Source organism: Mustela nivalis (assembly GCF_964662115.1).
Source record: "Mustela nivalis genome assembly, chromosome: Y".
In the NCBI taxonomy this organism is placed as follows: Eukaryota; Metazoa; Chordata; class Mammalia; order Carnivora; family Mustelidae; genus Mustela; species Mustela nivalis.
In genome coordinates, this window is record NC_139041.1 from 35754283 (window position 1) to 35808003 (window position 53721).

General features: G+C 51.9%; 1 protein-coding gene across 1 annotated transcript; it reads right to left on the reverse strand.

Annotated features, from left to right (window-relative positions):
- Positions 1-570: 570 nt before the first annotated feature.
- Positions 571-31904, reverse strand: LOC309856956 (CD99 antigen-like). The gene is made up of 10 exons (XM_082718767.1): positions 31734-31904; positions 15952-15984; positions 15480-15524; positions 14311-14358; positions 13552-13620; positions 11881-11925; positions 10327-10410; positions 8833-8946; positions 3273-3329; positions 571-1140 (listed from the first exon to the last, which is right to left on the reverse strand). Exons 1-10 carry the CDS (start codon positions 31798-31800, stop codon positions 1115-1117), a joined length of 588 nt encoding a protein of 195 aa, XP_082574893.1. The 5' UTR covers positions 31801-31904; the 3' UTR covers positions 571-1114.
- Positions 31905-53721: the final 21817 nt, after the last annotated feature.

Consider the following 53721-nt stretch of genomic DNA (forward strand, 5'->3'; position numbering starts at 1 on the left):
GCAAGGGAGTATCTGAACACAGAGAAGTATGCAATACGGGGAGTATATGATTCGGGGAGTATCTCAAGCAAGGGAGTATCTGAATACAGAGAACTATGCAATGCAGGGGAGTATCTAAAAGCAAGGGAGTATAGAGAAGGGAATATAGAGAAGTATCTGATGCAGGGGAGTATCTGAATGCAAGGGAGTATCTGAATACACAAAACTATGCAATGCAGGGGAGTATCTGATGCAGAGGAGTATCTCCAGCAAGTGAATATCTGAATACAGAGAAGTATGCAATGCAGGAGTATCTGATGCAGGAGAGCATCTCAAGCAAGGGAGTGTCTGAATACAGAGAAGTATGCAATGCAGGGGAGTATCTGCATGCTGAGAAGTCTTCATTCCCGAGGTACCAAGGCCAGTAAAGGAAAGTAGGCAGGGAAAGAAAATCCCCGAAAACACAGGGGCACACTTGGGTTGATCGTCCGTCCTACAGTCTCAGAAAAGGGACCACGGGGTCCATCCCACTGGTTTCCACAGCCTTCTTTAAACGTCACCCCATGGGACAATATTTAAGTAAAAAAGTACTTGGTTTCTTGTTTCTCATTTATTAGTCCGGTGTGGAAAACAAGAACAAAACAAAACAAAACAAAAATCCTACCCAATGAAGGAAACCTTGAGGACACCAGTGGAAGGTTTATCTCACTGTATCCGAGGGTCAATGCAGGGATGGTTCTGTTTCGTCAGCACGGGGTGTGGTAAACGGCCCAGAGTTCCGGGAGGGAGAACGTGTGCGGGGTCGGTATTGGAAAGACTCTGCCACGGACAATCGGTGTCTCCCACCCCACAGGGAAAGCCCTAACAGCCCCGGAGAGGGAAGCACAGTTCCCCTCTGAAGGTGACACGCAGCGTTAGAAGCCCCTTCGTCTAGCCGGCGTGGTGCAAACGGGCGCGACGCATCTCAAGGTCAAAATAAAGCATCTCAATGTAAGGACAGGCGTGGGCAGGACGGGGCTGGAGCCCGCTGTGGCCACCGTCGCCGCCCGTGCACGTGTTTTTCGGGAAGACACAGCCAGCGAGTCTTGTCCTTCTGCTGGGAATTGCGTCGCGGACGTGCGTCGAGGCCAAGCTTCTATTTTTCCAGAAGACTCCACTGAACTGTCAAGGACAAACAGACGAGAGAAGACTTTACTAGGCATTCCCGGCTCCCCCCAAAACCCGCACGTCACCGGCTGCTCCTGAAACATTTCAGACGCGGGTGACTCCCCTAGAAGGTACGTGAGCACGAAACCCGTCCCCGACAGAAAGCTAAATCCTGACTCTGACCTGCTTGGGGAAAAAGAGTCAACAAACTTCAGTGTATGATCAACTCTACCTAGAAGAAAATATACATACTCCATGAAAAGGAGGGGAAAAAAATAGGAAAAGGCATTTTCTCCTAGAAAAATAAAAAAATAAAAAAATAAAAACATACACCATGAATAATGAGGAAAAAATAAAGAAGGCATTTTCTTCCTAGGGGAAAAATAAAATTTCATACTCCAGGAAAGCTAGGGGAAAAAATAGGAGAGAGAATTTTCTCCTAAAAAAACAAAAAGCAAAAAAAATAAAAACATACTCCAGGAAAAATAGGAGAAAAAAATATAGAAGGCATTTTTCCCCCTAAGGAAAAAAACAGAAGGCATTTTCTCCTACAAAATAACTAAAAAACCCCCCAAAAACAACAAAACAAAGCAAAACAAAAATACTCCAGGAAAAATAGGATAAAAAACATAGAAGGCATTTTTTTTTTCTTAGAAAAAAAATACATAATCCAGGAAAAGTAGGGGTAAAAATAGAAAGCATTTTCTCCTAGAAAAAATAAACAAAAACATACTCCAGGTAAAAATGGGGAAAAATATAGAAGGCATATTTTTCCCAGAAAAAAATATACATACTCCAGGAAAAGTAGGGAAAAAAATAAGAGAAAGCATTTTTTCAAAAAAAAAAAAAAAAGAAAGAAAGAAAGAAAAGAAAAAAGTTAAAACATATTCCAGGAAAAATAGGATAAAACACATAGAAGGCATTATTTTCCTAGGTAAAGAAATAGGAGAAGGCATTTTCTCGTATAAAATAACCCCCCAAACCCCAACAAAACAAAATGACAATACTGCAGGAAAAATAAGATTAAAAAATAAAGATGGCATCTTTTCCTAGATTAAAAAATAATAATAATACATACTCCAGGACAAGTAGAAAAAAAAAAATAGGAGAAGGCATTTTCTCCTAAAAAAACCAAAAAACCAAAACCAAAAACATACTCCAGGAAAAATTGGATAAAAATCATAGACAGCATTATTTCTCTAGAGAAAGAAAGAGGAGAAAGCATTTTCTCCTACAAAATAACCCCCCAAACCCCAACAAAACAAAACGACAATACTGCAGGAAAAACAAGATTAAAAAATACAGAAGGCATTTTTTTTCCTAGGGAAAACAAAGACATATTCCTAGAAAAGTAGGAAAAAAAACATAGGAGAAGGCATTTTTCTCCTAAAAAAAAACCAATAACCAAATAACAAAAACATACTCCAGGTAAAATCGGATAAAAAACATAGAAGGCATTTTTTTTTCCTAGAAAAAAAAAATACATACTCCAGGAAAAGTACGGGAAAAAACAGAAGGTGTTTTCTCCTAGAAAAAATAAACAAAAACACACTCTAGGAAATAATGGGGGAAAATATAGAAGGCACACTTTTCCCAGAAAAAAAAAAAAATACAAACTCCCAGAAAAGTAGGAAAAAACAAATAGGAGAAGGCGTTTCCTCCTGGTGACAAAAATGTCTCTGATCCACCCGATCTCAGCGTCCGTGAGTTCCTCAACCCAGTTCCCGTGGTTTTTCTTAATGACTTGGGGCCGCGATTTCGCTCCGCAGCTCATTTAGGGTTGACCACGGGACGTCGCAGCCCGTGAGACACGGACGTCCCCGAAGTGTCCATTTTTAAATGGACAGTTCGTTACGAGGTCACGCGACCCTGACCTCGGGTCCGCTCGTGTCCCGTTCCTACAGGCCGCCTCTCGCGGGGCCAACAGGTGCGTCCCCACGTCCCTATAAATAGGGGAAACGCGCTCACAGACGCCTTATTTTTATTTATTTATTTTTCCCAACGCGGCTTTTGAAAGTGGACCCGATGGTCCAGCGTCTAACTTGGACCCCAAGAAGCTCCCCTTGTTGGGAGGAATAAAACCACCCCGTGGACCTCGTTCCGCTCGTGGTCCCGGGAAGACATCGGTCCCAGGCCCCGCGGCTCACCGGGCTGGTCGGCGTTGGTGCTCTGCTGGTTCTTGGTGCTGGCCTCACCCTGGTCGGCTGAAAGGAAGCACAGAAGATACCCCAAGGGGGTCAGTACGCAGAAGTCCCCCCGTAATGTCACCGCCACGCACGGGGAGCCCCCACTCACCTCCCCACCGGCCCACGTCAGCGGGACCTGGAGGGGCGGAGGCCCAGACCCACTCGGGGCAGCTTTGTCCATATAAAACCGAACGCTAAGGGGGCCTCACCGAGTCCCGTTGGCTTGATTTCGGGTTTTCCCTGTTCTGGTCAATTAAAAAAACTTTTTTCCCCCCGAAATTTCTCTTTGGCATCCGAGCACACGAGCACGTCCCCTCCCCATGATTGGGATACAGGATCCCCTCCGGAAGTCGACGGAATTCAAGACGACGGACAGAGTCGCGGGCAAAAGGCGTTTTATTTCTGGACGGCGACGCTCGGGGTTCGGGGCCCCGAGCGGACGCCGCCCCACACGGTTCACAGAGCTGGGACGTTGGTGCAAAAGCGCCCGGCTCGGGGCGAGAACAGAGCAGACACGTCACACGCCTTCCCTGCGGGTCCCGGGGGGTGTGCCTGAATCCCACCGCCGGCGGCCCTGTCCCCACGTGCGGGGTCCGGAGGGAGGTCCTGAGCCCACGCGGGGTTCCCCGCCGATGGCAGGAGGACAGGCCGTCGGGGGACTCTACAGAGCCAAGTGCGACAGGGACGCTTGGAAGAACGCAGCGTCGTCACGGCAACGTCCCCTTGGGGACAACACCGGAAAGGGCACGTGCCCTTCTGAGGCTTTTCGATGTCGGCGTCGCACACCGCTGGACCTCGGAGAACCTTCTCGAGGTGCTGGCGTCACGGCTGGACGTTGGAGGGAGCAGGACCCCAGAAGGAGCACGCACGGGGCACGGAGTCCAAACACCAGGACCGCTGGTACTACGCGTCGTGAGTCAGACGGCAATTGGCCACCCGGGTGCCTCCCCCAGATCCTGACCGCCGGGCTCTTTGCTGGACCTGTTCCCACCCCTTGGCAGGGGCCGGCATTCAAAGGAGACCCCAGGCCTTGCGACTAGCAGGGGTGCACAGCCAGACTCCCCGTCTCCCCGAGGGGACCTACGCCAGCCCAGAGGGGACCTATGCCATGCACCTCTGCCCCTAAGGGGACACCCCGTTCCACAAGACGCACCCTGCATCCTACCCTCTCCACCCTGCCCTGCGACCAGAAAAGGCCACCCACAGCCTTTTCTCTCAAAATAAACAAAACCAATGCACACGCTTTGCGTCGGCGCTGAGGACCCCTCGTCCCTAGCAGGACCGTCATAGAAGGGGCAGCTTTACCGGCCTCTGTGGCTGGGGACTGTTAGGTGCATTTGGAGCCGAGACCACAGCCCTGGGGCACCGCCGACCCGCCGTGCCTGACTGGAGGCAGTTACCCGGACGGCTGCCTTCTCGGGAGGGGAGCGGACACACCGGGTTCAGACCCACCGGGGAACAAGCTTCATTTTACAGGAACGAACAGATCGGCAGGGACATCCTCCAAAGAGCCCGCGGTGGCCAAGGTGACCACCGGCGGCGGAGGCGGTGGAGGGGGCGGGGACCAGACCCAGGAGCAAAGCACTTAGAGCCCATGCAAACCCCACAACCTTCCAGAGACCCAGGGAAAGAAGCCGGAACGTGCCCGGGGCAGGAAAACAGTCACGGATGATTTCCCGTGTACGGGCCGATCTAGAGTGCTCGGAGTCTCCGGCCCGGGGACACGCCGCGCTCCGTTCTCCACAGACCTTCAAATTGGACAACGGTGAAATTTTTAGGTTGTTCCTAAATCATGGGATTTTTTTTTTTTTTTCTTTTTCCTTTCCTTACTGGAGAAGCGAGTCAAGCAGGACAGGCCCGTATTATTATTACGTTTTAAATAGCACGGGTCAGAGAGACAGCGAGGAGCTGCTTCCTGGACGTGCAGAGGACAAGGACTCCGGAGGCAGGAAAGTCAGACGTTGAAAGCTGCAAACGCAACGCGGGCTCTGCCTCCGGACCCTCCGTGTGGCCCCGTTCCGCTGCAAACGGGAATCTGACTGACGCCTGGGAGCGGGATGCAGGCACGGACTAAGCCCCATCCCCGGACCTGCCACCCTGCCTGCCTCGGATTTAAGTTCAGAAGAAAACAGCTGCATTCCTCCTCACGTCCTAAAACTCCTTGTGCATGAATATAGCCTAATACTATACGCGGGATCCGGGGATTGGGGTGGGCTGGCGGGGCGGGGGCGGGGGAAGCATCCCGTTCCCATGGCAACGGACTAACTCGCCGCAGGGAGCGGGGCAAATGCCAGATCACACGGGGGGCAGCTCCAGGCGTGCGCACGGTTTCCTGCTCGTCCCTACAGCCGCGGCTCATCTGAAACGAAAGGTCGAGACATGAAAACCGAGCCAGACGGGAAAGGGGACCGGGGAGCTCCGCAGAGGTCCCGGCGCGTGCAAAAGCCCCGGGCAGCAGCCGCCGGCTCTGACAAAGAGTCTTGGTGCTCAGGAGGACAGCGGGGTTTTTAGGATTTTTTAAAAAAGTGATGCTTAAAGGGCAAGGGGCAGTGGGCGGCATGGGTCAGAGACGGAAGCCAGTTCAAGGACAAGAGGGAGGTGAAAGTAGGGCATCGACGCTGACAGGGAGAGGAAGACAAGGCACAGGCCAGCAGGTCAGCCCAGCAATACCTCAAACTCCTGCCGGAAATAACACAAGGACACACGGGAGAGCCCATATCCGCCACCATGCATGCAGAAGGAAAGCATCGTGCACAGCAAGGGACAGCCCCAGAGTGCGTCACCATGCATGCCGTTGGCCACGCAAAGCCAACACAGCAAACCACAAACACCCACATCGGCCACGAGCCCATGCCCGAGACGGCTCTTAAAACAGGCCACCATGCGCCATTTGCAAAAAAGCCACATTAAACTCTTGGGCACACACGGACATCTCCAGGAATATAGGACAGATCTACCAAGCCGCGTTGGCCACCGACACTCTTCCGGGCATCGGCTCCCAACATGATACTAAAAAGCACTTCAGGGAACGTAGAGCTGGAAGTCTGGTATCTGATGGATGCATTTCCCCGTAGAGAGACCACCCAGTTGGTGGAGACGGACCTTCACGCACAACTCAACAGACCCTACCAAATTCAACGGGATGACAAGGTCCTGGAGAACCACCTACTCTTGTAGAACCATGGTTTTTCAAAACCATGGTTTCTTGAATGCACTGGGATGCACCAAGGCCACATCCTTCTTAGGAACTGTCCACGTTCACAGGTCCACGTGGGTACGTGCTTCTTTAAACCACCATCCCAACAAGAACACCCACCAACAGTCCTGCACAAACTCCACCGAAAGGTCTAGGATGTTCACGATCCCAATGTCTGAATCCAACACTTCAATTCTACAACTTTATAAAAATGTACCATAGAGACAAACCCCGAGTTCATCTACTAAAAGGTCAAGAACACCAAAATGTCTCTTCATGGACGTGGAAGAGATGACTCACTTTTCTGTGATACCATCCTGGGGTTTACTAAAAAACAGCACCTGATTTTCTTTGTCTTATGGGCATTTTATAGCTACAGACTAAGGTCCCTAATGACTGAAATCAGAGCTACCAGCTTCCTTGTTGCGTTGTTTTTGTTTTTTGGGTTTTTTTTTGGACATTTTCTTTGTGTGTCTATATCAGCAAAGATCATAAATCCCATAAAAACCAGAAAGCAAATCAAGATGGTAAAGTCGACCCCAATGGAAAGTTCCCTTCGCTCATGCAGAACGAGAGACTGTACGAAATTCTGGGTCAATGAATGGCCAGGAATGGGGGACAGGGAGATGAAGAACACTTGGTTTTCCAAGTTCCTCATCCCATTCCAAGTACGGGACAACATCAAGTCCATTATGATTCTTGGGTCCTCCCCCAAATCCCTGTGCCTCAACAAATGAAATCAAATTGGCATCGTATCATCCAAGGGGGTCATATATCTCAAACCCAAGGTGACAGAAAGGCTTTGCAGGTCCACGATATGACTGCATTTGGAAATCCAAATTGGATTTGACAGTCACTTATAGATTTTCAGAAAACCGTTGTGCCCAGACTTTCCATGCATCCTTCCCCAGCAGGCATGCTTTCCTTCTCTCCTGGCTGGGCATGAGGCTCTGAGCAGAGAGGGAAGCAGAAATGAAGTCCACTTGGGCACGTCCTTGACCTTGGTTCTCTCTCCATTTGGGCATGTCCTTGACCTCACACTTGGGCATTTCCTTGACCAATTCTGCTCTTCATTTGGCACGTCCTTGACCATGGTCATCTGTCCACTTGGGCGTGTCCTTGACCTCGGTCATCTATCCATTTGGACATGCTGGACACTCAACATTCAGGCAACCGAGCATGGTTTCCTGAGGGCCCCTGATGGAAGGCGCCCGGTCACATGTGGAAAATAGACATAATCGGGTAAACAGTAGCTTCTGTTAAGTCTCTGAACCTACAAGCCATTTGGGACTTTCAGTTTCAGGCTACAGACAGAGTCTGTGAATCTAAAAATCAAGAATGACAGGAGATTAAGGGTAGACTCCCTCCTTATAGACAAATTTTGTATCACCACCTATTCAAATCTTTTGTGAATTTCCCTAGATAGCCCTCAGGTGGTGGTCCTTGAAGATGGAGGTCAACGGCTAAGTACGAATCTGGACTTGAAACTACAGGTGGGTTGAGAAGTTCAGACAGCATGAGGCTCCACCCACAGACCATGGGACCTCTAAAGCCACATCAGAGTCCACCCCTTGTGTTCACCTTGCAAGAGGGAAGGCAAGACGTAGAGCAACCCAGAGATACATGAACATGAGCCATGTTTGAAACCAAACTTACGGACTTCAAGGCAAATCCTATGTATTTCAAGGACTCTTGCCTGTATGGTACCCAAACACCCAACGTTGGAGTTCCGATCCCTATGCTGGTGGGTGGGACACCTCCCCATTCTCCTATAAATTTTATATCCCACCCCCAAACCCTTGCGAGTACCTGTTCAGTTCGGGGTCGTACCAGAAAGGCAATCAGCCATCCCGCGTTCGGAATTTAATTCCCTTGGTTGGAGCAAACAATATGGCGGACCACCCCCTGCACCGTCATCGCTCTTGTCATAAGGGGGATGAGGATGACTGCAGTTATAAATTAGGATGAATAAACATTTCTAAGAGCTAAGATTTCTCCAATCGACCTGTCGAGACTTTGACACACAACCCTATGAATCCTCACAAAAGTCTGGAGGTGTGCAGATGATCATCTCTGTCATTTAGAGATGGAAAACCCAAAGACAGGGATGGTTACTGACTGGCAAAATTTTCACAACTCCACACGGGTGGCACCGGTACGGAAGCTACAGAGTCCAATCCCACTAATCCCAGCAATCTCTCGAACTATCGGCCACCTCCCACGTGTCTCAAGCCAACGGGACTTCTGCATTGTTTTAGTTTCGAGACAGCAGAGCTTTCAAGTTAGTAAGGCATAAAGGGAAGGACGCGGCCGCAAAAACCTTACTGTTTTCTTTGAAGCACAACTTTTTCTTCTGGTAGGCGATAAAGCTAGAGACCGCTCCGACCACGGCCATGACGACGGCCCCAATGATGCCAGGGATTACCCCCGGGGAGTCGGCTGCGGGAAGAAACACACGGAACCATGACTGGGAACATTGGCGGAGAGCAGACCACACACAGGACACGTGGCTGGAAGCCTCGCCCACCGGAAAAAGGTGGGACTGAGTGTCAAGACATAGGGCCCCAGGGTGACCATGGAGGAAACCCCACTCCTGAGTCTTGCTCAACTTCCAACGCCACCTCTAGCCTGTTTGCTTGACACGAAGCACCAGCCATACTGCTCCCCAAAAGTCCCACTTGGTATTGGAATTCATCTGACTACACCTATCGCTTCCAGTGTAAAACAGGTGTCGGGTAGATCCTGTGGCCAGAGCAGGGGTCCTAACAGTTAGAGGCAGAAGCTCTCAGGCGAGGCAGCAGGGTACCCATCACGGAGTGGGATGTCCTGGACATCATCCTCTTCACACATTTTCGGAACATCAAAGCTGCTGGTCCCCTTTGCTACTTCCATTGGATTTACTGCAATGTGGTTTCCACGTGCGATCAGTAACTCTCACACCACGTGTATCTCTGCCATGTGGACAGCTAAGCTATTTCTAAGTATGGTGGCAGCACAGGACATCCCACTCCGTGAGTCAGTCAAGGATGCTGTGAAGGGTAATTGTGTCCACTTGACTGGGCCCAGGGTGCCCAGATGACTGGAAAAACGTTCCCTCTGGGTACGTCCATATGGATGTTCTCGCAAAGGATTAATGTCTGTATCTACAGACTACGTGAAGCAGGTGGCCTTCACCAGTGAGGATGGGCATCAATCCACCCGTAGAGGGCCTGCATGGAACAGAGCTCACAGATGGGGCAATCATCTTCTTCTGCCCTTTGTGCATGGGCACTCCTACTTCTTGGGATTGGAGACTCAGGACGGGACTTGCCCCCCCAGCTTTCTTGGTGCCCAGTCCTCTGAAGTGGGACTGAACCACACCTGAGCTTCTCCTGGTGTCCAGCTTGCAGTCAGCAGATCACAGAACTTCTCGGCGTCTACCATCATGGGGGACAATTCCTTACCATCAGACTCTTTCCACAGATCTATACCTACATCTCTATCTAGATAGATCGCAATGGTTCTGTTTCTCTGGGGGAACCACAGGTAATACAGATGGGTTAGGGTTAGCGTTCTTAGGGCACCATGGGAAGGTGAGTGAACCTATCGTGTGGGTGTCATCAGAACCCCCTTGCTGAGCCTACTCAAGAACGTCAATGACCTAGTTCAGCAGAGTGCTTGGGATGTGCATGGGGCAAGGCAACCACAGTTGGACGTTGCCCGCCATCATCTTTAGGACAACGGAGCCAACACAACACGTTTGGTCTTAACCACTGCATTCCACTTTTTCTTAACAGTGACTATAAGAAACCCAAGACATCAGAAACCACATGTACATACCCTGCTCCCCGCCGTCATGATTTTGGCTTCCTCCGCCAGCGCCGCCAGCGCCGCCACCGCCAGCACCACCACCACCACCGCCTCCTGCAAGGGAGAAACAGACTTACAGACAAGTCGTGTTGGGAAGATTTTTGGCAAAGAAAATATCCCAGAGATCAACTCCCAGGACCTTGAGCTGTGAAGGAACTCAGAGAGTCCTTTCCTTCCATTGAGTCCCAACTTTGCTAAACGTCATCGGACTCATTCCTGTTTGTCTGATACACAAGCTCAGCTCCTGACTCAAAGCACTGCTCTCATGGTGGGCCGCAGGAGAGCCAGTACGTCCTGTGTGCCTCATGGATTCTGACCCCTCAGAATCCCAGTCAGGGCCTCGGAGCCCACCTAAGACCCAGCCCATGGCTATGAGGTGATCCAAGCCACGTTCCTTTGACTCCCAGGATACGTACTGGTGACCCCTTGAACAACGCCAAGAGGATTAGGAAAGCCAACCCAAGGTACAGGCAAAAATCCATAAACAACTTTTGATTCCCCTCCAAATTAATTAATTATTAATAACCTTCTGTTGACTTTCTGGTAACAAAACAGTTGGTAACACATATGTTGTATGTTCTATATATTACATACTGTATTCTCTCTCTCTCTCTTTTTTTTAAAAGATTTTATTTGTCAGAGAGAGAACACAAGCAAGGGGAGAGGCAGGCAGGTCAGCTGAAGGAGCAGCAGGCTCCCCACTGAGGAAGAAGCCCAATGTAGGACTCGATCCCAGGAACCCGAGATCATGACCTGAGCCAAAGGCAGCCACTTAGCCAACTGAGGCACCCAGGAGTCCCATATGTACTGCACTATTACAATAAAGTGCTGTTACAATCAAGTTAAGCTAGGGAAGAAAGAGAACATGTGATTAAGAAATTCATAAGAAAAAAGAAAAAAAGAAAAATCATGAGGGAGAAAAAATACATTTACTACATTATATTGTATTTATTGAAATAAATGGACCCATGCAGACCAAACCTGTGCTGGTAAAGGGTGATCTATAAGTGTATATTAAGACCAGCTCCAGGTACACATCATAAATATTAATATATTCTAACTACTATAAAGACATTATTATATTATTGTAAACTTAAATTCTTATTTATATAGACAAGATGCATTATATCTAAGTACTGCTCTGGACCCTACTCTAAGCTAAGGTTTTAAAGAGAGGGGTGGAGAACCTGCTTTCATTTCAACGTTCACGAAATAACAAGACACATGCCACTGATGACACCCAACAGTCACCAAGCAAACACAGGTGACTGGGGCGCTCAGGAGATGTCTGAGAAAGGTGCAGTGAGCCCCTTGTATATGGCGGGTAGCTCCCTGAACCATCAGCACAGCAACCAGGGACCGGCCCTGGTGGGGCAGGTCTGAACAGTCCTCATCCTTGAGGTGGAGGTAGGAAGAGATTTCCAAGCAACTGACTGTGACTTCACTGAGGGTCAGACTGTCGACCCCGATGGCCTTGTGGACAGCAGGTGTGTGATAGGGAGGAAAGAGAACCCATAACTCTACCTCCATCTGAAGCTCCATCAATGAGATCGGAATCCGAAAAGCCACCTGGGAGACAAAAACACAATGTCACTTGCCGTGTTGGAACAGTCAGGAGGGTCGAGATCAGCCATGCCTGGCCCCAAACTTGCTGACACTTACAAAACAAAATTTTTTTTAAGATTTCATTTTTGTATTTTAGAGACTGAGAGAGAAAAAGAGCATGAGCAGGGGCGGGGGGGGGGAGAGTAAGGAGAGAATCTTAAGCAGACTCCACGTGGACCGTGACCCAGATGGGGGACTCAATCTCAAGACCTTGAGATCATGACGTGAGCTGAAATCAAGAGTCAGATGCCCAATAGACTGAGCCCCCAAGCACTCTGAGACACAACAATTTAAAAAAAATTTTAAAGGACCCTGGGTTCATGCATGGTTTGTTACGCAGCAGTAGCTAGCTGATACACATCAGATTTAATGCATCAGTTTAACGAGACCTATCATCACTCAATATGGTTTATTCCAGGAAGTCAAGGACGTATTCTGCAGAAAGACATCGTTCAGTGGATCTCATCATATCCACGGGTTAAAAGAAAAAAAAAAAAATGCTCCTATGCATTGATGAACAGTCATGAAATTTAATATCAGCTTTCTAGCCAAGGCACAAAGATTCAAATACAAGAAAACTGGAAAGAACGAGACAATATAAACGTAAAAAAATACATTTGATTTAAAGATCACTTGCAAATAATATGATAGTCTTTTCATTAAACACTAAACGATGAAGACAAAGTTATTAACAGGTAATAAGGATTCATCATTAAGTGGCCCATGAGGAAAGACGTATGAAATTCATTTCCATATCCCAGAAATAAGCAGAAAAATAATGGGCATACAATGGATTCACAGAAACAAACACCAACAAGCAAAAGCAATTTCGAAGGAACGTTTATAGGAACGGCAATGAGAAAGGACAGAAAGCGGATTCCAAAGCAAAAAATACATTTTCCAAAGCAAAAAAGCTCAATTTTGCAAATGGTCGGCACTCTGCAAATTGATTTCTCATTGGAAACCATTCAAGTGACAATAAAGGGAGGTTTTTCTTTCTCCCCAGAGGGATGACAGACAATGACTCAGTGAGTGCTCAATTAAAAGGAAAAAACAGAGAGCCACCAAGACGCAGGGGAGCCCATTCGAATACAAAAGATCCCACGGGGAAAACACACATACGCACACACACATTCCAAGACCACTTGCCAAAAACCACTGCGAAAAATACCCAAAGGCTAAAATAAGGGAAGAAATGTTTTCATCATAAATGACTGAAAAGAAGGATTTGTACGTGGGTGACGTGGGCTTCTCGACCAGGCAGGACATGCCCGTTTTCCTCAAATGTACCCCAGAACCAGAGACACAAGCAAGCCACGCACAAAAGAGAAACCAGACGTGGCCATGACACGCCCAATATATTTCCTTACATTTCGGAAATACATGCCACCAAAAAAGTCAAATCCAAACCAAAAATACCTTTTCGAGAACTCATGTCCCACTCCTGGAACACGGAAAGGGCCTTGTCCCTAGGAGCCCCCCCCCCCCCCCATGAAGGCTACGTTGATCTGACAGGACGACTTCTCAGCCGACAGGGAGACCACCATACTCTGAGAAGTTCACAGTGTGCGTTCAGGGAAGGGGTCTTACCAGAAGATCCCGGCTGGTTGGGTTTTGGGTAAGGCTGAGGTTTGGGTGGATTCGGTGGTACTGGGTCATCTGTTGGTAAAAAACACAAATGTTGCATTTGTGAGGAGTCAGCAAAAAAACAACAACAACAAAAAAAAAAACCCCAAAAGACAAGAAATAAAACACATCCATTTTCCTACAGATGGTTTCCCAAACACCTACAAAGGGCCGTGTATCCTTTCTCCTGGTGGAGACCACGAAACACAGCCACCAGCCCATTTCTTTCCATCGTCATCCAGGTGCCCTACCTACCTCCAAGAGAACTGGACCGTTCCAACAGTTGTATAAATTTTTGTTAGAAACTGAAGCAAGTGCCTGGACCAGATACAGAATTTGTGGAACCCAGTGCAAAATAAAAAGTAGGGCCCCTCATTCAAACTCTCTTGAGAATTCCAATATGGCGGCCACAAACCATTCCAGCAAGGGTAGGACTATAGCTGAGTGAATGCACCGGTCGGTCACTTGCCCTGGCAAGGGTGTTCACATTAAGCTTATGCCACTGCCAAGGCTAGAAGCCCTTTTATTTATTTATTTTTTTAAATAAAAGCAAAAACAAGCAGAAACCAGAAACCCAACAAAAGCCAACAACAACACACCATTCCCCATGCCTTCGTGGTAACAGCTGGTTCTGACGTGAGAGGCACAAGGTTCTTGGGAACGATGATCATTTGGTGACCCTAACCAAGCCGGCCACCCAGGAGACTTCCCAAAGGTACTTACTGTGTCCTTCCCCGCCGAGCGCATCTTCCAGACTGAACCCGTCATCGTCTACAAGGGAAACCGACTGTTAACACTGAAGACGCAGGAAGGAATTCAGCTCCCTAAGCCACGGAGGAGCCCCTGCCTCCCCACCTCCCCAAACACGACTGCGAATACCAGTCTGACTAAACAGAAGTGCCAAATTCGTGGCCTCTCCGAGAAGAGGACCAAGAGACAAAACAAAACCCCCAAAAAGGCACTGTACCCATCCCTGGCACCACGCGGGCCAAGCTCAGATTCCAACTCTGCCCACCGTTACCGTCCTGTCCAAAACCATCCCTCCCACGTGGCCAGCCTCCGTAAGGCAGACACGATGTGCTGGATGCAGAAATGGGGCACCAGATTTGTGCACCTACAACCGAAGGCCCTCAACGAAATGATGGGACCCTTCCTGCCGTCATCATGGGCTTCTTTGGTATTATGACCCCTTTCCAATTTCCTGCTACGTTGATGGGACGTTGGCGGATCTGCCCATCGCAAGGCACCGAACTACGGCGGCCATTCCGGTTTTCAACAATCTCTAATCCAAAAACCTTTTCACCCCCCCGTGCCGCGCAAGGACACGGGTCTGAACACGGCAGGTGCTACCCTTTCACTTCTGATGGGACATTCTGGCCGGGGAGCCCTGTTCCTCAACAAACCGATTCCGTTAAAAACAAATTAAAAAAAAAAAAAAAACAGCGGTCAGAGCGCCATGATTCTGACGTCTGGTTGACCAAGAAGCAACGATCAGACCCTTGTTCCCGGTTCCGACTTTCATTTGGAAGGAACCCCGCCTGGAACGGGTAGGTGTATCCTAGAGGCTGGAGACTGGGTTTGCTCATGGGTTGTACCGGCATCTCAGCTCCAAAAAGTGCTTCTCCTATGCAACGCACATCCAAACACAGAGCGAGCCCTCCAGACACACACTGTCTAGGCGACCCGAAATCATCCCCAAGACCCGTCAGACCTCAGTCTTGCCCAGAAAACATGGCACCCGGTGGCCAACGTCGACAGCATGGCTCCGGGAGCAACCAGTCTGCACCCAGAGCCCCGAAACCACTTGTCTCTGTGGTTGTGTACATCTCGAGCCCAGAGAGGGGTCCGGCAGACGTTCTCTGCTGTGCCCACCAGGCCCGTTGGCTTCTTACCAGCGCTGGGTCTCTTGGGCGGTGGCGTGGGCTTCTTCTCCCTGTCTAGAGAGAAAAGACATCGAATCAGCAAGACCCGTGGCTGAGAAACTGTACCATCTCTCAAGAATGCCCTAGGTGCTCTTAAAATAGTCGAAGAATGTCCCAATCACCCCACACACAGCCCCCATGGCTCCGGCAGTGCACAGGTTCTGGAGCGTGAATTCTGAGCCCTACAGGACCCCCGTGGACGGGTACACAGCCTGATGCTGGACGCAGCCCTTGCTGAGACCAAGAGCAGCGGGGTCTTTGCACTGGGAAGGTTTCCTCCCTCTACCCAGAGCGTCTGGCTTTTCCTCCCCCGACGTGAGTCCCTTCCCGGGTCCACGCTCGACACACTCACTACGTTCAGATGGAACACTCGTCGTCCGTTTGGAGACACAATTCTAACACGAACCCTGTCACCTCGTGGATTGTAAATCGCCGGACTTACCATCGAGGGCGTCCGCCAAGTCGAAGTCTTGGCCTACGAGGACAGACAGTCCGGTTAGGAATCAGGAAAACAGTCATGCAAAAACCAAGAAGGCAATATTAAAAAAAAAAAAAAAAAGATGGGGACTGAAATTTTTCTGGACTTCATGACGTTTGCAAGACTTAGTTGGTTTTTAAAACGTAGAACGTGCCGGAAGGTCTCATGTCTTCGACATGCTCACATCCATGGGGAAAAGACAGATGACAGTTTACGTTCGAAACAGCTGGTGATTGTAACATTTAGCAACATAACAATTACAAAAACAGTGTATAAAAAATGTGTATAATAATTTTTTTTAAAAAGTGGGTAACAATTTAAAAAATGTGTGTCACAATAAAAAAAGGTGTGTAACAATATTAAAAATGGGTATAACAAATTTTTAAAATGTGCATAATGATTTTAAAATGGGCATAACAGTTAAAAAATGTATATAACAATTTAAAAAATGTGCATAATAATTTTTAAAACATTTGTAACAATTTTAAAAATGTGTATAACAGTTTTAAAAAAGTGTGTGGACCAATTTAATAAAATGTGCGTAACAACAGTGTATAACAATTTTAAAAAGGTGTATAACAATTTAAAAAAGTGTGTATAACAATTTACAAAATGTATAACAATTTCAAAAAATGTGCATAATTTTTAAAATGTGTATAACAATTTAAAAACATGTATAACCATTTAAAAATGTGTGTAACAATAAAAAAGTAGAACAATTAAAAAATGTGTATAACGATTTTAAAAAAATGTATTAACCGTGTTTAAAAATATGTGTAACAAAAAAGTATAACAATTTAAAAAGGTGTCTAGCAATTTTTAAAAATGTGATAATTTTTTAAAAGTGCATAACAATTTTAAAAATGAGTATGACCATTTAAAAAATGTGTATAAATTTTTAAAAATGTGTTTAACAATTTAAAAAACATTAGCGGCAGCTAGAGCACTAGGAAAATACGGTCATTTTGCCCGTGTGTCCCTCAGGAACATCAGACCCCCTCCAGTAATGACTAACGATATCCCATACGTGACGAAAACACACACACACACGGACAGAAAAGCCCCATTTGGGACCTACTTTCCCGACGACGCACCCAACCTGCATTTCTTGCAAACGCACTGAACCACCCAGAAAAGCGGAGAAAGTGTCTTCTCGGGTCCCTGGGGTCGCTCGAACCCCCGGGGCATCTGCGGAGACGCGCCGCGTCTTCTCTCCGGTTCCCAGGGTTTGGACGGACACCGTTTGCGTGCCACGGCCCCGGGGCCCGTTCCCCACCGGCTGCACGGAAGGCAACCTAAGGACATCTCGGAGAAGCCCGCACGCGGGACTTTTTGTGGGTAGTTGTGTGCATGTGTATACGTGCATGTGTCTCCGCGTCGAGTGTGTGTGTATCTGTGTGTGCACTTGTACGTGTGTGTGTGTGTTCCTACGTGTGTGCTAACAACAGGCAGGCAGAAGCCGGCGGCCTCGGGCATGGGCATGACGGTCACGCGACCCCCCGCGATCCCCCACTGGGCTGTACTCAGGATCCCAGACCTGGAGTCCCGCCGTCTACACCCGCGTGGTCCCGACACAACACACACAATCATACGACGTCCTGCACGCGGCAGGTCTCTCTGAGGCAGCAGGTGGGGTTTCACCGACGTCGCCGACCCCGCTGGCCGTGGCATAAACGCACACGCGTGTCCACGTCGTGGGTCGTATTTACAGAGGAATCTGCACCTGTTCCCCCACACGCTTCACCTGCCATCCCCGCGCTGAGAGCTTCCCCCGACGTCCACGCCCCTCACCCCGCCCTCGGGAGGACGGCGGACGCTGACAGCGGGAGACGCAGACAGGGCTCTCGGCGACGCTCAGAAGCCAACCGCCGTACGGACTTGTCCGTGCGCCGCCCAATTCCTGTGATTTCTGCCTCGTGAGAGTGGACGGTGACGGACGGACGCCACCAGGAGAGCAAACGAGAGAGCTGTGTCCACGGACTCGCGTGCGTGCTTCTGTGTGTGCACTCCTTACGGGCGTGTGTGTGCATTGCACGGGAGTCCGTGTCTCTGTGCCCGTGGCCGTGTCTGTGGACACCAGAACCACCGACCAGGAGCTCGCTCTCCCTAAAACGCCGCCTCGGGTCCTGCCCAGCCTTCCCCGCCCCCGCTGCGAGGCGGCCATAGGTCCCCTGCACACCCCTTTCCACTGACGCCCCGCAGCCCCCACACAAACCCAGCGGGAGCAGAGCGAGGAGGGATAGGACAGGCTCTCCGATCGCCCTCCAGCCCCCACACCCCCAGGCTGCCCTGTCTGCTGTGGCTCGTGTCCAGGACGCTCTGCTACAGACCACGGCCGACACGGCCATCCCAAGACCCCAAGGTCAGCCAAGGGCCGGTCTGACGGTGGATGGGCAAAGGGAGACTCCATCCTTCTCAGCCTCCCCCCAACTCCCTCTGCGTGCCCCAGGAGAATGCCCTCGGCCACAGAGTGAGAGCCTCCCTCGTGGGCAAGACCCCCAGGCATTCGGCGGAGACCATTCAGCCTGGATCCCAGGGCTCGGGGCTCTCCCTGCCCTCTGCCCCCTGGAGAACCCCTTTCTCCTGGTCACAAAGCCACAGCCTCGCCACAGATGACAGAATCCCGGGGACTTCCCCCAGGGAGTGCTCCCCACACAGAGCTGGACAGACATTCAGGGGCACGGAGGGGCCAGCTTCCACGGAAAGTCCCCCCCGAGCTCAATCACGAAGACACGTCCCCCTGCCCTGCCCCTGTGTGGGTTCCCCGATGCCAGCTGTACCAAGACTGTGCCGATGTTGGCAAAAGGGACGCTCGCACTTCGTGACCGGCTCGAGCCCCCACGGGGACAGTCAGGAGATGCAATGATTCAACACCCAGCAGCACCGGCCGGCCGGAACCCCTCCTAAACTGTTCCTGACCTAACCTAAGCTCCCCGTCCACACGGCTGGCCTACCAGATCCAGCCCAGCACTGCTCACTCTGTCTCACCACAGGCGACCACGTCAGGGGGCCCCCGGCTCCCGGCAGAAACCCTCCTGTGCCGGCCGCTCCCCATACTGACTTCTGGGGACAATCGTCACCACCGGGACCAGGAGCCCAGGCCCCGTGTCCAGTGACCAAGGCACGTAGCTCCTCGGTCCCAGCGACACGCAGACCACGGTGCACGAAGCCCGTTCACCCCTGTGGGCTCCACCACCCCTCAACGCTGCAGATGCTCACGGCCACGCAGGGGTGAGTCACGCAGGGGTGAGTCACGTAGGGCGAGGCTGGCCCTGGCCGGAGGGAGAGACACGTGAGTCATGCTGACGGCACCACGCCGGCCGGCCGCAGCCCCTCCAGCCCTGTATCAGTCAGTCCTGCTGGGACGCAGGCTGAGCCTCGTGCGGTCCCCAAAGCCTCTGGGCAGGAGGGCGGGCAGCTCCTCCTGGGTGCACCCCTGCCTGGGTCTCCTTCCCACCAACCCAGCCTAAACCGGGTTTCTCTGAAATTCTACCACGACAAGGAACCACCACAGAAATACAAAGCAGGATGGAGATTTGCATAATGACACAAGACAGGTTCCATACAAGGAGCTTATATATTACAGGATTACCTAACAGAAAACTTATAGATGTATATTCAGAACAAATTCCATATGTTGACATATAGAGAGTATGGGATTCTATATAGAATATGGAACAAATTTTAGATATATATTTGGGATAAATTATAAGCATTTACATATATAAAATATAAAATTCTATATAGAATATGGAATAAATTAGACATATTTAGTATAAATTACATATAGAATAAATTATATATATTTACACATATATAAAATACTACGGAATAAATTATATATATTTATACATATATAAAATACTAAGTTATAAACTTAGAATAAATTATATATAATAATTTTATATAACTGTTATATGTTTTAATAATAAATGACAGAAATTGGAAATCATATAACTTACACACAGACTTTATAAAATCTAGGGATAAATCATATTAAAAATATAAGTAAGTTATAGAAATTAGAATAGGAACAAAATATATTGATGAGTCATAGAAACTAAATCATGTAATTTATAATTCTATGCAAAACCTATAAATTACATAATAAATATGTAAGATAAGACACAAGTAAGTTGTAGAAATAAAATCAGAATAGAAACGAAATGTAATCATAACCCGTTATAGAAATTGGAATTCATGTGCTGTATAATTTACACACGTAAACCCATAAACCCTATAAACAAAATAGAAATAAGTTACAGGACGGAAACACGGAAACAGGATTTGGAATAAAGTACAGACCCGCGTTTTACGGACTGACACGTTATAATTTATACAGAGCTTATAATCTATATAACCATATAAATACAATTACAGAAATAGAATGAGAATGGGAACCCAATAAATTATACCGTTTTGGGAATTACACAACTCCCAATAAATGATACAATAAAAATATACAATTTAGACAAAGTGCAAATCTTCCAATTTGCACACACCGTCTGCAAATCACAGACACAAACATCCAGAGACAAACACGTACACAAATAAAATAAGTCACGGAAAGATGAGAGGAGAAAGTCCAAGGAGGCAGTGAGGCCAACGCTCACATTGTCAGATGTTTTCTCGGGGGTGCACCAGAAGAACAAATGTAGGTAAAGCCTGCGATGCCCCTGGGGCTTTCCAGTTAACATAGGAGTCCGCACGGACAGTGGGAGGAGCACAGAGCCCTCCCCAAGGCGCCCCGGTCCGGTGCTGTCGGTGGAAACGCCAGGGTCCCCCCAGCCCAACCACCTGTGAAAGACAGAGCCGTGGGGACCGTCCATGCTCCGTGCCACGACTGCCGCCACCGGGGAAAGGCTTTTCGTAAGAGAGCCCTCCCCCACCCCAAGTCACGTGGCACGCCCCTGAGCAGCCGGTGTCCAGCTTCCTGGGGGCTGGAGACGGGGTCCCCTCCACAGGACGGAGCAGCCCGGCACAAAGCGCAGAGCGTGGGGACACACAGAGGGGTCGGCCTCGTCCCAAGCCCTGCAGGTCAGGAGGACGACGGACATCGTGACCACGAATGCCACCTGACTGCATCGTATCTCTCGATACCGAGAACGTCCTCGTGTTTCCGGGGGCAAGACGGAAACCGCTTCAGAAATACTCCGTGCCCTTTGCAGACGCGGCATCGAAGGGCCCGCCCTTCCCAGTTTAAGATTCATTTTGGACAGAGGGAGGGCGCACGGAAGGGGCAGAGGGAGAGGGAGAGAGACTCTCAAGCCAACGCGAGACTCGATCCCACGACCCCGAGATCACAACGTGAGCCAAAACCAGGAGACTGACGCTACACCGACCAGGATGCGGGATTGTGCTGGTCCTGGGTCCAGCTTCCCCAAGACGCACGACGGCACGACACCGGATGTGCACAAAAACGCACAGTGACAGACGCCAACGAAGGCCAAGCTGGTGGACTATCGCCACCACTCACGCAACGGGAGCCAAGATGGCGGGCTGCACATACATGTCTGTGAACCCAAGGCATGGCGCTTGCCCTGCCCGGAGAACGTTCCTGGCCACAAAACGGAGCCAAGCTCAGCGTCATGACGGTCTTGGGCATCATGGGCACCCCGACGGCTCACGTCAACTCTGTTGCCTGTTTCAGTCCCACACGGATTCACCCTCCCCAGGGGCTGGGATGCGCCAAGTCCTTTCATGTAAGTCTATGCCACGGTGGAGGGGAGGGCAAAGGTCTTTCTTGGCGTCACTCTGGGGACGGCCCTGAAAGGTAGGCCAAGCTGTGCACAAACCTTGGGAATATGGTGAGGCTGTGGGTTGGTGTTGGGGACCATGACGGTCCCCAAATCTGCCTGTGCCAACACATTCCTGACAGGCCAGGATGCCATCTGTGCATCTGCCTTTCTAACACCCTCTGGCCGGGACCCTCTGCTGTCTGTCCTCTGCTTGGGGCTCCTTGCAGTACTCTGTTTCCCCCAGAAGCATCCAGTGTCTCCCCTACAAGAAGCCAAGGCATTGCTTCCCCAAGGGCAAGCTCCAAAACCAGACTAGAAGCCCCCATTCCGAACCCAGCCACCTCCCCAACTGTGCTCCCTTCACACAGAGCCCTGCGGGCCCACCTGGACTGGCCCCAAATGACCCATTAGAGGATCCCAAACTCTTGTCAGCTCATGGAGCCCTTGGTGGCTCTGGAAACTGGCCCGAGGCTGCAGAACAGACTCGACCTTCTGTTGATTAATTACAGTCCATTCCCACAGGTCCCGGAAGTTACATTCTCTACGTCGTAGGGGATGTTGCATGCACTGATACTCCATCTTCGCTCCTAGGGATGGACGGGGTTACGACCCCACCGCCGTGGGTCCCGTGTTCCCCAGGGCGTCAACGCAGGACTTTGCTTTCTGCGTGTTTCTGCTTAAACAGACCATCCTGGATCTGTGTTGTTTATGCATCAGCATGGCCAAGCACAGGACGCAAAAATGCAAAAGAACGTGCCGCCACACAGACCACGAAAAGGACACTTGAGGACAACCTGGAGGCCGGTCGGTGGATCGCATAGTCTACGCTTCTGCACCTGTCCCTGAACACGGACGGTATTCATCTGGGAGTTCCAAATCCATGTCAGCAGGGGGGCAAATGCACAAATACGGGATTCGTGAATATGAGGAACGCACTGTATTTCGCTTCAAACAGCATAACCCCAGGAGGTCCTGCGGTATCTAACACAGGGGGCTGTGTGTTCCTCAAAACTTTAAACGCTTCCCCAAAAACAAACCCAGGAGGGAAAGCCACACATTTAGGGCACCTACGGCCTTCATGGGGATCTTCTCCTTGGCTATACATGCTAATCTCTTCTTTCCGTACCAAGAGAACTCCTATTCATACCTCAAAGCCCCGAGAAAATGCTGCCTCCTCTGGGAAGCGCTCTGTCCCTCCTCCTGAGCACACTGAAGCATTTTTTCACCACGGCGTGCACAGACAGCTTCTCAGCTCCAGCCGTGCGTGATTTCATAAGCCCGGATGCTCAGCTCAAGGTCCCGGTGAATTAAACCAGGAATTTTGTGGGCTGGGATTCAGGTACGTGTTCACACTGACCTGCCTGCTCAAAACCCACCCGGGGAGTTTGAAACGCACATTCTGGGCACCGGGGCTGCCGATCACGTAGCCACTGCAGGCTGGTCTACAGCTAGAAATAAGCTACGTTCTTTCGGCATTCACCACCGCTTCTGCCTTGTCATCTCCTCCTCCAGACACCCTCCAGATGATCGCACACACCTAGGCTTCCTTTCTGCAAGCCATGCTCCCCAGCCTAAAAAGCCCTCTTCGCGCTTTGTCAGGCTTCCTCTGCCATGAAGGTCTGTCTGCTCGTGGAAACTTGGTGCCCGTGGAGGTTTCCACCTGCGAGGAGCCCTCTCTGACCCCCTGGGGCAGAGTGGTCCCCTCTCCCCTTCACGACACAGCACCAGAAGAGATATCTTGCTTGTCTCTCCCCTGGCAGAGAACGGAGGACGGGGACCAGGTATTTCTTCTCGGGACCCCAGCACACAGCAGAGAGAGAATACAGATACCACTGGGAATTCAATCTATGCCGGGTGAAAGCACACGTGAGAGCCGGTGGCTGGGTGTGTGGGTGCGTGCACAGACGGACGGGCGAGTGGGTACGTGGGGAGATGGATGAGAGGGTGGGTGAGTGGGTGGATGGAGAGAGAGTAGATCTATACATAAAGCTCAATAAAAGGAAAAAGTTGGTGTTAGTCATAAATAAATGATGGGGGATAGATAAAGCATGGGTGAGCAGATAAACTAATGGATGGACAGACCAATGGATGGATGGATGGATGGACGGACCAATGGATAGTTGGATGGATGGATGGATGGATGGATGGTTGGATGGAAGGATGGATGGACGGACCAATGGATGGATGGATGGATGGATGTGTGGATGGATGGATGGGACGGACAGACGGATAGATGGATGAATGAGTGAGTGGATGGACGGATGGACGGACGGACGGACGGATGAATGGACGGATGGACGGATGGATGAGTGAGTGGATGGATGGATGGACAGACAGACACATGGACAGACAGATGGATGGATGGATGAGTGAATGGACGGATGGATGGATGGACGGACGGATGGATGGATGAGTGAGTGGATGGATGGATGGATGGATGGACAGACGGATGGACAAACGGATGGATGGATGGACAGACAGATGGACGATGGATGGACGGACAGACGGACGGATGGATGGATGAGTGGATGGATGGACGGATGAATGGATGGATGAGTGAGTGGATGGAAAGATGGATGGATGGATGGATGGACCAATGGATGGATGGATGGATGGATAAATGTGTGGGTGGATGGATGCATGGATGGATGGATGAATGTGTGGATGGATGGATGGATGGACAGATGGATGGATGGATGGATGGATGGATGGATGGATGGATGGTTGGGTGGATGAATGGATGGATGGATGGACAGATGGATGGATAGATGGATGAATGTGTGGATGGATGGATGGACAGACAGATGGATGGATGGATGGATGGATGCATGCATGCATGGATAGGTGAGTGAGTGGATGGATGGAGGGACAGGCAGACAGCTGGACAGACATATGGGTGCATATATGTACAGATGGATGGATGGATAGTATATGAGCAGGTGGATGGATGCACACATAAAACGGTGGACAGATGGGTGGACAGAACAAGGAATCCATGCGTTGTTGAAGAGGCCTCAGTCACTGATCCTGGATCTAGTTCACTATCAGCATTCAGAGTTCTTGTCTATCCGGACTTAAGTTTCAGTCAATATAGGATAAGCTCCTGTACTTCCCTATCAAGCCACATTATTAAGAGAGGGAACTCCCTCTGTGGTCTACACGGCAACACCTAGAGAGCTCCTACTAGCCCAGTGGCTCTGATGCTTGGGTCTTGCGATCCAACATAAATCCAACGACACAGGCAGGCCTGGGCAAGAGTGATTTCTCCAAGCTCCTCAGGGACCCAGCTCTGGGGCCAGGTCCAAGAACCTAGGATCTGGGCCTCCACTGGCCACTGAGGGTTCCTGGGCAGGGGTGGAATTGCAACGGCAGCTCAGGCATCAGGACAGAGAGCAGAGGAGGGAGGTGAGCAGGAGAATGAGCAGCCCTGAGCCTGGGATCTTCTCCACCTCAACCCTCAACAACTGGTTTAGTAACACCAGCTTCCCCTGCAACGTTATGTGTTTTATCCTGGGCAGTAAACCATGAAGTATCCTGAGAAGGACTCCCCACCGCCCTCCTAAAAGAGCCTGAAAAGCCCAGGGAAGAATGTAGGTAAGGGGTCTTCCAGGCATCCGAGAAAAGTGTCGGGGTAGGGGTGCAACTCAAGAAAAGAACGAGGAAAGAAGAAAGGAAGGAAGGTTGAAAGGGAAATAAAAAGGAAGAAAAGGCAGAAATAGTGAAAGGAAAGCTAGTAGGAGCTCTCTAGGTGTTGCCGTGAAAGGAGCAAGAACCAAGAAAGATTCAGACCTTGAAACGAACAGGATTGGGTTAGCAGATGGAACCCAGGAGGAAGGTGATGGCAGGAGTGAAGGGTGGTTCTTCCATCTGAGAGTCGGAGCAAATGGTCACATCACAAAAGATAGGAATGAAGGAGGAGACCTAAGCTGAGGAGAAAATAATGAGAAGTTCCAGATACAGAGCAGTGGAGACACCACGGGTGCCGCCAGAGGGACCTGGTTTAGAAGCTGTTACCGACACCAGCTTAACCTGCAGAGAGATTCAGGGCTGGTACCTCAGGGCAGGGAGCAGTGGCCTCCCAAGAGGGGGACAGGGAAGCTTCCTGTCCTGTAGCCAGACCCACGGTGCCAGGCTTTGGCTCATCTTCCTCTCTGTCATCCTCACTCCCGGGTGCCTTTCCCAACTCCACGCCAGGTCCCTCTTGTCCGAATGCAGAGATTCTGACCCCTCTGTCACCTGGTGATAGGCTTAGGGTTCCCTGGGATGAGTGCGGCTGCTTTCAGAGCAACGAGACATGTACACCTCCACCTGGGAGCCTCTCGGGACAGGCTGGGGCCTCTCTCTCAGCTACGCATCTATCACCCAGATGTCTGTCTGCCCATCCATTCTGTCTGTCTGCCTGTGTATGTATCTATGTATCTGTGTGTCTACTTAGTTATCTATCACCCATCCATCCATCCATCCATCCATCCATCCATCATATCTATCTGTCCATCTGTCTTTCTATCTATCTATACATCCATCCATCCATCCATCCATCCATCCACCATATCCTAACCCTAACCTTCACCCTTTCGAGGGCCACCTCACTCCAGCCAGGCCACAAGTCCTTAAGCAAGTGCCCCGGCAGGCAGGGTCCATGGCCTCATCTTTCCCACAACATCCAGCCCCGAGTGACACGCAGCTGTTCACAACCATCTCCTGCTCCGTGAGACCCCAGCCCATCGGTCCTTGCCCGCCACACCGTGTTGCTCTGCCTCAGAGAGCCGTCTCCCCTCATCCTGCTGGGGTACGCTGGGGTGCACTCTGCACGGAGTTTGGGGCAAACACCACCGTTTCCGTTCGCGCTGAGCACAGAACCCACGCCCTCCTCCAAGAGAAGACAGCGGACAGCCTCAGAAGGGCTCGTGCTGTAGATGGCTTCTCGCAGTATTTACAGACCCGACGTGCCCCTGGGACCCTGTGCCCCCGAGACAACATCAACAATTGATACTCTGTCCACGTACAACACCAGTCCACGGGGCGCCCCAGTGCATGGATGCCTCGTCCACACGGCATGCCCTAACGCCCTCCAGGGAGCCATCGGACCAGCACACGGTGGCTGTGGCAATGGCAGCGCTGAACACAGGCAGCCAGAAATCTCTGGCCGCATTGTCTCAAGATGACTAATGCCTTCCAAAGCCTGGGAATGCAGCACTCTGCTCCTTGAGCCCCCTTCCCGGGGTGGGCGGTTCATGTAAGGACGAACAATTACATTGTTACAGAAAGCACTGCCTCACCGCAACTATGTTGCTCTCTGCAAAGTTCCTGATACAATGTAATGTATCAAAAGAAAAAGGCGGTGGTGGGGGGAGGGTGGACACACACACACACTTCTCCAAAACTTCCAAGCGCAGAAAAAGAATGTGAGGAACTGTGATTGGCACCGCATTTGGATGGGCAAGTACTTTGGGACCCTGCTGCCTCCCGTCCAGGGCAACAAATCCGTTTTACATCTTGCCTCAGGCCACCCAGACGCAGAGAACCGCAACAAAGGGCTCACCGGGGCTCCCTCTGTCTGCCTCCTGGCGAAACACAGGGCTGCTTTCACTTCTAGTGAGTTTTCTTCTTGTGTCCACGCGGCCGGTGGCACGCGGAACTCCGGGCCCATCAGTGCATCCTGAGTTACTGCTGCAGGAACACACCGGTTTTTCGTCTTATGACCACCTCCCTCGGCGTGGGGGAGGAAGGAGGAAGCATCTGGTTTCCTGTTTAGGGGATTTTTACTGATCCGGCTAGAGAGAATAGGGAGAGAGCTCGCGAGGGATGGTGGCAGCCTTGAGTCATTCCGAGACAACAACGCCGCCGCCGAAACACACCCGAGGGCCATCTGCCCAAACTGGTCTAACCACCGGGCTGGGGCAAGGAGAAGAAATTCAAGAAAGGGAAGTGTCGCATCTCTAGACGCGTGAAAGATACTACAGATTCCCTAAATACAACGCGAACTTTGGCGAGGGTCCATCGGTCACCCCCAGACACTGGTCCCCACGGGAAAGAGTGCCCCGCTGTTGGATGGTGAACCACCCCACGCCTCCAAGCACCATGGCACCAGCAGGATCACTGGGAGTCCATGCGACCTTCTCTCCCAGAGCACGGTGGCCGCGACCTCGCAGAATCCTGAATCCTCACAGCTGCTAACGGGGGTGGGGTGGGGTGGGGGGACAGAGGCCCTGTGTGTTATAGGGTCTCTAGATGGTAAGGGTTCACGGTGAAAATAAATTAAAAACAATAGTCCCCTCTGAAAATACTGGAGGAACATAAGGGAAGGCCTGATTTCCCCCACAAATAACAGCACCGGGAAAGAGCTTGCAAGACCGGTTTCCGTAAGGTTGGAGGACAAGACTCAGTAGAGGCCATCAACTCTCGTTCAAGGGTGTGTCCTTCCCCGATGATCAGAAAACGCACCTCTGTCTGCAGAAAGCATTTCCCAAACCACTAATATTCCCCTTGCCCCTAAAAGGACTTTTGGAGATCCCTCCCTAAACACGCGCTTCATGGTCCTTCGCAAGAATCAGCAAAGGACCAGAGGAGGTCCCACAGCCATCTCCGTCCATTGACCTAGGACAGACGCCCAGACCTTAAAACAAAGCACGTGCGGACAGAGGGACATGTCTGGAGTCCCCTGTGTCTCTCTGACCTCCGCAAAGGCTGGGCATCCTCCAGCCTCTGGGCGTCCGAATGATCCCAGGTAGAGACACAACAACGTTGATTTTTTTTTTCTTTATTTGAAGAGTGAGGGCTCCAACTCACGACCCCAAAATCAAGACCTGATTTAAGCACATCTTCCCAGAGACACCCAGGCACCCCCCTAGGGACGCTGACTAATTCTGAGCTTCCAAACACACGTGTACCCCGTCTTTATGTCATAAGTTCCATTCGATTCTTTTCCCCCTAAAAGAAGTCATCGTGCACTGGAAAATCTTGGGGTGGGGGGGAACACCACGACGCCCACGACTGTGGTACTCAGGGTCCCGTGGGGAAGCCACGTGCCAAGAAAAAGGGCAGTTTCCATCCACGAAATCGAGCTGGGACCCCTTCCCGTCAAACTCGTTGTGTTGCTCTAAGAGCCCCATTCTGCTATAAATGAGAACAGGCAGCCAAGATGTCATCCAGATGGAAGAAAAAAAAAAAAAAACTACAAAACTCAAGTACTTTCCTATCTCGACATGCCAAAAAAGAAAAAAAAAAAAAAGAAAAAGAAAAAAGGCGTGAGCCTCATAAACTGAAAACGGAAAAAAGGGGCCCAGGCAGGGAGGTCCACAAAGTGCAATTCAATTTTATCAGAGCCCAAAGGGCAGGAGGGCAGGGAAACAGGCGAGACCATGAAAGCCAAACCCGAAAGCCATACCCAGGGGTCAGAGAGCAGAGCCGTCATCAGGAAACCGAGAGACCAAGCCCAAACTGGCTTTGGATATTGGGTGCTGCCTGACTCTGGGGTTGGGGAGGGACGTCCCGTGCAAGGCTGGGCGTTGAGAGTGTCTGGTACCCCTTCTGCCGGCTGTCACAACTCAAACTAAATAAATAAATAAATAAATAAATAAATAAATAGAAAAAAAGAAAAAGAAAAAATGCAAGTATCCCAGTGGGGGAAAGCCCAGCTCTAGAAAAGGTGAAATGCCCCTTTACAGCTCCTCTGTCCTGGGATTCGCATGAACCTTCCCCAGGGAGCCCTGGGTCCCCACGCGGGACTTTGAAATCTGTCCCGTGCTGTTAAAAGCAAAGGTCTGTCCCCAGGCTCGGCCGGCTTCGACAGCCACTGTGCAAACCACGCGAAACACCTATTTCTACAGGAAAGTGTGTTCTGACCTTCAGCAAACGGAAAGCAGTTTCCTGATTTAAAAAAAAAAAAGTATTTGTATCTTTGGAGCTGCTGGTTCCCGCCCCGAACCCCAGAAGGATCCTGTAGGGAGGCGTGCATGCGTGTATGCAGGGGGAGTCTGCACCCTTGAAAAGATCAACGGGTAGTAAGGGCCCATCCTTCCCACCTTTCTCTGCTGTTGGGGTGAGGCTGGCTCCCCTCCGCTGCCTCCGGGAATTTCAGTAAAATATTGCCCCATGTTGGAGCTGCCCCGCGCAATCTGGATACAAATCAGGTAATTTCCCGGACAATCATACCATGGGTTGTTCTAAGAAACAAATCACAAAAGGACTCATGTGGGGCCCCAAAGAACAGAAGGAGGCTGGCCCAGATCTGTGAGGCAGACCCTGACCAGAGAGCCCCCACGCGGCTCACCAAGACTGCCCACCGGGTTCTTGAAGTAGGAGACCGTCCCGGTTCTTGGAGCCCCGAGTCCTGGGTGTGTGTTTAGATGTTCCTCCAGCCCCACCACCACCAAGGATGGTCCGTCCGGTCCTGAGGAACCAGAACCACTCCGGATCCACGGCCCGGGGACCCTGCCCACGGAAGGGGCTCATGAAACCTTCAGAAGACAGACACACCCACATGCCCAGAGAACCCTCGCACGCTCCTCTGCGCCGGTGTGATGCCAACAAACATATCGAAAGACAACCATATTGGGGGGGGGGGCAAACCCATTTCTGCCGAACCAGCCAGAGCCAAGGAAAAGAGGACATTTCTCCCGGAAGGAAGAGAGAAACGGGAGGGCCATGCCAGGCCCTCCCAGCCAGGTCGTGAAGTGTCCCAAGATGTTCCCCCCATACACCAGGCTTAATCTCCCCCTGAAGCCACCCCAGGGCCCCGGGGCCCATTCCAAAAGCCCCCACATGAATTCACAAATCCTCCCGCAAAACAACCGGGGTGCCAGGCATTCAAAAACTCAAGCCCTTACTGCAGAGCTGGAGGCCCCTCCAACAGCGGGAAAGTCCCCAGCACCACACAGGCCTCCCGCCATGACTCCTGTTTGCAAAACAAGGAGTGGACACCTTGGAGCAGACCCGTCCTGAAACTCCTCTGCCCGGCGCCGGACGGTCCCCTCAACAGTCTGGCCACCCTCTCCGGGTGGGTCCTAGGGGAAGGGGGGTGCGCAAGGGAAATCAATAACCGTCAGGTGGAAGAAGTTTCCAAAATGTCTACGCCCAGCAAAAAATAAGTAAATAAATAAAAAGTTTTAAAAATCGGAGCTCTCCTCTTGAAAGGACAGAGAGGGAGAAATAGGCTGGCAACTTCCCCTTTAAAGGAAAGCCACAGGAAAACAGGCAGCGGCCAGGAACAGGCACAGGCTGCGTGCGCGCAAAGTGGGGGGTCGGGGTGGAGAAGGGGAGGGTCCCCAAGGCTCCCCTCGTCCTGATACAACTTCTGTGTTTTCTGAATTCTCCACCGGAGCAGACGCGCAGCGCGCTGAAACCGCGTTCCCCCTCCCCACGCGCGCAGCGAGCGCCCCAGTCCCTGAAGCTTGGGCACACCGTGTTTCTGAACGTGTCCAAAGCTCCGAGCCGCTCTCAGGGGCCCCCACCCCCGCTCGGCGGGCGCGCAGGCTGCACAGCAGACTCCAAATTTAGGCCCGGAACGCAGGGCGTGGCTCCCTGCGCACCAACAAAGACTGCGGCCCGGGGTGCGCCAGAAAGGGGGGGGGGGTGCTCGGGCCGCTGCAGGGGAGCAGGGGCGCACACGCGGGGCCGGAGGCACCTGAGAAGTGTCCCGCGTGCGAGCACCCAACGCCAGCGGCTCCCGCGAGCGCCTCCAACTACGGGAGTTGCTGACTTGGAAAACACACGCGGCATTTCGGCCCTGGAGTAAGTCCAGACCCGCCCCGGAAAAAAAGTTGGAGCGCTATGAGGCCGCCCGTTTGGGGCGTTGGCTACCGGCGGGCACGGCGCGTCCCGCCGAGCGGGGAGGAGGACCCGGGGTCCCCGCGGCGTCCCCTGAGGCCCGCCTCACGTAGGGCGCCCCCCGAGGCCCTCCCTGGGGTCCCGGCGCGCGCGGCCGTGTGCGGGTCGTCCCCAGGCCGGCCGGCGCCCCTGGAGCACTCCGCCCGCCCTCGCCCCCACCAGGCCCTCCAAATCGCTCACCCCGGGCGGGCACTAGGGTGCCGAGCAGGCCGACCAGTAGCAGCGCGACGGCGGCCCGGGGAGCCATGGTGCGCCCGGCGCCGCGCAGGAACCGTCCGGGAGTGCGGCGCGCGGGCAGCGGGGGCGGCGGGCGGCTGCGGCGGCGGCTGCGGGAGGGCCCACGGGGCGGGGCCGGCGGCGGGAGAGGTCGGTGGGGGCGCCCTGTGGCCCCGCCCTGGCCTCCGCTCGCCCCGCCCGCAGTCCGGGGACACCTCTGGGGCGGGCCCAACGCAAGGGAGTGGAAAAGCGGGGGGGGGGGGGGGGGTTGGCCTGGTTACTCAGGGCGGCGCCGAGGGGAGCAAGTGACCCCTCCCTGCTCAGAAGGTGGGGCCCCTCCTAGTGTGTCCGGCCCCTAACGGGACCCGCGCCCCCAAGAACGCGGAAGAGGCCCCTCCCCGCCCCGAACTCCTAACGGGGACGCGTGCCCCCTCGAAGCGAGGCCGAGTGAAAGGCTGTCCTTTCTCAGGAACCGTGGTTCCCTGGCCCCGGGCAGCCCCCCCAGTCCCATCCCAAAGTCCGGTCTGAACCGACAGAGCCCGGAGCCGGGGTGGGGGTTTGGGGGGCGCAGGGTAGCGCCCCAGCCCACAGCCTCTACAAGGACCTCCCTGGGAGGAGCCTCCGAAGCCTTCGCGCACCCCAAGCTGGGGGCTGGGCGCGCAGACGGGGAAAGGCACGAGACCCCTCCCTCGTCCCCTGGGGAGGTGGTGCTGGCGTCCTGCTGGGTCACTGGCCACAGCCCAGACCCCAGGCTTGGGGCTGGTCCTTGTCCCAGAACATCAATATCTTTCTCGCTGAAATGTTAGCTTCCTATTCTCTCCGTGTTCCTTCAGAGAACAGAACATCTCAGAGGGAGAAAAATCCCTGAGTCAGATTCGTGCATTCTCCCCTGCAAACCCTACCCCGGCTACCGGCCAGCTCCACCCCACTCTAGCCCTCTCTTCACCCCTGCAAGAGTCAGGGCCCTTCCTCCCCGCCGGCCATGGGGACACCTGTCCAGCTGCTGTCCACCTACCGCCACCTCCCAGGTCCGGACAGACACAAGGCAGGCCAGACAGCACCCTGGGGCCCGCCTAGGGCAAATGCAGGGACACGTACTTAAAAAGGCACCGGTCTGGCCATATCCGGCTGGATGCTTGGAGGTGTCCCATTTTCCATCAGCCAACAGGAACCCCACCACCGTAAGACTGCGGTGCCAGAGGTAGGAAGATCATGCAGTCCTTTCTCCGGAAAATGCAATAATCAGCCTTTGAAATCAACAGGCTCTGACCGTTTGGCCAGAGACCGGCAGCCCTCTGTCCTCACGCACCCGCTGCCCCTACATACGGCCTCTCCGTTCCTCCCCGTGCAGCCTTGACTCACCCCCAGGGAAGCCAGTGTGCACGTCTCCCTTCCCCGGCCACAGCCTGGCAGCCCGTGCTGCCTGTGGACCCTGGACCAGGGCTCCCAGGAGGCTCTTCTTGAGCAGCAACAGGATGCCGGAGCTGCGGCAGCCCTTTTGGCATCCTGAGGCAGTTCAGTAGGCTGAGAGAAGCCACTTGTGTTTGGGACCAATGTCAAAAGGCAAAGACCTCATCCCTGCTCACGGAATGGCCCGTTTTAGCCCTGTCCCCCGCCCCCGCTGTTCAACCTAAAACCTCAACCGGGACAATGTTTAACCTCACTCCCTCGGGGCTGAGACTTCCCTATCCACACCATGGTCAGCATTCCAGAACACTCTCCAGCCTGGGCTTTCCTTTCATCCCTGAGGGGCTAGGTCCGCGTCACCAGCTCTCACAGATAGGCACGGTCACGGGAACTAAAAGCCAGGCTTTCAGGCTGGTTGGTTTTTTTTTCTTTTTCTTTTTTTCTTTTTTAATTTATGTTCGTACAGACAGGCGTCTTGGACGCGTCTCTTTCTAATTCATTAAGTTGATTTTTTTTTTTCTCTTAAGGGCCACCTTCCTTGGCTCAGAATGAATATTTCCATCATGTTTCGCAGACGCTCTGGCGTCGAGGTCTAAGCTGCAGAATAAAAATTAAATTAATTGACGGAGGCCCCTGAGGTGTGCCCAGGCATCGCAGAAGAGATCTTTGAAGGACATTCGTGAAGATCTAGACAGGGAGGAGGGAGCAAGGGTCCTTTTCGTGCGGGCTTCTTGCTCTGCTGGTTGGGACTCAGGGCCGGAGGGAGGGCGGACCGTTTTCGGCATCCCCTGTAACTCACGCACACACACACACACCTACGGACTAGCCCTTCTCCGTCACTGATGGACCATTCTTTGTGTGACCACTGGGCTCTGTCTCTCGACCCAGAAAGCGGGTCTCGACGTGGGCCCCAGGAACCCCATGCACAGAGAAAAAAACCATCTTAGAAAGCAGAACAGAAAAGACCACTATTCTTGTGGGGCGTGCGGGAGACGGACAACCTCAGCTGTCCTTAGCAGAAGTTTGCAGAAAGCAAGACCTGTCCAGCGGGGGAAATTCCAAGGGGCCATGCCCGGTTGCAAGGGCTTGGGCAGCTGTCTCCGTCTTCTTGGGAACACTCTGTCCTCACGGCAACCCAAAGCTGGCGTGGGGGGAGGCTCCCTCTTTGTGGCCCTCGAGTCAGAAGACGCAGCCAAAGCAAAGAACGGGAAAAGGGAAGATTTTCCTTGCAATTTCCCGAAGCAGTGTCTTCTCTGAACCACGGAATTGGGGGGGAGTTTGAAGCTTCGGGGTGTATGTCTGACCAGGATAGGGCTTGCAAGGTGGGGGGGGGGGGACGCAGGGCCGCAGTCATCGGAAGGTGACAGGGTCCACGTCCTACCTAGCTGCTGGAACTCACCAGGGTCAGCGAGGCCCAGGGTTATCAATACTCTGGCTCTGGCCGGTCTGCTGTTTGGGGAGCTCACAGGGGTTTAAAACCCTGCATAAGGGACTCAGGAATGTGGTCCAGGTCAAACTTGGGTCCTCCCGCAGCGAGGGGCGCTGTACGCCTGGTTTCCTGGCTCTGATTCCTTCGGGGTGGCTCCGGGTTGGGGAGAGACTTTTTGTTTTTTTCATTCTTTCATTTCCCTTTAAAAAAAAAAAAAAATCACGAAGTCCTGAACTTTTGTGTGTCTTTGTCACGTTTGCAGGAAGTTCTGCAGGAAGTGTGCGGGGGAGTAGGCACTAGATCACTAAATGATTGGGGGGGGACCTCAAATATTTGTCTTCTGCTTGCTTTTTTTTTTAAAGATTTTATTTATTAATGTGACAGAGAGAGAGAGCACACAAGCAGGGGGAGCAGCAGAAGGAGAGGGAGAAGCAGGCTCCCCGCTGAGCAGAGAGCTCGGTGCTAGACTCGAACCCAGACCCTGAGATCATGACCTGAGCCGAAGGCAGGTGCTTCACAGACTGAGCCCCTTAGATCAGGGAGGCAGCAGGGAGCCCAGCACGAGACCAGGCCCTTGGAGTTGCAAGCAGAGCCCCTCCCCGGGTTGACCCGGCCTTCACCATCCAGCTCCACGACCCCAGGCTCCATTTCCGCGGAGAATAACACTCGGTTTCGGTTCTGGGAAGGGGCACTGTGGAGCGGGCGTGGGCCACCGTTATTCCAAAGTACCACAGACATCTGTCCGGTCACCTGTCACCGTTCCCCACCTGCCGACACCCGCCCGCTGGGCTCAGCCCTTCCGCACTCATGATTGCATTTCTGGAGGGATGTAAACATTCAGTCCCTAGCAACCTCCACTTAAAAGAGTATTGTTTGTGACAACAGAAGCACCGAAAAGCACACACTTCCTGCAACACAAGAACAGAAGTGACAGGCAATCCACGTAAGCCAGGAAGGGAAGCAGCAGCCTCTTGAAAGCACCGAAGTCTATGAAAAACCACGGCCTAAACCCAACCACGTTGCACTGAAACGCTCTCTGGGCTTTAAGAGAACGACTCGGGGCCCACACCGAACGCAGAGCCCTGATTCCTTCTTGCAAAGCGAGAGATGTCTTTGTTAACCTGCATTTGCTGAACTCTCTGCACGGAATCTGCGTCATTTTCGAACTTGGAGGTGAACGTACTTTGAAGCTGTAAGAGCGAAAACGTGGGGAACGCCGCCAGAGTGTGGCCCTAACTTCAGGAAGGATCTAGCTCCTGGGAGAGGATGATAGCCATTCGGTCAGACGGAGCCTGATTTCCCTTCCGGCTCATCTCTGGACGGGTAAGTGGGGAGATGGTTAGTGCATGGATAGATGGGTGGTTAGTGATTGGATGGATGGAAGGTTAGAAGGTTAGATGGACGGATGATGGATAGATGGATGGATGTTCTTAGCTCCTAGTCACACCAAACCTTGTCGCCAGACTTTCTCTTGATAGCTCTATTATTCTTGGAGAGTCAGTGAAAACTGACACATTTGCAATCGGGTACACACATAACCAGTGCCTTACCCTGAATCGGACGGGCTCTGCTGCCCTGTTAAGGTTCAGATTTTCATCTTTAAGCTTGGGCAGCACTAGACCTTTTGGCCAAGATGTTTTCACCAGGACAAGACCCTCAGCACTTGCCCACCTCTGAGTCTCCACCTATCTGCTCCTGTTCATCTTCTCAGTCTTGTCTTCCCCAAGTTCATTGGGGTCCCTCATCTCAATGATTCCGTACTACACTCAGCCACTCAACAGCTACCCAAGGGCCCACACTTTGCAATACAGCAGTGAAATCAAGCTGCCATAGCTCTGCCTCAGAGAGCAGTGCTTAGTTTTAATAGCCCTTGATTTACATGTATTTATTTGTGTTTATCTGAGTCTCCCCAAAGTCTTTGAGCAGTCTTGTTTTTTTATTCTATCTCAGCACCTGGCTGAGAGCCCAGCGCACAGAGACTGCCTTTCAGATGCTTAATTACTCCACTGAATCAAGCAGAACAGAAATGAGCGTGCCATGAAAAGCTGAGCATTGAGGTAATGAAGCTTTTTTATTACCTTTGGGCTATCAGGACACACACACACACACACACACAGCGACGCACACACAGAGTATGCATGTATATAAATGTCCACACTTACTTCTACATATAGATCTACATCTGTCCATCCATCCATTTATCTTGGCTACATGCAAGACTATGCATTCTATGCAAGACTTCTACCTTCTTCCATACTAAGGGACTTGATTTTTTATGGATGTTGGCAATATGGCAGCTGGAAGACCATTGTCTTCAGTCTTCCTCACACTTAAGTGTAACCAACAAGTAAGTTCTGGTCCATGAAATAAATGTAAGCAGAAATTGTTGAAGAAAACTTCTGAAATTTTCCTTAAACGATGGATGGATGGATGGATGGATGGATGGATGGATGGATAGATGGATGGATAGATGAATGGTTGGATGGATGGATGGATGGATGGATGGATGGATGGATGGTTGGATGGTTGGATGGATGGATGGATGGATGGTTGGATGGTTGGATGGTTGGATGGTAGGATGGATGGATGGTTGGATGGTTGGATGGATGGATGGTTGGATGGTTGGATGGTTGGATGGATGGATGGATGGTTGGATGGATGGATGGACAGTTGGACGGATGGATGGATGGATGGATGGTTAGATGGTTGGATGGATGGATGGATGGATGGATGGTTGGATGGATGGATGGATGGATGGATGGATGGATGGATGGCAAGTGGCTCTTTTAGCCCTCTCCCTGCTTCATCTTGTGCTTTCCTGGAATACCAGGTTGATGCCTGGAGCCCCAGCAGCCAGTCTGGAGAAGGAGGTAACCCAGAGGAAGGGAGCTACTCTTGTACGATGACTGAATAGGAAGAGAGAAGTAACATTTTTATCTTTTTTTTTTTTTAAGAAAAAGTCATATTTGCTTCAGTCTTATTTAAACCAGTTTTTATTCTGGTCTTTGTTACCAGAGGTTGAGCCCAGTTTATAACAGAAACCTGCTATGAGTTCCTTATGGGCAATCAAAACAGCTAAGATGGGTCTGGCCATCACACATGGTGTCTGTTGAACAGATGTTGAGGAGAAATTTCCTGAGTCAGTAGAATGGCAGGCGGAACAATGAGTAGTTGGATATGTCAGTGGATATGTGGGTGGATAGATGGATGGATGGATGGATGGATGGTTGAATAGTTGGGTGAATGGATGGTTGGATGGATGGATGGATGGATGGATGGATGGATGGATGGATGGATAAGTAGATGGATGTGTGGATGGATAGACGGATGGATGGATGGTAGAACAGATAGATAGATAGATAGTTGTATGGGTTGATGGATGGATGGATGGATGGATAGTAGAATGCATAGATAGATAGATAGATAGATAGATAGTTGTATGGGTGGATGGACGGATGGATTGATGGTTGGATGGACGGACAAAGAAACAAATGAACCTTTTACTAGATACCATTGTGCCATATTATAACTTACTTCCTTGTTGGGAAACAACTATGAAGTAGAGGCATTGGACTGACTAGCCCACTTGTGTTGATGAGGAAACTTCCTGGTCCCATGGGGCCATCCATGGCAGGCTGGGATGAGAACCAAGAATTTTTTGATTCTGAGTCCAGGCTATTTGTTCCTCCCTGCCTCTTGACTGCCTCCAAACCACCGGCATTTTCCTCAGAGCGTTCACAGCAGACAAAGATAAAAAGCGTGTTGCAAGCTAGAGTTTTTACCTTAGAAACCTCACGGTCTGTGCCCATCCGTGGTCCAGTTTATTTCGAAAACAGTGCTTTCGTTAATTTAGCAAAAGGTTCGTGTGTTCATGTGTTTATCCCCTCTTAAGTGCAATGTAGGTTGGGGCCCCTGCAGAAATCAAAGGATGTAGTGAAGCTTCCTAACACAGAAACAACTACTTTGTTGAAGGAGCTAAAGCTTGTGGTTACTCTGGCTTAGAATCAAGAACAAATCAATTTCCCAGAGTCCGGGAGTCCCCTTCATCCTCGGGGGACAGGTTCCAAGGCTCCAAGTACATGCTTGGATCTGCAGCCAGTCCCAAACCCTATATGCACTGTATTTTTCCCTGAACTTGCATTTCTTTCATAAAGTTTATTTTATCAGCCAGGCACAGCCTGAGACAAACAATAACTAATCAGGGGCACCTGGGTGGCTCAGTCGGTTGAACATCCCACTCTTGATGTCCACTCAGGTCTTGATGTCAGGGTCGTGAGTTTAAGCCCTGTGTTGGGCTCCAGACTATGCCTGCAGCCCTTAAAAACAAACAAAGGAAAAAACCCAATAACTCATCATAAAAGACAATGATTAGGAGAAGACACCGTAACAAAAGTTTTGAGAATGTGGCCTCTGTCTCCCTCAAATTGTCTTACTGTTCTGTATGTCCCCTTCTTCCTTCTTGAGATGATAAAATGTCCACGTGATGAGATCAAGAGAGGTGGATGACATAGGCATTGTGACCTAGCGTTAGGCTATAGCTGACCTTCTGGTGATTGCTCAGGATTATCTGTTCCTCAAACCACAGATAACTTGGGACACTGAACTGCATTTGAAGCATGAATCTTCTTTGTCTCTAAGGGCTGCTAGTACCATGTCTGGGACCTGGAATGGGATCTTCCCCAGGGCAAACGTTGGCCATGATGGTCATGGTGGTGGGCCAGAGGGAGTTGTCCTACGGTTTTCCAAAACACAGAACCTGGACCAAGAGCTGTTTGAATTTATTTCTGTTTATTTGTGGGTATCTGAGTCTCCTGATAGGCAGTGAGCAGGCTTGGTGGTGTTTCTAGGTCAGCCCATGGCTGAAACCCCAACACAGACACACACACAGCGCGTTACTCAATGGAATGCATCAAAGCAAAAGTGAGCTCAGCACCAAAGGCAATGCATTGAGATAATGAAGCTCTAGTTATCTCCTTTATCCTACAAGGACACACACAGACTCGTAGACACACGGAACACGCGTGTATATGTGCATATGAAAACGGTACATGGCAAAAGTTAGCATACATACTAATTCTAGGATGCATCATGTTCCAATTTTGCATCACGTACTGCCCCAAAACTTAGTGCTTTAAAGCAGCACTATGCATTTTGTTAAAATTCATTTTAGCTAAAAATGCATTTTGCTAAAAAAAAAAAAAAAATCTGCAACCTGGTGGGACTAGACCAATTTTGCCCCCTTGTCCCAATTGCATTAAGAATTTCAAGATGGTGGCAACGGAGCATTAAGCCAAGCATGGAGCCCCCCTTCTGAGAGGAGGTCTGACTGCACAGGGTGCCAGCCCATGAAGTCAGCCCCGTCTGAGACGTTTGGTGAGACAGAACACCTCCCGATGGCTTGGGCTTCCTGACATTGTGACGGCGGGGTTCCCACAGTGACCTTCCAGAAGGAGAGAGAGAACACCAAGTCATCTCTTATGCAATGTCTCTTCTTCAAAGCAGCCACAACTACGTGGCCAATTTCAAGGATGGGAAATGCTAAGATCCTAGAAGTGGACACGGGACAGAAATATCCACAGTATGTGCCTCACAGCGGCTCGGCTGGTCCAAGTGTGTTCTGGGATGCGGGATCTTAACGCAAGACCATGTGGACATTAGGTTCATATATGCAGAACACGGTTCTTAAGCGTAGGGTGTGCTGAGGATCTTGACCTACGTACCGAGCATGGAAAGGTGAATTAATCATTTCACCTGTTAGCCCATTTGGTCTTTTGAGGGATACTAGAAAACCCATTTGGTCTTTTGAGGGACACTAGAAAATCCAAGACCATGCCCAAGGGTTTGGACACGTTTCACCAAGGAGATTACATTGAAAGATTTTTATGGGGTTTCCAGAAAAAGAGAGGGTGGGGATGCATTCTAGAGCTTTTTCCTGCATGAGCCGTGCTGCAGATATCGGGGGAAAACATCCGTGGCATGCAACAAGTAGGGGAAAGAGTAGGGAGGTCTGGCTGGAACCGGATGGCGATGGACGTCGGATGTTTACCAAGCAGTGTATCTTCGTCCAGAGACAAAGGGAAGCCCCAGCAACACCGTAAGGTAGACGATTGTAGGCTGAGACTTGGTTCAGACAGGGAGCTAACTGAAGACGCAATAAAGGGACGGTTTCATGGGGTGGAGGAAACCTGGGAAACCCCCAAGTTTCTCAAAATCTCTATTTTGAGAACCTTAACTTGCAGTGCAGACTGAAGGGGACCCTTTCCAGAGAACTTGGGAAGGGGGGAATTTATTATTTTTTTTGCTCAGATCATGGTTATTTAGGAGCCAAGTAAAGAATGTATTTGCAACTTTGGGGAACGTTTATTCCTCTCCCCAGAAACCAAAATCCCCATGTCCTCCTGCTAGTTTTCCTGGCTCTTCCAGAGCTCACCAAAGCAATCTGCCTAGGTCTGACGTATGTGCCGTTAGAGTTGATGCCTGCTGAGAGCCGCCCATTGTTGGTTGGAAGACCTTTCTACACCCCGGGATGGCCATCAAGAGTGGGTGTTTTCCGGTGATATGTCTTGCAGGCAGGAAGGTTTCGACACGTCTGCATGGGGGAAAACAACTCATCTCTCCTTCTCATGGACCTCCTCTTGGGTGTTCTTGACTCGGGAATACCAAGACCACACCGCACTCCCTACGGGCACAGCCTTTTTCCATCTCAAGGATGGGCTCCGAAGAGTAAGGCCCACAGGTTACACCAGCTAACATTCATGCCACGGCACAAGCCTGATCTCTGCACACAGAGGTTGGGTGACGTTGGAACAGAGCACTGAGAAATGCAAAGCCTAGTTCGTTTTCCAAATGGAGAGTATGGCCCAGGCTGGGGAGTTCTTCTCACACGCTGTGGGCGAGCCATATCTTCTCAGGCGTTGGGTGTTTGGGGTCTCCACCGAATGTGGTGAAGATTCTTTGCAAAAGTGAGTGCAATTAATTTTCTCCCTGCTTCGGCATTTTTTTGCAGGCTGCGCCATGGACAGGTGGGGTCCTTGCCCCCACCATGTCTAGCTGATGCTGTCGCTTGCTTTGGTCCGTAGAAGGCAACAGAAGGATCAGCCACATTTCTGAGGGTCACCATGCCTGGTCACCATGTGCTCAAGTCTGAGAGGATCCATGGAGACCAGGTGAGATTTCCTGGCTAAGACAGAAATCAGCCATGCCTCATCCACCAAGCAGCTGACCACTGACTCAAGACGGAGTCGAGCTCACCCCAGAAGGACTGCCCAGATGATCTCAGCCCCAAGTGCCCAGACAGAGAATCATGAGTGAAACCAATGGTTAGTCCTTTAAGACACCAGATTTTGGAGTGATTTGTCCCGCTGCAAAAGCTGAAGAGCTGCACACCCAGGAGTTCCTCACGCGTCATATCTAACCCCAAGAGGACACACCTTCTTCAGTATCTACCAAGACCTCAACATGCTTCCTATCACCTCCAGGGACTTAAGATAACATCCCCAAGGAGTCTGCAGTCCCGTTGGTTTTGGAGGAAGGGGAGGTAGACAAGGTAGCCTGGTCTACGGCCATACCACCCTGAACGCGCCCGATCTCGTCCGTTCATGAATGGGAACCAGCTCTCCGGGGTTTCTTCCCGTAGTTCATTCTTGCTGGAGGTCAAGGTCAAGCGAGCTGGTCTGCGGTTGATCAGTTCTTCCCAGACTTCAGGAATATTTTCCTAGTTGGTCTATGTTGGCCGTCTACATGCCAAAGAAATCCAACGGGATTTGGTACCGTTTACTTGAATATAAGACACATACTTCTCTTTTCCTGTTGTATCGTCCATTCCAAGTGGGACGATGGGCAACTACTCACCTGGACTGCTTTTTTGATCTTCTGAGGAAATGAATATCCTTATTATAAAATCAAGGAAACCGACCCAATGTGGTTGACGTATAGGTGGGCATGGGAAGAGCTCATTTCTGAGGGCGCACCTGCTCCTGGAGAGTCAGGACGCCTGGGCATTCTGCTTCTGTGTTCTTGAGGTCAACAACTCAATAAACGGCAACTCCGTCCATGCCTTCTGCTAGGGGTGTGTGTGTGTGTGTCTGTGCTTACACACCCATTACTTGATCCGATCTCATCACGAATTCTGGGAAAGGGTAAACCCTGCTTTCCAAGAAACCGGGACGGTCACTACGCCCCACACTACCCTAAAACTGCCTCTTTTCTGCAAGCAGTCACACCACACCGACCTCAAAGCTACACAGGCGGTCATTTTTGGTGACAGACACACCATTTCACGATCCCAAAGGGAATTTAGGTTCAGAAGTATGCCGCAAAGTATAACACATACCACTTTTCCAAACTCTTTTCAGTGAGATTAAAACACACACACACACACACACACACACACTGCACAGCATTTTCCATTTTGAAATAATTATGACTTAGAAAATTGCAAGGACCCAGGACCCAGGACTAGCCCCAACAGTCCTGTGCGAGCCGGCTCCCCCTCAATGCGACCCTCTCCCCCGGTAGCTACTCTATAAAATCAGAACTGCAGCATCCAGGCTGGTGCAGTCCTGCTCAAGAAACAACAGTCACACCCACCTCCACACTCAACAATTCAGCCCGCTGTGACGCGCTTGCATCTCCATTAGCTCCTGCAGACGCGAAGCATTGGCCGATCCAACCGTCTATGGCTTACCAGCCAACCAAGAGCGGTATTTATGGACCGGCAGCTCTCTACAAAGTTCTTGGAGAATATGGTCATGGTCCCCAGATCCCCAGGCGCCGGATGAATGAGCCCTTTTAGATCGATGCTGAAGAACCTTCTGGCTTCATACCACACGGGGTGGGAATGCCTGTGTTGTCTTTCCAAGAATTCTTGAGGGAGGCTTTGAATTATTTCCGGCTGCTGGGTCCGGTTTGTTTGTAGGGTCAGGAAGTGAAGGTGGGTGGGAAAACGTTGAAGGCATCAAACCGGACCCATCAGAAGCAGCTGTGGACACCACGAGGTGTTGAAGGATGCAGGTCCCCAGGAAAGAAACGGGGCACACCAGGTAGCAGAAAAGGCGTGGTCTATCAGTCACCCTGGTGGGGACAAGTTAAAGAGCCCACAGCCAAGAGCCCCCAGGTGTTTGCAGGGTAGAAGAAGCCATGTAAGGATGAGGAGGCCAGGGATGGGCACCCCGTGGGCTGTTTCCTGGAGCTGTAGACCCCTGAGCTAGTGGCTGCAAGGGACTGGCTTCTGGGTCAGGAATTGTAGCTCATCGTTGGGGTGGGGGGTGGGGGGATGCAGCAGCCTGGGGCCCCAGGGAGGAGAGCAGGGTTGCAGATGAACTTTCTCAGGCAGCTGTGACAAATGGTCACCAACAGGGCACTTACAGTGACAAGGAATTTATGCTCCTCCAACTCTGGAGACCAGAAGTCTGAGATCCAGGCGGGGCAGAACCACTGAGATCCAGGTGGGGCCGAGGTGCTGAGATCCAGGCAGGGCTGATGAGGTCCAGGCAGGGCAGGGTCACTGAGATGCAGTTGGGAAAGGGCTGTGCTCCCTCCTGAGGCTGCCGGAGAGGGTCCTTCCAGGCTCTTCCAACTTTTGGAGCTCCGGGCGTCCCAGGACTGGTGTCCACATGCCGCCCATCTCTGCCTCCGTCTTCCCGTGGCTTCTCCTCTGTGGCTGTGTCTCCTCCTCTGGTGTCTTACGAGGACACCTCCCATTGGATTTAGGGCCACCCTCATCCAGCATGAGCTTAATCTAAGATCCTTCCCTTAATCAAATCTACGAACACCCTATTTCCAAACAAGGTCCCAGTCTGAGCCTTCAAGGCCACAGGATCTTACAGAAACCCCATTCCTTCCCGGGGCTTATGCTTCAGCCTTGTTAATTAAAAGAGCTAAGAAAACTCAGCTCTTAAAAACATGATTATTTGGGCGTCTGGGTGGCTCAGTCGGTTAAAGCCTCTGCCTTTGGCTTAGGTCGTGATCTCAGGGTCCTGGGATCAAGCCCCGCATCGGGCTCTCTGCTCAGCGGTGGAGCCTGCTTCCTCCTCTCTCTCTGCCTGCCTCTCTGCCTACTTGTGATCTCTCTCCGTCAAATAAATAAATAAAACGTTTTAAAAAAATGATTATTTTTTTTTAAAAGGCACTCATGTCTCGTCCCGATTCATACACCGTCGCTCTTTTTTCCTAAAACCATGTCAAACGAAAACCGTTCCTTCTGAAATCGTTCTCAGATTCTTTGGGAAATAAATAGGTCAGGAATTCCCAAGTATTTGAATAAGTAAGTCACCATGTTAGCAGCGGGCATGCTAAAATATAAAAATCATATAAAATCCCACAATGGGATTCCTGGACGCTCAGTGCTTTCTGTCCACCGGCAGCGACTTCCTCTCCCCTCTGTGCAGTGGGGCTGATGTCGCTAATGTGACTCTCCCGTCATTGTGTCCGAAATGTTTTGTCTCTTCCCGGCGGGAAGACCGTGCGGTAGGAAGGCGTTTTGCTGGGGCGCCTTGGGGGGCTCAGTGGGTTGAGCGTCTGCCTTCAACTCGGGTCATAGACCCAGGATCCCCGGATCCAGCCCTACGTCAGACTCCCTGCTCAGCGGAGGCATTGGTGGGAGACAGTTCTAACTTGAACTCTGAAAGGCACTTTGGGAAAACCATACTTGCGACTTTCTGACTTTTTAGGATAAATGGGCGCAGAAAGAAGCATGGCCAACTGGACGCCAACTGAAGGGCTGAGTCCCCTTCAGACTCCCCTAACCCTTCCCTAGGGTCTCCTGCATCCTCACATGACCCTCAGCACTGGGGTTGGGGATCCAGTCATCAACAGATCGTGCGCCAATTAAACCACATGGCCTGCCTTGGTGTGGGTGGGCCTCACCTAATCCTTCGAGGGCCAGGATAGACCCTAACACTGTGGAGGAACAAGGATTTGCCGTCTCTCTGTGCTGCAGGACCAGGCTTGGGGATCCCGTCATTGCTGGATCCTGCGCTGATTAAATAAACCACATGGCCCACCTAGGCATCGGTGGGCCTCACCTCATCAGTCGAGGGCCAGGTTGGACTCAAACACTGTGGAGGAACAGAGATTTGCCATCTCTCTGTGACGCAAGACCAGGCGTGGAGAATCCGTCATAGCTAGTTCCTGTGCTGATTAAACCACAAGTCCCACCTTGGCGTGGGTGGGCCTCACCAAATCCGTAGAGGGCCAGGATAGACCTTAACATGGTGGGGAAACAGGGGCTTGCTATCTCTCTGTGCTCAGCACTGGGCTTGTGGATCCCGTCATCACCGGATCATGAGCTGATTAAACGACCTGACCGACCTTGGTAGGGGTGAGCCTCACCTAATCCGGCGAGGGACAGGAGAGACAAAAACACAGTGGATGAACAGGCTTTTGCCATCTCTCTGTGCTGCAGGACCAGGCTTGGGGATCCCGTCATTACTGGATCCTGCACTGCTTAAACCACATGGCCCACTTTGGCGTTGCGGGGGCCGCACCTAATCCGTCCAGGGCCAGGATAGACCCATACATGGTGGAGCAACAGGGTTTTGCCGTCTCTCTGTGCTCAGCACTGGGCTTGGGAATCCCATTATCCTGGATCCTGCCTCATTAAACCACATGGCCCACTTTGGTGTGGGTGGGCCTCACCTAATCCGTCGAGGGCCAGGAGAGACCCTAACACTGTGGAGGAACAGGCCTTTGCCATCTCTCTGTGTTGCAGCACTGGCCTTGGGGATCCTGTCATCGCTGGATTTTGCACTGATTAAACTGCATGGCCCACCTTGGCGTGGGTGGGCCTCACCTAATCAGTCGAGGGCCAGGATCGACCTCAACACGGTGGGGGAACAGGGATTTGCCATCTCTCTGTGCTCAGCACTGGGCTTGTGGATCCCGTCATCACCGCATCATGAGCTGATTAAACCACATGGCCCACCTTGGTGTGGGTGGGCCCCACCTAAATGGTGAGGGCCAGGATAGATCCAAACACGGAAAAGGAACAAGGATTTGCTGTCTCTGTGTGCTGCAGTAGCAGCCTTGGGGATCCCGTCATCACTGGATCCTGCTCTCATTAAACCACATGACCCACCTTGGCTTGGATGGGCCTCACCTAATGCGGTGAAGGCCCTGATAGACCCTAACACGATGGGGGGAATAGGGATTTGCCATTTCACTGTACTGCAGCACCGGCCTTGGGGATTCCGTCATCATTGGATCTTGTGCTGATTAAACCACATGGACCACCTTGGGGTGGGTGGGCCTCACCTAATCTGGCGAGGACCAGGATAGACCCAAACACGGTGGAGGAACAGGGATTTGCCGTCTCTGTGTGCTGCAGCACTGGGCTTGGGGATCCTGTCATGGCTGGATTCTGTGCTGATTAAACCGCATGGCCCACCTTGGTGTAGGTGGACTTCACCTAATCCCTCGAGGGCCAGGGTAGGACTTAACACGGTGGGGGAGACAGGGATTTGCTGTCTCTCTGTACTAGGCACTGGGCTTGTGGATCCCGTCATCACCGGATCATGAGCTGATTAAACCACATGGCCCACCTTGGCGTGGGTGGGCCTCACCTAATCCGTCGAGGGCCAGGATAGACCTTAACATGGTAGGTGAACAGGTATTTGCCATCTCTCTGTGCTGCAGCACCAGGCGTGGGATCCCGTCATCCTGGATCCTGCATTTATTAAACCACCGGGCCCACCTTGGCGTGGGTGGGCCTCACCTAAATGGCGAGGGCCAGGATAGATCCAAACACGGACGACGAACAAGGATTTGCCGTCTCTGTGTGCTGCAGTAGCGGCCTTGGGGAATCCCATCATCACTGGATCCTGTGCTCATTAAACTACATGGCCCACCTTGGCGTGGATGGGCCTTACCTAATCCGGTGAAGGCCCTGATAGACCCTAACATGGTGGGGAATAGGGATTTGCCATTTCACTGAACTGCAGCACCAGGCTTCGGGAATCTGTCATCGCTGGATCCTGCGCTGATTAAACGACAGGGACCACCTTGGGGTGGGTGGGCCTCACCTAATCCGTCAAGGGCCAGGATAGACCCTAACATGGTGGAGGAACAGGGATTTGCTGTCTCTGTGCACTGCAGAACTGGGCTTGGGGATCCCAACATTGCCGGATCATGAGCTGATTAAACCACATGGCCCACCTTGGTGTAGGTGGGCCTCACCTAATCCGGTGAGGGCCAGGATAGACCCAAACACGGTGGAGGAACAGGGATTTGCCATTTCATTGTACTGCAGCACCGGGTTTGGGAATCCCATGATTGCTGGATCCTGCACTGATCAAACCACATGGCCCACTTTGGCCTGGGTGGGCCTAACCTAATCTGGTGAGGGCCAGGATAGACCCAAACAAGGTGGAGGAACAGGGATTTGCGATCTCTCTGTGCTGCAGGACCGGGCTTAGGGATCCTGTCATCGCTGGATCCTGTGCTGATTAAACTACATGGCCCGCCTTGGCGTGGGTGGGCCTCACTTAATCCGGCAAGGCCAGGATAGACCCTAATACGGTGGAAGAACAGGGTTTTGCTGTCTCTCTGTGCTGCATGACCAGGCTTGGGGATTCCACCATTGCTGGATCCTGTGCTGATTAAACCACATGGCCCACCTCGGCCTCACCTAATCCGTCGAGGGCCAAGATAGACCGTAACACGGTGGGGGCGGGGGGGGGACAGGAATTTCCTGTGTCTCCGTGTGCTGCAAGACCGGGCTTAGGGATCCTGTTATCCTTGATCCTGTGCTGATTAAACCAGATGGCCCACTTTGGCGTGGGTGGGCCTCACCTAATCCATCAAGGGCCGGGATAAACCCTAACATGGCAGGGGAACATGGCTTTGCCATTTCACTGTACTGCAGCTATCTCTCTGTGCTGCAGTACTAGGCTTGGGGAAACCGTTATCCTGGATCCTGTGCTGATTAAACCACCTGGCCCACCTAGGTGTGGGTGGGTCTCTCCTAATCCGGCGAGGGACAGGATAGACCCTAACAGGGTGGAGGAACAGGGATTTGCCGTCTCTCTGTGCTACAGGACCAGGCTGGGGATCCCATCATAACTGGATCCTGTGCTGACTAAACCACATGGCCCACCTTGGCATGGTTGGCCTCACTTAATCTGGTGAGCACTGGGCTTGGGGAATCTGTCATCACTGGATCCTGTGTTGTTTAAACCGCATGGCCCATCCTGGTGCAGGCAGGACTCACCTATTCTGTCGAGGCCCAGGATAGATCATAACACGGTGGAGGGACAGGGGTTTCCTTCTCTCGTTGCTGCAGCACCGGGATAGAAGATCCCATCATCGCTGGTACATGAGCTGATCAAGCCACATGGCCCGCGTTGGCATGGGTGGGCCTCACCTAATCCGGAGAAGGCCGGGATAGACGCAGACATGGTGGAAGAACAGGGATTTGCCATCTCTCTGTGCTCAGCATCGGGCTTGGGGATCCCGTTATCCTGGATCCTGTGCTGTAAAACCACATAGCCTACCTGGCGTGGGTGGGCCTCTCCTAATCTGTCGAGGGCCAGGATAGACCCTAACACTGTGAAGGAACAGGGATTTGCCATCTCTCTGTGCTGCAGTACTGGGCTTGGGGATCCCGTCATAACTGGATCCTGCGCTGATTAAACCACCTGGCCCACCTAGGTGTTGGTGGGCCTGCCCTAATCCGGCGAGAGCCAGGATTGACACAAACATGGTGGGGGAATGGGGATTTGCCATCTCTCTGTACTGCAGCACCAGGCTTGGGGATCCCATCATCACTGGATCCTGAGCTGATTAAACCACATGACCCTCCATGGCATGGGTGGGCCTCACCTAATCTGCAGAAGGCTAGGATAGACCCAAACACGTGGAGGAACAAGTATTTGCCGTCTCTCTGTGCAGCAGGACAGGCTTGGGAATCCCGTCATCACTGGGTCATAGGCTGATTAAGCCACATGGCCCACCTTGGCGGGGGTGGGCCTCACCTAATCTGTAGAGGGTCAGGATAGACCTTAACATGGTGGGGGGAACAGGAATTTGCCATCTCTCTGTACTCAACACTGGACTTGTGGATCCCGTCATCACCGGATCATGAGCTGATTAAACCACATGGCCCACCTCGGTGGGGGTGGGCCTCACCTAATCCGGCGAGGGACAAGATAGACCAAAACACAGTGGATGAACAGGGTTTTGTCGTCTCTCTGTGCTGCAGGACCAGGCTTGGGGATCCTGTCATAGCTGCTCCTGCACTGCTTAAACCACATGGCCCACCTTGGCGTTTGTGTGCCTCACCTAATCAGGCGAGGGTCAGGATAGACCCTAACATCGCTGGATCCTGTGCTGATAAACCACATGGCCCACCATGGTGTGGGTGGGCCTCACCTAACCCGCAGAAGGCCAGGATAGACCCAAACACGGTGGAGGAACAAGGATTTGCTGTCTCTCTGTGCAGCAGGACGGGCTTGCGGATCCCGTCATCACAAGATCATGAGCTGATTAAACCACATGGCCCACCTTGGCGGGGTGGGCCTCACCTAATCTGGCGAGGGACAGAATAGACCAAAACACGGTGGGGGAACAGGGTTTTGCCGTCTCTCTGTGCTCCAGGACCAGGCTTGGGGATCTGGTCATAGCTGGTCATGTGCTGATTAAACCACATGGCCCACCATGGTGTGGGTGGGCTCACCTAATCCGTCGAGGGTCAGGATAGACCCTAACACTGTGGAGGAACAGGCCTTTGCCGTCTCTCTGTGTTGCAGCACTCGCCTTGGGGATCCCGTCATCGCTGGATTCTGCACTGATTAAACTGCATGACCCACCGTGGCGTGGGTGGGCCTCACCTAATCAGTCGAGGGCCAGGATCGACCTCAACACGGTGGGGGAACAGGGATTTGCCATCTCTCTGTGCTCAGCACTGGGCTTGTGGATCCCGTCATCACCGCATCATGAGCTGATTAAACCACATGGCCCACCTTGGTGTGGGTGGGCCCCACCTAAATGGTGAGGGCCAGGATAGACCCAAACACGGAAAAGGAACAAGGATTTGCTGTCTCTGTGTGCTGCAGTAGCAGCCTTGGGGATCCCGCCATCACTGGATCCTGCTCTCATTAAACCACATGACCCACCTTGGCATGGATGGGCCTCACCTAATGCGGTGAAGGCCCTGATAGACCCTAACACGGTGGGGGAATAGGGATATGCCATTTCAGTGTACTGCAGCACCAGGCTTCGGGATTCCGTCATCGCTGGATCCTGCGCTGAGTAATCCACCCGCCCACTTAGGTGTGGGTGGGCCTCACCTTATCTGTTAAGGACCAGGATAAACCCAAACACTGTGGAAGAACGGGGATTTGCCATCTCTCTATGCTGCAGGACTAGGCTTGAGGATCCTGTCAAAGCTGGTCCTGCCATGCTTAAACCATAGGGCCCCCTTGGCGTGGGTGGGCCTCACCTAATCCGTCGAGGGCCAGGATCGACCCAAACACGGTGAAGGACCAGAGGTTTGCCTTCTCTCTGTGCTGCAGCACCAGTCCCGGGATCCCGTAATAGCTGGATCTGTCACTGATTAAATCACATAGCCCACCTTGGCGTGGGTGGGCCTCACCTAATCCGTCGAGGACCAGGATAGACCTTAACATGGTAGGTGAAAAGGGATTTGCCACTTCACTGTACTGCAGGATCAGGCTTGAGGATCCCGTCATAGCTGGTCCTGCACTTACTAAACCACATGGCCCACCATGGTGTGGATGGTCCTCAAATCCGCAGAAAGCCAGGATAGACCCAAACATGGTGGAGGAACAGGGATTTGCCGTCTCTGTGTGCTGCAGCACTGGGTTTGGGGATCCTGTCATGGCTGGATTCTGTGTTGATTAAACCGCATGGCCCACCTTGGCGTAGGTGGGCCTCACCTAATCCGTCGAGGGCCAGCGTAGGACTTAACACGGTGGGGGGACGGGGATTTGCCATCTCTCTGTACTCAGCACTGGGCTTGTGGATCCCGTCATCACCGGATCATGAGCTGATTAAACCACATGGGCGACCTTGGTGGGGGTGGGCCTCACCTAATCCAGCGAGGGACAGGATAGACCAAAACACAGTGAATGAACAGGGTTTTGCCGTCTCTCTGTGCTGCAGGACCAGGCTTGGGGATCCCGTCATAGCTGGTCCTGCACTGCTTAAACCACATGACCTACTTTGGATTGGGTGGGCCTCACCTAATCCGTCGACGGCCAGGAAGACCCATACATGGTGGAGCAACAGGGGTTTGCCGTCTCTCTGTGCTCAGCACCGGGCTTGGGAATCCCATTATCCTGGATCCTGCCTCATTAAACCACATGGCCCACCATCCTCACCTCCGCAGAAGGCCAGAATAGACCCCAAAAGGTGGAGGAACAAGGGTTTGCCGTTTCTCTGTGCAGCAGGACGGGCTTGGGGATCCCGTCATTAGCAGATCATGAGGAGATTAAACCACATGGCCCACCTTGGCAGGGGTGGGCCTCACCTAATCCGGCGAGGGACAGGATAGACCAAAACACCGTGGGGGAACAGAATTTTGCCATCTCTCAGTGCTGCAGGACCAGGCTTGGGGATCCCGTCATAGCTGGTCCTGCGCTGCTTAAACCACATGGCCCACTTTGGCGTGGGTGGGCCTCACCTAATCAGTCGAGGGCCAGGATCCACCTTAACACGGTGGGGGAACAGGGATTTGCCATTTCTCTGTGCTCAGCACTGGGCTTGTGGATCCCGTCATCACCGCATCATGAACTGATTAAACCACATGGGCCCCACCTAAATCGCGAGGGCCAGGATAGACCCAAACACGGAAAAGGAACAAGGATTTGCTGTCTCTGTGTGCTGCAGTAGCAGCCTTGGGGATCCCGTCATCACTGGATCCTGCTCTCATTAAACCACATGACCCACCTTGGCTTGGATGGGCCTCACCTAATTCGGTGAAGGCCCTGATAGACCCTAACATGGTGGGAGAATAGGGATTTGCCATTTCACTGTACTGCAGCACCAGTCTTGGGGATTCCATCATCGTTGGATCTTGTGCTGATTAAACCAAATGGACCACCTTGGGGTCGGTGGGCCTCACCTAATCCTGCAAGGGCAGGATAGACCCCAATACGGTGGAGGAACAGGGATTTGCCGTCTCTGTGCGCTGCAGCACTGGGCTTGGGGATCCCATCGCCGGATCATGAGCTGATTAAACAACATGGCCCACCTTGGCGTGGGTGGGCCTCACCTAATCAGGCGAGGACCAGGATAGACTCAAACTCAGTGGAGGCACAGGGATTTGCCATTTCACTCTACTGCAGCACTAGGCTTGGGGATCCCATCATTGCTGGATCATGCGCTTATTAAACTGCATGAACCACCTTGGCGTGGGTGGGCCTCACCTAATCCGTCGAGGACCAGGATAGTCCCAAACACAGTGGAGGAACAGGGATTTGCTATCTCTCTGTACTGCAGCACCAGGCGAGGGGATCCTGTTATCCTGAGTCCTGTGCTAATTGAACCACAGGGCCCACCGTGGTGTGGGTGGGCCTCACATAATCCGGCAAGGGCCAGGATAGACCCAAACATAGTGGAGGAAAAAGGATTTGCCATTTCACTGTACTGCAGCACCAGGCTTGGGAATCCCACCATCACTGGATCCTGCGCTGATTAAACCACATGGCCCAACATGGTGTGGGTGGGCCTCACCTAATCCGCAGAAGGCCAGGATAGACCCATACAAGGTGGAGCAACAGGGATTTGTCGTCTCTCTGTGTTGCAGCACTGGCCTTGGGGACCCCGTCATTGCTGGATCCTGTGCTGATTAAACCACATGGCCCACCTTTGTGTTGGTGGGCCTCACCTAATCTGTCGAGGGCCAGGATAGACCTTAACATGGTAGGTGAACAGGGATTTACTATCTCTCTGTGCTGCAGCACCAGGCGTGGGGATCCCATCATCAAGGATCCTGCACTTATTAAACCACATGGCCCACCTTGGCCTGAGTAGACCCCACCTAAATGGCGAGGGCCAGGATAGACCCAAACACGGACGACAAACAAGGATTTGACGTCTCTGTGTGCTGTAATAGCGGCCTTGGGGAATCCCATCATCACTGAATCCTGAGCTCATTAA

What these genes read in the sequence shown, in the direction of transcription:
- LOC309856956 (XM_082718767.1), bottom strand. Translation starts at nt 31,800, where the DNA reads ATGGCTCCCCGGGCCGCCGTCGCGCTGCTACTGGTCGGCCTGCTCGGC. An exon ending in CAACCAGCCGGGATCTTCTG is followed by an intron (nt 11,926 to 13,551) that starts GTAAGACCCCTT and finishes TTTGTCTCCCAG; the next exon opens with GTGGCTTTTCGGATTCCGAT. An exon ending in TGATGGAGCTTCAGATGGAG is followed by an intron (nt 10,411 to 11,880) that starts GTAGAGTTATGG and finishes TCTCCCTTGCAG; the next exon opens with GAGGCGGTGGTGGTGGTGGT.